We start from the raw sequence: 70,753 nt of genomic DNA, 5'->3' as shown, positions 1-70,753 counted from the left end.
ATATTGGAGTTTTTCCATACAGATTGCTAATCCAAATATTGGATGTGGTTGTTGTACCCCCGTTTTTTCAGGGAGGACTCTAACAACTGGGAAACCTAATCCTCACACCTCCTCTGTGATACTAGTTGTATTAGCTAGAGTCGATTCTCCTTTAACCTTTGGTTTCTTCTTAAAAACCAGGTTAACGACTTAAAGACTTCATTGGGATTGTGAAGCCAGACCGATACTACTTTCTCGTAGTTGTGTGATCTGATCTTGCTGATTCTATCGTGTTGAGTACAGTCGTAACGATTGGCTTGAGATCTTTATCTTCGATAGGCAAGATAGAAAAGTAATCACAAACATCTTCGTCTCATCGTTTGTGATTCGACAATATCTTCTTTCGCCGCGTCGATTAAGATTATTGTGAGGTGATTGATAATACTAGGTTGTTCTTCGGGAATATAAGTCTGGGTTATCAATTAGTTCATGTTCACCTTGATTTATCAAAAGGCAGAACAAAAACTTGTAGGTTTATCTGTGGGAGACAGATTTATCTATTTTGTAGACTTTTCTGTGTGATACAGATTTGTTTATTAAAGTCTTCGACTTTGGGTCGTAGCAACTCTTAGTTGTGGGTGAGATCAGCTAAGGGAATCAAGTGCGTGGTATCCTGCTGGGATCAGAGACGTAAGGAGCGCAACTGTACCTTGAATCAGTGTGAGATTGATTGGGGTTCAACTACAGTCCAGACCAAAGTTAGTTTGTAGTAGGCTAGTGTCTGTAGCGGCTTAATACATTGTGGTGTTCAATCTGGGCTAGGACCCGGGGTTTTTCTGCATCTGCGATTTCCTGGTTAACAAAATTCTGGTGTCTGTGTTATTTCTATTCCCCATTATATTTTGTTATATAATTGAAATATCACAGGTTGTGTGTTTGAATCAATCAATTGGAAATCCGACCTTTCGTTGTTGATTGAAATTGATTGATCCTTGAACATTGGTCTTTGGTACCGTTCAAGTGATTTCTCTTGTATTCAATTAGACTCGCATATTTCTATTTGCTTGAGTAAGAATTGAATCGAGAAAGAGAGATATAACTCTTTGATATACTTTATTAAGATTGAGTCTTATTGATTCTCTTGAAAGTATATTGGAGTTTGTCCATACAGATTGCTAAGCAAAATATTAGGTGTGGTTGTTATACCCCCGCTTTTTCACTCACAATAACTTAACTATATGGTAGTAGAACAAGTTATTTTGAAATCACAATGAATGGGACGAAGAGCTTTGTGATTACTTTTTATATCTTACCTATCGGAGATAAATCTCGATCAAATCTTAGGGAAGATAATACTCAATACGATAGAAAAAAGTAAGATCAGAACACGCAACTACAAAGAAAATAGTTGGGTCTCGCTTCAGAACCCCAATGAAGTCTTTAAGTCGTTAACCTATAATGGTTTTAGGAAAAACCTAGGTTAAAGGAGAATCGATTCTAGTCGCAACTAGTATCACACATGAGGTGTGGGGATTAGGTTTCTCAGTTGCTAGAGTTCTCCCTTATATGGTCTTCAACTCAGGGTTTGATAACTTTGGAACAAAGCAATCAATATTCACCGTTAGATGAAACCTGATTTAAGATTCAAGCTAACATCTTTCCATCGTTTGATGGTCTTAGATTGTTGCACATAAATGAAATATACCTTCATTTAGAAATGGGTAACCGTACCTAAACGTGTATATTGAGTTGGCTCAATAACAATTAACCGAAGTTATCCATATGAACACTTTTTTCTTAACCGTGTTCATCTTAACACTTATAGATCAATTGATAATCAAATGAATCTAATTTTGTTACTCACAAAGTTGTTCAGTTGTTTATATTCTCATAGAAGTATACAAGACACAGTTGAAGCAAAATCGGATTGATTCAAAAGAATCAGTTCATGAACATTTTAGCCACGGTTTGCAAAGATTGCATTCCTTAATATATAAATGTATTTGTTCATGAGTATGAAATCATACTTAACTGATTTAACAACTTGAACCACTTAAGTTTGCAAACGGGTACGCAACTTAAGTTCCGGACATTGGTCACAAGCCGACTGTGCGCTTGCAGTATTTTATTGTAGATTTTCCGAACCTACCAAGTTTTTGGCGCCGCTGTCGGGGAGTGGTTGAATAATACACTCTGATTGATATCAATTTTTGTATATACCTTATTTTTATTTTTTGTATATAATTTATTTTTCTCTTTCTTTTAGATTTTTTTTAGTTCTTTTTACGCAGTTCGTTTGAATATTTTCCAGGTACCTTAGTCTGAAGTGCTACAGGCGAAAAGATGCACTCGCAAAGTTTTTGCAAGAACCACTTGGAAGATCCACTAGAGGTTTGCTTACCTCATGTTGGGTATGATTTTGATGATGATAGTGTTATTTGTGAAGTCAATGCCTTATTAGACTCCACACCACTGCTAGACATTAATAAATGGAAGCCCAAACTAGATCCTCTAATTTTGCCCGAGCTTCTACTAGTTCTATCAGTCGAGAAAGCTCCGGCTTTGACCCTTACGCTATTAAGTTATGATTGTTTTCATCTTGGTGATATTAATAATGAAACTGTTGTGGATGAGAATGGGTCTAATAGTCATGATATTATTGTTTCATTGATCCCTTGTTCAACGAGTGATTTTGAACCAATATCTGCCTCGCAAGTTATTTCTTCGGACTTAGAACCTGATTTAGGGAATACAACAGCTGTTCAATTCTATAAACAATCTTCAGTAATTATCTACGAGTCTGATTTTCACATTATCATTTATGGTTGGGAAGGTTCGAATTTCTTTATGAATAAGATTGAATTCGGTTTTAGCTCTCTGGGTACTAATTATTCGTACTGTAGGTTCATGTTTTCGACTGATCGAATTAGTTGGGTTGATCCCCAACTTTTCAGACTCTATATGTATGATTGGCAGCTCACTTGAGGTTCCAACCTCACCTTGTTTGAGACTACGTGCTATTGGCAAGCAGGGAAACAAATACCTTTCGCTTCATGGGAGTCAGCCCATCAGATTTGTTCCCTGCACTCTATCTTTTATTTTTATTGTATTTTAAAATTTCTCACATTAATTTCTACGTTGGATGACTCAATTACATTGAGGACAATGTAATATTTAAGTGTGGGGGTGTGGCACTTTCGTTAGGAATTTCTAATAATAATAAAAAAAATGTTGTGACCAGCTGTGTAGCGGGTCTAAAAAAAATTTAAAAAAAAAAAAATTAGTTGTGTAGCGGGTCTTAAAAAAATAATATTATTATCATTATGATTTTTAGGGTTATGACCAGCTGTGTAGCGGGTCTTGTATATGGTATTTGTCATGACCAACTGTGTAGCGGGTCTTGGTATGGTATTTCAAATTTTCATTTTATGACCAGCTATGTAGCGGGTCTAACTCTCTCTTATGATATGACCAGCTGTGTAGCGGGTCAATTCTTTGTTTTGTTCGAGGACTAGCAAAGTATAAGTCTGGGGGTGTTGATAAGCACATAGGTACTACATTTTATACCCATATTTATATTAGCTAGGGTTCTATATTTTGGCTCACAACACTATTTTAGTGCTTTTGTAGAAAGTACAAACAATTCTGAATACCGGATGATAAATGGCTAAAGTATGAGCTAAATGGCAGCTGCGACAAGAATCACCAATATGCCACTCACGACACCACAAAGGGTCACACCAGTAAAGCTGCTTAGCTACTACATATGCCACAAAACGGACGGACAATCATGCCAGGGAACCAGCAATTTCCTTCATTTTCTGAAGCGTGTGAAGCACCACTAAATCCTAGGAAGGGAGCTGCGGCCATCGACTTATAGTTGTGGCTGAGACGTAGGCGCACATGAAGAGAATGGTCAGTTTGTTAGCCGGAGTTGGTAACTGAGCCTGGGAAGGAGCTGAAGTCAAATGGTGAGAAGATGAAGCTGTGATAATGGAGTGCTCATATTGCAGTAGCTCGAGTGGAAGAATAGTTCAGCATCATCTCCAATTTATACTCGGTTTCGGCAGTAGCTTTGGGGTAGATAATGAGTCAGAATTGTGAACTCTCTCGAGTCTCGATTGAGAAATGGAGCAGCGACAAGGAGACTCAGGTCCGTATGTCAGCTGGAATCGGGAAGACTCGACTGACGAGTTTGTTAGTTAGAGGGAGGGACAGTAATGGGTTGCAGCTGGTGGAGATGGATTATATGCATGTGACGGTGTTTGCATTGCAAGATTTATGATAATGGATGGCTCGGCAGTAAACTGGGTACCAAGACATGGAGGTGCTCTGCAAGTATTCAGCTGGGGTTTCTGGTTAGCGTACATTGAGAACTCCTGCCATCTTGGTTCAAAGGAAGCAGACAGAATGGAAACTGTGCTGTAGTTGGAAATGGTGTTGGGTTTGGTCGATGATGGATGTATGGAGGTGACGGAAGAGATGGTTTAGCTGCTGCTGGTTGATGAAGCTTTTAGTAAATGGCCATTGATGGCAGTAGAGAAGAATATATCGAGTCCGGTGGATCGATAATGACTGGACGGGTTTTGAGCTGTGCAGTCCGTGGTTAATCAAACGAGAAGCAGGAGATGGTATGAACTGTGGTCAGTTCATAGTGCAGCTGTAAAGAAGAAGAGCTTACTGCCGATGGAGGAAGGTGCTTAGAAGACGTTGGCTATGATGAAGTTTAGAAGGCTGGGATACGAGAATGGATGATCGTGGTGGGCTGTGTCCGATGTTGTTTCTGGAATTGGCAGCTGTATACGAAGCTGTAGTTATGAATCTGACGGGATCTCCAGCCGGGGTTATTTGTTGCAGTGGCATACTCCCTAATACCCTACATAGTGACTACAAGGGAGATGATTCTGTATGGATCTTGATCGAACGGTGATTGATAGCAATGGGATTTGGGGCTTATCTGAAGTCCTTGAGACGACAACCTTGGTGAAATGTAGATGGCCAGGGAGAATAGAAGTGAACTAGTTGCAATCGCTGGTGGCGCTGTACGTGTTTGAGTGGTCGTTCGCTGTGTAATCCATGGGGCAAAGAAGTTAAGATGCTGGTGTTAGTTTATACGTAAAATTGGTTTAAAAGACCAAAATCAACAATTCCTGGGTGAAATGGACAGTTAGATTTTGATACTGTTTAAATGGACAAAAATGTAAAAATAGGCATGATGTAACCAGTTTCATCGTGCCCATTTTCAAATATTTTTTCTTATTTTTAATTTACACGGGATGTATCCAGTTTCATCCTTGCTATTTTTTAAATTTAAGCTAGGATGAAACCAGTTTCATCCTTACTATTTTTTTTTTGGCCATTTCACCCAAACTATTTTTTACTCGTCCATTTTAATCGTGATTTAAAAATATTTGGACAAATGACCCATTTTCCGTAGTTTATATGGTGTTATACGGTGGCCAGAGAACTGAGACTGGTGTCTGCCTATTCTAGTCAGTTTCGGGAAGTGTTTGGAAGTGGGCTGAATTTGTAATACGGTGTTCAGAATGAGCTTTGATGGGTGTTGTTTTGAAGCTGTTAACGGTTCGCTGCCGTGAAGAAATACAGGTGATGGCAATAGTGAAAACTACAGGGAGACCCATTTTTCCATATTTTTCCACTGTCAAACCCACGGACAGAAAAATTCAGGCGCGCACCCATTTTTCCGTCAAAAATTTGTAGCAGACCCATAATTTATGAAATTCTGCTTCTCAGTTTTTAAAAGGCCAAACTACCCTTTTCTTCGAACGACGAACAGAGAGAAGCGAGAAGAAAACAATGGTGAACTCCGATTCTTCGTTTTTAACATTTGGATTTTTCCCTTTGTCAAATCTTTTCCCAAATCCTTTTCTGAATAATCTTCTCAATAAAACTAGGGTTTCTGTTTCAAAATTTGCGGTTTAAATCTGGGGATTTTGGGTTTCTGTTGTCTTTGATTATTCGAGAAATAAAAAGAAATTAAAATTGAAGTTGAAAAGGGTAAGAAGTGGGTTGCAGTATTTCGATATCAACTGAATTGGAAATTTTCATACCTTATTTGTCTCCATGTTTTTGATCTCAATCAGAAATTTATGATTAGATTTGAATTAAAGATGTTATGCATAATGTCTTATGCATAACATCAGTTTTGTTTAGATGCATAAAACATTCTGCATTATTTTGTTTTAGCTGCATAATGTCTTATGCATTACTTTTTCACTTTTCTGGTTATGCATCAGTTTTGTTTAGATGCATAAGACATTATGCATTATTTTGTTTTAGCTGCATAATGTCTTATGCATTATTTTTTCACTTTTCTGGTTATGCATCAGTTTTTTTTAGATGCATAATACATTATGCATTATTTTTGTTTTAGCTGCATAATGTCTTATGCATTACTTTTTTTCACTTTTCTGGTTATGCATCAGTTTTTTTTTAGATGCATAAGACATTATGCATTATTTTGTTTTAGCTGCATAATGTCTTATGCATTACTTTTCTCACTTTTCTGGTTATGCATCAGTTTTTTTTTAGATGCATAAGACATTATGCATTATTTTGTTTTAGCTGCATATTGTCTTATGCATTACTTTTTTCACTTTTCTGATTTATGGATTTTTATGCACGTGCATAATGTCTTCTGCATCATTTTGTTTAGTGCATAAGACATTATGCCATTATTATTTCTGCATAAAACATAATGCATTATTTTTATTTTAGCTGCATAATGTCTTATGCATTACTTTTTTCATTTTTCTGGTTATGCATCAGTTTTGTTTAGATGCATAAGACATTATGCATTATTTCGTTTTAGCTGCATAATGTCTTATGCATTACTTTTTTTCACTTTTCTGGTTATGCATCAGTTTTTTTTAGATGCATAAGACATTATGCATTATTTTGTTTTAGCTGCATAATGTTTTATGCATTACTTTTCTCACTTTTTCTGGTTATGCATCAGTTTTTTTAGATGCATAAGACATTATGCATTATTTTGTTTTAGCTGCATATTGTCTTATGCATTACTTTTTTCACTTTTCTGATTTATGGATTTTTATGCACGTGCATAATGTCTTCTGCATCATTTTGTTTAGTGCATAAGACAATATAAGGGAAAATTTGGCTGCATAACTTTTTTTCTGTTTCTTCTACTTAATTTTTTCTTCTTCGTCTGTTTCATCCATTTTTGTTGAAATGTATTTTAGGGTTTAGTCAAAAATGATTTACTTCTTTGAATCATCGATTTTAAATGATGGAGAAAAAATCTTTGCAGATCCGTTACAGAGATTAATGGAGGAATAGGGAAAGAAACCGGCGGAGAAGAAAAAAAATTATGCCCAAAAACAATGAAGGGTAATAGAGTCTTTCGGTACATTTTAAATATTTTAAATAATTATGGGTGCGACTGTATCAAAAATTAATTGTGGGCCTGACGGTAAGAATTTTTTTTTTCTTGGGCCTGCGCCTAAGTTCCCCATGGCAATAACGTGTAACGGATCAATCTAATGTTCTTCTTCACCGAGATTTTCTTCCGTACTGTTTTCATTTATTTCGATGACGACATAGCCCAAGAGAATATATTGACGACAGCAAATCAAACTAAGGGAGAAGATTATAGGGGTGTAAATTCGGGCAGGCCGGGCCGCCCGACCCAAAAATTAAGACAGGCCGGGCAGGCCAGGTTTAATATTTGTGAGCCCGTAAACAAATTCAGGCCGGACAGGCCGGGCACAAGTAGATAATTTGCTACCCAAAGACCGCCGAAAGCCCGCTTTTTATACGGGCAGGCCAGATCGGGCCGGACAGGCCACTATTTTTTTTAAGTTTAAATTTTCAAATGAACGGTATTAAATACAATATCCTTTCCTTTCCAACATCGCATATCGTAAGTGATAGTATTATTTTATATTTAAATTACACTGAATTTTTTTTTAATTTTAACCTATAATAAATAATTAATTAGAGTACAATAAATTTTCTAATAAGAAAATATATTACCATTAATGTTTTGAAAAGGTTAATTATAAGTAAAAATAATTATATATTTTATTTTTCTTGACACAAAATTGACAACTATAAAATTGTAACTTTTAAGTCTTTTTTAACAGGATATTAAATGATTAATGGCACATAGAAGGTTTCAGGCCGGGCACCAGGCCGGGCACCAGGTCGGGCATCATAATTAATCGCAAAGCCCGAGACCGCCCAATAAATTAATCCGGGCCAGGCCGGATGGTCCATGACGGGCCATAACAGGCTTTGGGCTAATTCGGATACAGACGGATACAGACGGGCTCGGACGGGTACAGGCAGGCCAAGTATTTTCGGGTATTATTTACACCCCTAGAAGATTATGATGTTCTTGATATGGAAAGTATCGAAGGAAATCAGCATTTAATTGGAAAGAAATGATTTTGGCTTTGGCGGAGAATATGGAAGCCGGCCTCATTAATATACATAACTTTTGGCTTTGGTAATTAATTGTTCATGTGATTTTCTTGATTATTTATGTTTTTCAATTGATATGGCGTTCTTGGGTTAAATTCTTTGACATAAATTACAGTAGAGAAACATTATTTGAAAAGACATGAAATATATTTTTAACGATTAGTAGAGTTTGCATAATTATTTGGTGGAAACCGAAGATCCTAATAACTTATTCCCATTTTGTTTATTGTTAGAATTATTATTATTTCATTTTGTTCAGAAACTTCTGAAATACTAAATTTGATTTTTGGTATTAGTTAGTAGTAGTGTTTTCACACTCCTCGTGGGAACGACCTGTACTTGCGCCATTATCTACTAGTTAGACATTGTGCACTTGCACTATTTTATTGTAGATTTTCCGAACCTACCAATACACTAAACCAAACAGATAAACAAGCATTTACCCCACAATACCTACGCAGTGGCATAATCCCCGGCTAACAAGAAAAGGTACCACTATGGCATATTGATGACCAGAATGGAGAGAAAATGAAATAAAACTAAAACGTTAAAAGTTTATAACAACTCGGGGAGCTTATGCCAATCTGATCCTGCTACGTATCACGTTTTCATTTCTCTCGAAAGGAAATGTGGCGGTAATAATTACCGGACCTTTAACAGTTAACATCGGGACTACGAATTTACATTTCTCTTATGTTGAACAAAGCATAATACTTAGCATTTTCTCACTGTAAACAGAGCAATGGAAACTAATATTGAAATTCACTAGAAGGGGTCAAAAGACTAAAAGAAGATTTTTATTCACTTTAACAAGTTCAATTTTGTATGTCCGACCCGTACTCAAAACTTTGTACGGACTCCGCATTGAAATCTTGTTGTAGGTTTATATGATGTCAAGCCTCTACGGACATCTTAATGAAGAAAGAACATAGACTACAAATACCGAAAGCTAACTGACACTAGCACTAACACGTTTAGTACTTTCAATTTCCTAAGATTCAAGTGGAATCTTGAAAATCCAGAAAAGAGGCATATAAAATTTAGAGACAGAATCGGGTACTTGTAAGCAAGCTTATATCTTTTGATTTAACCAATTGGTTCTACGAGTCAGAGTAGCTGTATTTACTATATGCATACATTTTCAATTCAAAATCATCTAGAGTACCCAATCCTACGCGAATTACATTTACGTACTAGACTACGGTAGGGACAAATCCACATAAAATGGTATTACTAGAAATGAAATAAACACGGTAAGATGACATTTCCATTATATATATAGCATCTACTATTTGTAGCTAGCCTAGCCACTTCTTTTTACAAAGGGATGAAAAGGATGAGAGTTCCACTTCCCAATCTAAAATGACCAAGTGAAGCACAAATGTAAGCATATCATTTCTACTGTTCGTAAACTGACTACCCAGTAGTACCAATATCCACTATCAATTAACATGCATGACCTCATTTCCTCATTTAGAATGAAAATGTAAATTAGCTATCGCGTTTCATCCAAACACTGATAGCAAACATTTTCCTCCACTAACGACAATAGTACAGTGCAAATTACACATATAGAAATTCTATAGATAGCCATATTCAATTGTTTGGATTAGCCACGTAGAAGATAGCACTTTTTAAGGTGGAAGCATCACGACGAGTGTTTAATTAGCATAAACCAATCCAAGATCAGGCCATATAACTTGTAACCAACGGTTCATAAAGGTGTACACTACTAGGCTATGGCTAAAGATGAGCGCTACTTAGTTAAGTTCTATTTTATTGCCATAACCGACTCATAACCCATATCATTTCTACTCGGAAATGAAATACACCCACCATGTGACAATTCTAAATTGGTTGATTGATCAACAAATTATAATTAACCAAATCACAAGCTATAACAGAAAAATTTAAAGAAATCAAGATGTGATGATAAGAAGAAATGTACTCTTCTTTCAGGAATTTCGACGAACAGTAGCCGTGCCGTCTTATTATCTGCAAGAGGTGTGTTTCCCCTAATTTAATTGAGCTCCTCTAGTAGCTTTTCCACCTGCAAATTCTAGTTTGGATACAAATCCAACAAATTTTGTACATTTACAAACCGTAACTATTAAACATAACAAATCAACGGTAACAAAACCATTTTCGTGGCTGATTTTAAGAGTCCCATAAATCTTCCATTCCTTCTAAACTTTGAAATCATTTCACTAACCCTTGATGTTACCCAGTAACCATCAAACATCACTACTAGCACTTACTGACATCCCACCGATGCGCATAGTAAAATTAGTCTATAAAAATGATGCTTGTGCAGTGTCTCAAGAATGAAGATTAAACACTACCATCATGGAATGAAAAGGGCATATGAATGTTAGATATTAAAATTCAAAAGGAGGGAACCCCTTTTATCTACAAGTATTTCTTACTAATGTGCATCCTAGCTAACCAGATGGTATACATGAAGTCATTGAACCAATCACTAAAGGGTCAACTGCAAGCAGTAATAGCAATTCAGGGATTTCAACAGAGGAAAATCACAATCATCTTATATGCATAACAAGATTTCTCAAAGGTACACGGTGTAATCAAATTTACATAAATCCATTACTAAGTCTAACCCATAGAAAGAAAATACAAGAGGAATTAAGAAATTGGAATCAATTTCGATTCATCTAAATACAGAGTCCATAACCAGAAGGGTTGCATGCACACAATATCAGTTATTTCATAATCTAACCACATAAATAATCAAGCTAGATTTTTAGACAATGAGAGATTCATCTCGATACTACTACAGAACCCAGATTCTAGTCAAGTTCATATACAACCATTCAAACGTTAAACATATCAAACATATTTAGGGGAAAACCCCAACTTGATATGAACCCTAATCATATTTTTCTGTGCTTAACACAACTCTAATTCAAGGATAAAATTATAAGTGAAAATCCTTAACAAAACAGATATCAAGTGTGGTAGTACCCACCCATCAATTGGTATGAATCTCCAGGTTCAGTTGAGTGAGAAAAATCATTGTTTAAGCCGGCTTCAAAATTGAGTAACATGAAAAGAATTTCTCCGCCGTGTCTTATAAAATAGCAACCATTAACCACGCCAGAAACTCAACACCATCTCATAAATCACAAATCTCTATCGAGCATAATTTCAGTTCAGTCTTTCTTAAATTTTTCATCACTGAAGGAAGAGAAGATGGGAAAGAAAGGAACACGACCGAAAACAGATCTAAATCGACATTCCTCGGTCTTAGATTTTAACTTCCAAGACATGACATGTGTCCTGCTGCATGTTTAGCTATTTTGGCACTCAAGCATATGATTAAACTACCAACTGCTCCTCCAAGAACAACCCTATTTTGGTTTTGGGGCAGACTCCCAATGTTAAAAGCATTTTAATTTGGTTTTCTTAAGCATTCTACCTATAAAGGGTTGAGTTAAACCCGAGAAAATTTTGAGATGTTACAGTTTGCGAACGGGTACGTAAACTTGGTTCCCGGAATTCAACAGTTAAATCAGTTTGTGAACGGGTATGCAAAATTATGTACCCTGACTTAAACAATTGAATAAGTTTGCGAACGGGTATGCAAATTTCCGGTCCTGAATTCCGTCAAAACAGTTCGTACACTTAATACATAAACCGTAGTGCTTCCATACATGGGTTTTAGCTCTTAGCTCTCATTTCAATCATTGAAACATTCTTAGAATACGACAATAGCCGTCTCACACAAACTATTAGCTTATAAGCAATTTTCAAGTGATCGAATGATCAATCCGAAACATTCCGAGTCTACATCAAATGACTGTCCCACACAAATCATGTAAGATGTTACCAGGTTATTTTCACATGATCATCTTTTGACTTTCGTCAAGAATAATGATGAACGTAGTTAAAGCAAAAAAATTCCAACACATATTTCGAGAAAGATATAAGCGAGTTAAACTTAGTTCGAAATATCAATTGTATAATGTGAAGTCTATATAGCTATACGACTTTGTCTCAATAGGAGATAGAATAGAATAGACTTCTGAGTGATAGATGAGTTCAAGTCTCCACATACCTTTTGTTGATGAAGTTCCACAAGCTCCCCTTAGTAGTTCTTCGTCTTCAATTGATGAACGCCGTGAAGTCTAAAGCTCATTCTATCCTAATCCGAAACATAGCTATAAGTAGACTAGAAATGAAGACTTATAGTTTTGACAATTAAACTTGACAAACAAGCTTGAGATAGCAACGGTTGCGAGTTCGACCGAGCAGTGCTCTAACAATCGTAACATGAACTTTCATGTCTAAACCATAAGTAGCTTTCAATATAGTTGTCTAAAGCTAGGTTTATAATTTAGCCTTCGCCAAAAATCCACCATCAACAAGCCTGTTTGGATATCATTTTAAAAGCAAAAAAGTCAGAAGTTAGTATGGGTAGTAGCTCGTTTGGATACACATCCAAAAGTAGCTTTTGGACTTCTTGAAGTCAAAAACCAAGAAATTAGCTTGAGTGTAAAATTTCATAACGACTTATAGAAGCAAAATATTCAACTTTTTGTGCAGCAAAATATTTTTCCTTTTGCTTCCGATATCCAACCACGCTAGCACAATTTTAGCAAAAAATTTAACTTTTTGTGAAGCAAAAATATCTTGCTTCTGGTATCCATACAAGCTATTAATCTCCTAATCGTTTCAATTATTTTGATATTGATTCAGTTTAGGAGTGTTCTAATTGAACTTCTCCCTAGTAAAAGGACGGATATTCGACCCTTCCCTTTAGGGCACCAGGATTATTGATTTATGGAGTTCTTTATTTCGCCATTTTTCTTTTTCTTCTTGTTTTCCATAATGAAATCTTCAACAACCATTTTACTGGAATCCAAATCTTTTGAATTTTCTTTGATTTCAGAAGGAGAGTTGGGAGTTCTAAATTTTTTAGAGAGATACAATAGTTTTAGTGACTGGATAATTTTGCCAGATGAATCTGAATGTGGGTTTAATAATCAACATTGGAGGTTGTTAACAATGTTTCAAAACAAAAATAATTGTCTTTTTGATTTAACCAGGTGGCGATTCTCATTAAATTGTTGTCCAATTATTATGGGTGTTATCTAAAGTTATCAAGAATCGATCCTTATAAAGAGCGGAAATGCATGTTTAGTTTGGAAAAGTTTCTGGTCTTTTATCGTGCAAACTCCACTTGCTAGTTCTAATTGAGTTTCCAACATGATACTAATAAGCACGTAGGTGCTACATTTTATATTCATATTTATATTAGCTAGTACTCAACATTTTGGCTAATAACACTATTTTAGTATTTTTGTAGAAAGTACTAGCGAATCCGATCATCCGGAAAATAAATGGATTAACTGGAAGCTAAATTGGTGTTTGCGACCGAATATTGCCAAGGCTACTATTCACAGCTTCAAAGACACTTATTTAAATGTGGCTGGCCTGGTATTTATGTATCAGCACCACTCAAGTTACCTTCTTGGTTACACATCACGACCAAGAAGTCAGTAAGCAAAACAAAGAGTTGTCTTTGCTAGTTGGAATGTGTCACGCCCATTTGGAGTTAACAGGAAAAGATTGGATGTGGCCCATCTCTCCACCATATCTTTGCGGAATGGAAGGCATCAGACAGTATTGTTCATTCTCTGTCAAACAAATGGAATTCTCATTTCCTTCTTCAAGCAGCCGGTGTTAAACTGAGATGGAGATTAACAAGAAGTAACTCTGGCGAAGTCAACAGCAATTGAAGTACCGGCAGTGATGGCGCTGGATTCAGTCATGAGAAGATTCAGATGCGTAAACGAGGAAGGACTTTGAATGCTAATGAAGATGATGTTCACTGCAACAACAATTGCAGCTAGTGGAACATCTGAACTCGGTAAACTGTCTATGGAGCTGAAAATTGCAGTTGTGCTGTAGACGATAGTACGATACTCAAAAGATTACGTAAGGAGGTTTAGCTGGACAGGGCATTATGTGTTTGAGACATTGTCGCAGTGGATTCAGTGAACGTTGTGTGTTGCCGGAGTAGGGATAATGGAAGCTGGTGCAATCAGTGATGGCTAAGATGTTCAAATAACAATGGAAATGGAATTGGGTCTGCTAAGCATCAGTTGGTTGCAGTACACACGATGTTGGAAGGAGGCTGCTGGAAGTTGCGTTTAGAGATGTAGATGGACATAAGATGGAGTTGTTGTTGTGATCGTAGAGGCGAATAGTGGCAGGTGGAACTGAAGCTAATGAGATATGAACGGAGCTGTTTATGATAATGAATGTGTTGGCTTAACTGAGTTGAGTTTGACATGGCAAGATGGACAGAGTTCAGATTTAATTTTCAATAGAGAAACAAGCACAGCAACGTGGAGATAATTGCGGAGATGGTTATGAGTTGTTTATCAACTGGAAAAACCAGGGAATTGAAAGTTTTGTGGCCGAGATAGCAGCGAAGAAGGGAGGAAGTGATAATTGGTTCGACTGGGCAGGGCCGGCCCCATAGGGGAATCAGGGAAAGGCCCAGTTTGGGGCAGCAAGGCCCAGTGGCAACAAAAGCCTGGTTTGACAATTAGGGGTATTTTGAAAAGTAAAGTATTCTTAGGGACCTATTGAAGAAACTATATAAATTTTTGGGGCAGACAATTAATTGATATGAATGTTTGGGGACTTGGTGACGATTCTTTGTTTAAACTCAGACAATGTTTTGCGAGTTTTCAACGACCAAAGGAGAAAGGTGATCTCCACCCTCCTGTACTCTATGAATTTAAATCATTCACCGAAGATAATAGTATGGTCTTTCTTCACTGAAATTTAGCCTCACTATAATTGAGGCACTGTGCAATCCAATTAGGAGGATCAGAATAAACATATAATAGGATTTCTGGTCGCTTCAGAAAAAAAAAGAAGAAAAAAAGACAAATGATTTCATTTCCCCCTTTCTCTAACTGCAATGATTAAATGATTTCATTTTTTTTCCCTGGGCCTTGGTGTAATTGCAAATTGCAATGGTTAAATAATTTTGGGTGGTTTGAGTTAGAGTTTGCACCGTGATTAGGATAATTATTCTTACCGAATTTCAAAAATAGATTAAAATTATATTTTTAGAGAGTTGGCGTCAAATAATATGCATAGGGCATAAGTATTTCAACAAATTTTGTAAGATTTACATTTAGATATCAATATAAAATATAATTATCTTTCATTATTAGAGTCGTGTAAAAAATATTGGGGGCACAAATTATTTTTTTTGCTTCGGGGCAAATATTTTTCAGGAACGGCCCTGCGACAGGGAAATGGAGGTATTGGCTCGTACTATTTTGGCGTTGGCTGGAATCGGATTTGAGTTGAATCTCTGTGTTGGTTTAGCTGTTGGTGTCTATTCACAATGGAAGGATGCGTGCAGATTGAGAAGGTCAGGGAGTAGAGAGTTGGTTTTGCCGGTGATGGGAATAGAGCTGGTGGAGCCGGTGACTTGAATCTGTGTTGGGTCGACTTGAAAGTGCTGTTGCGGTCGAAGTCAAGAAAGAACCTGAATTTGGAAGGAATTGGATAAGTTGGAATCATATCGGTGGGTATTGATTGGGCCCATTGCGCAGTCTGCTAGGTCTTAACAGAATTCTTCTCGCAACATCTATAACTAGAACACAGACGGAGAGGCGACGCAGCGGAGGCTTCAGAGCCGCCACTTGGAGAAGAGGGTTTGAAGTTCTCATTTTTCGGTTTAGTTTTTGGCTTTTGCTAGTTTTATTTAGATATTTTTATGGTTATTGAGAAAGCCATGTCTAGGTAGAGCCTTGTTAGGATTTAGATAGAAGCCAATTTATTTATATAAACTCTATGATGATATTTCTAATAATGATTTGATTGACTAGTAATTTCTCTTCATAAAGCTTGGTGTTTAATCTTTTATGTGATTTTCTTGATTATTTATGCTTTTCAATTGATATTTCGTGCTTCGGTTAAATCCCTTGACGTAGTATGCTTTAGGATTGATAGGTAATGCTTTAGAATCACTATCCATGAAGCGAAGGAGATTACAGCGGAGAAACTATATTTTAGAATATAACATACCATCTTCCGAGACATGGGACTGGTTTCGATATTTGTCTTGAATAATAAATAGAAATTAGTAGAGTTTTATATGATTGAATTGGTGGAAATCGAACACCCTAATAACCCTCTCATCATTTTTTTTATTGTCTGAATTATTTATTATTTCGTTTTGTTCCGAAATTCTGAAAACTCTCAAATACATTATATCGTTGATTACCGATTCTTGATATTAGTTAGTAGCAGTAATTTCACACTCCTCGTGGGAACGACCAGTACTTGTCATTGTCTACTAGTTAGACGTTGTGCACTTGCAGTATATTTATTATAGGTTTTCGAGCCTATCAGGTACAAAAGCCAAACTATCACCATTTAATACAAGATTAAAAAGTAGCATATGTTTCAACTTTGAGTTGACAACGAAAGGAAATTATTACGAACACGTTTGATTCTTTCTCTTGTGTTTCGTCGTGGATATTATAAATTTTCACAATGGGTAGAACATAATTGCTAGTGGAATCTCTAATAAATTTAGTCGGTTAGGAAATCTTGAAGATTCCATGGACAAAGTGCAATTTCACTATCTAGTGTCTCTTTACTTATGTTCTCAGCCTACTAGCGAGTTTATCTCTACTTAGGTGTCGTGATTAGCTTTAAGCAACCAAATTTTTTCGCCGACTAAGGGGATCTCTCTACTCAACCTTATACAATCAAGAAAAGGTTAGTTAGTCGTAATTTCATTTAACTTTTCTTTATGGTTTTTTTTTTTTTGGTTCTTCTTTAAGTTTATGCTCCACTTATTTACTTTAAAGCACTAATTTTTACTTTCAGGACTTCCCTTGGGTTATTTTAAGTAACTTAAACTCATTTCGCACGCACTTTACGCATACATGAAAACTCACCCACATATCATAGTTAAAAACCCTTGTAGATAAGTTAATTAAAATTTCAAACAAAAAACTACCAACTGTTTTGTTACTATTTAGCTCATTCAAGAAAAATGTGTTTTTGTAAAATACATGTGTATTGTGTCTGAAAACAGTATAAATAGTTCAAAAAACGCGTAAGTACGTCTCCAAAGCATATCGGTTTCGGATATTAGCTTGAAGTAACCCTGTGAAATCAAGAGGGTGCCGAGTACACCATAATATTTTCACCATGAACTTATTACACACACACCTTAGGTAATAGGGACATAATCTTCACCAACAGTTTTTGGCAAGATTTGTTCAAGGTCTTAGGTACAAGTTTGAATATGAGCATAGCTTATCACCCACAAACAAATGACCAGACTGAGATGGTGATTTCTTGTTTGGATACTTATTTGAGATGTATGACTAGTCATCAACCTAAGCAGTGGCATTACTGGTTACCACTGGCTGAATGGTGGTATAACACAAGTTATCACAACAGTTTAAATATGACACCCTTTTAAAGCATTGTATGGTTACAATCCTCCCCACTTAGCTTTTCTTACTGCTATTACTACTTCAGTTGATGTTGTTGAGGACTACTTGAAGAAAATAACTGTTGTGTTAGATATTCTCAAAGAAACTTTGACTAAAACTCAAAAGAGCATGAAACTTTGTGTTGAGAAAAGAGTTGATAGAAACTTTGAAGTAGGAGATTTGGTGTGTCTAAAATTCCATCCTTAAAAACAAGTCTTTATAGCATTGAGGAAAAATTTCAAGTTGTCTGCCAAGTATTATGGCCCATTCAAGGTTCTGCAGAAAATTGGCCCTGTAGCCAATAAATAGGATTTACCACTTGAAGATAGAATTCGTCTTGTCTTCCATGTTTCTCAGTTAAAGATGAAGATTGGGAAATCAGTGATTCCTTCTCCAATTCTTCCTATTATTGATCATGAAGGTCAAGTGGTGGTGATTCTACAGTGTCATATAGCTACAAGAGTTATCACTAGAGGGGACAGAAAGGTGCAACAAATTATCATTCAACAAATTAATTCTTCACTTGAGAATGCAACCTGAAAGATCTCTCCAACGTTCAGGCTCATTTCCTTGAATTTTTATCCTTGAGGACAAGGATATTAGGAAAGGAGGGGTAATGCCATATTACTATGGGTGCTCTTATCTCCTATTTAGCCCTTATCTCTTAGGTTCTCTGCCCAAGTAATTTTAGATGTTAGGTCATTTATTTCTTTCCGTTATGTTCCTCATGTTAATTAGTTATTTTTGGCATTTGTACCATGTAACTTCTTGCGAGTGGAGGAATTAAATTTAGAGTGTATTTACTGTAATTCCTCCCTTGTAAGAACAACAATTGATTATTTGGATAGAATTCCTGAGGTTGTATTCATCTTGTTAGAGCAATGCTCGGTTGAACCCACAAGTTTTGCTAGCTCGAGCTTGTTGTCAATGTTAGATGATCAAAAATTTTCTTGATTTTTAGTCTACTAAGTCAAGTCTCAGACTAGGTTACAACTTGGTAGTCGAGTTTTAGACATTACCCTCCAACACTGAAGATCGACGAAGACATTTGGAAAACTTCATCAACAAGGAATGTGAAGGATGAACCATTCTATTTTACTCACTACCTTACCATTATATCTATTGAGACTATGTCGTATGACTTGTAGTAGATTTACAAAGAACAAATTTCGAGACCGTGTTCAAAGGTTTTTAACAATTTAGTTCAAGACAAATTATTGTTTGAGAATTGATTTGAGGATCAATTGAAAATCGTCCATATAAGTGATTTTATCATTTGGGAATGTTTCAAATATTAAAAAGTATAATTTACGAACTTCTGATATTTCTGCTCAGGGTAGGTTGGCAAACGCGTTTGAAAACCGTAGATATATGATTTCAGAAATATAGGATGGTTGGCGGACCTGTTCGCAAACCTCAAGTTAAGTTGGGAATAGTTCACGAACCTGGTTGGGAAACTGTGGTGAACTGATTTTTAAGGCTTGTAGAAAAGGCTTAAGGTTGGCGCACCCGGTTAGCAAACTCTGTCCATTTGAGTTCATAAATCACAAAACGGTTGGCGAACCCAGTTCGCAAACTGTGTCCATCTGAAGTTATCGAGTCGAGTAGGGTTGGAGAACCCGGTTCAAAAAAGCTTTCTGACTCGTAAACGAGCCTTACAATAAACTGTTTCACCAACTGTCCCAGTAATCTTAGCAGATGCTCAAAGATTTATTTTTTAAATATGTTTAGCATTTTTATGACTTTGTTAAACACTTCTAAGACTTCATTTATCACTTAAACTCATATGTGTGCAAATCATGATTAAATTTCTGACTGTTTTATGAGCATCAAATTGTTTATTATTCACATGGCATATTTGCCAAACCGAACAATCATTATACGCGGTTCCGTAACCTTACCATATTGTATATACTTTTATTGTATTTTCAAGACCTAAAGTGTTTGCTTGAATTCCAAGTTATCTTAGATTGAATTCGTAAGCAACCCTCATTCTTGAAAATCTATAAATAGAGATGCTCTTTCAACTAGGAAATTCAATCCCTGACACTTTGTGTCCTAGTTGATCTAGAGTCATCCTCTAAGAACCTAGGTTTCCTATGAGAAACATAATTAGCTTTACAACTAAAAGACTTCACTTTGGGGATATGTGAAGCCAGACCCGGCTATATTTACCTTGATAGTTCGTGTATCCTAATCTTAATTTTTTGTTATCAAGGTTTTCGTAATCTATTTCAGGCAAGATAGAAGAAATCACAAAGTTTTCTTCGTCTAGGACTTTGTGATTCCTCAAGATATATATCTGAAAATTGATCTTAATTGATCTACTGAAGATTGTTCTTGAGAGGTGGTTAATAATCTAGGCTGCTCTTAGGGAGTCGTAAGTTCCGAATTTATGAGGTTTGCTAGCTTGTCTACCAAAAACAGATTTCCACACCTTAATCTATCGATCTAAACGGAAATCAAATAGGCTTATCTGTTAGTGGAAGATTGGTATGAAAAGTCTTCACTGAGGTTAAAGCAACTCTTAGGCTATAAAGGACGTCAGCTAAGGGAAACAAGTGAACCTGCGAGGTTCAAGGATGTAAGGAGCGCGGTTGTAACTAAATTTCTTGGAGGGTTGATTCGGTCTCATCTACATTCCAGTCTGAAGTCTGATAGTAGGCTAGTGTCTATAGTTGGTTAATACAACAGGGTGTTCAAATCTGGACGAGGTCTCGGGTTATTTTTGCAGTTGCGGTTTACTCGTTAACAAAACTTCTGGTGTCTTGTGTTTTTCCTTTTCTGCATTATATTGTTTATCTTTGTAATTATGATTTACGCAAGTTGTACGTATTCAATCTTAATAGATGTGTCCATTTAATTATAATCAATTACGAGACTTGTTCTTGTAGAATTTGTATCTTGAAAGACAGATAACAAGTTTAACCACTTGGAAGAATTCCAATCGGATAATTTGGATAACGACTAGATTGATCTTGGATATCGATTTTTGAGATCGTCCAAGTACTCTTCTTAATAATCCGGTTCACGGTCTCATTGTCTTAAACTTACTGATTGAGAAGAGGTTAAAATTTAAACTCTATATACATATTGTCAAGGATCATTAAGTTGGCCTACTTGCAATTGTATTAGGTTTTGTCCATACAGGTTGCCGAACAAATTTTTTGGTGGTGTACTTGGTACCGCCGCGTTTTCACATCTCGAACCACAGTTACTATCTTTTCTTTCGAATTGATGTTCAAATTGTACTAAGACTAGTACAATTTGCAAAAGTCAAGTAACTCATATATCTATTTATTGTAATAAATTTGCTATAAACAAATAATGCAACGGGGAAAACCTTAGAACTCTTTAAACAATCGGGAATTCCAATTTTGGTAATCAACTTTCTTTATCTTACAATGAGAAAGCATAAGGTTTAGTGAATGAATAAGGATTTTTCCTTTTTTCGAAGAAAAAAGAGGGTCCAACCAAAAGCAAAATACTTACCAGAAAACACTCACACCATATATATCAATAACATGAACTGCTTGATCCATTGATTTCAAAATATTCAAAATACCGTTTATTCTTGAAACTTACACTTCCTCGTTTTTGAGGAATCCGGGGATCATTGCTACCAGTACTCACTTTTTGTTTGGATGAAGTTGAATCAATGCTAGACAACATAATCCCGGTTCAGTTAACTTTGATACCACAGTTGGAGCTAGAATTTCATGTCTCCTACCACTACATCTCTCATAGGCATGGCCAATCTTGATTGTTGCTCAGTTAATTCAATTCATATTCCTTCACAACCGATAGATTTTTTTTTAATACGAAAATTTGAATTAATTGAAGTGAAGAATTACATGAGTTCATCCCTTTGGGTACATTGTGTTACCCAGACTGGGAGAGGACTTAACCATTCTACTTCAGACAATATGTCGATACCATGTTTTGCCAGTTTATGGGCAACATGATTCACATCTCTAAGCACGTGAGTGCATTTCCAACTATCAAAAGAACTCAAAACATTGCCACAATCAATAACTAAGTTTCTTGTGGTCCATTTTATTGACTCTAGACTACCATTTAAAGCATTAATAACATTTAAAAAATCTCTTTCCAGATGCACATTCCTGTATCCCTTTCTCTTTGCCCATAATGCAGCTTCCAACATAGCTTTAGACTCAGCTTGTTCATGATCTAATGCTTTGTCTTTGCAACATCTAGCTCCATCTGAGTTACCTGCAAAATCTCTGCTTATTAGACCAATGCCCATTAATTTTGTAATTTCATCAAAAGCAGCATCACAATTTATTTTTATGTAAGGGTTATCAGGCTTCTGCCAAACTCTAATAACATGCACATCAGTACCATTAGTGTTTCTGGCAGTATTAAGTAACATAGAATTCCATTCAAAGAAATCAGTCTTAATCATAAGAACAAGTTGATTGAGATTCTCCTTCTTGTTTTCAAAAAGTTTCCTACATCTGCCTTTCCATATGTGCCACAGGATAAAAGCAAACCATTTAAGAACTGTTTCATTCTGAAACTGATGATTATTAGTCTGGAACAAAGAACACAACTAATCATGTATATTCACATTAGAGATAGCATTTATCATGACAGGATCAACATCATTCCAAACTGCTTTCGAGAAAGTACAATCAAGTAAAAGGTGTTGCATGGTCTCAGTATGAGTGTCACAGAAAGGACACATAGAGTCTAATATTGGGACACTGCCTAGACATCTTATCTCTTAGGGGAAGACAATCTAGAAGACATTTCCAAAGGAAATGAAGAATCTTACTAGGAAGTCAGATTTCCAGAAGTGCTTCCAAGAAATATGCATAGTATTTTTAAACCCAATTTCTTGATTTATACTATATAAAATAGCTCTATAAGATGATTTTACAGTGAAAACTCCATTAGGATTAGGTTGCCATCTCAGACAATCTTTTCCAGCAAAAGGGATACTAATATTAAGGATAGCATTCACAATGTTCTGATCAAAAAGAGCATTTAAGTTTTGTAGATTTGAAGACTTAGTGGCTGTATCAATAAGCTGAGAGACAATGTTCATATTACTAGATTGGTATTGAGTGTTAACATTGGCTGAAATATATGGTACCCATCTATTTTTCCAGATCAAGATAGAAGAGCCATCACCAACTTCCCACACAACATACTTTTTTATAATGTGAAGACCCCTACAAATCCCATTCCAGATCCAAGAACCATTAGGAGTGAGAGCATCATTTAAAGGGTCTAAGTGAGGAAAATACTTACCTTTCATGATTTTATACCATAATTCATCCTGAGCATGAAGCAATCTCCAAGCAAGCTTAGAAAGTAAAGATAAATTCATAATATCAGTTTGTTTTATATTTAAACCACCTAATTCTCTAGGTTGAGCAACTTCTACCAATTTCTTGAAGTAACAACCTTTTTTTCCTTTTTGTTTATTCCACCAAAACCTCATCTGAATTAAGTCCATTTTATCAGTGACAGTTTTGGGTATAGGAAAAACAGACATGTGATGAGAAGGTAGACTACTTAGCACAGATTGAATTAATAGAGTTTTACCAGGATAATTCAAGAACTTAGTCTGCCAACAAGCTAATCTATCACCATATCTATCAAGAAGAGGAGTGAAAGACTGAGTTTTGTTTTTCTGTAAAAGCAAAGGCACACCCAAATATTTATCATTCAAAGCTAGTTTCTTAATATTAAGGATATTAGACACTTCATTTTTAACATTATTTGGGACACCTTTGCTAAAAGCAATACCAGACTTCTGGTAATTGATAGACTGACCTGAGAACATGCTAAATTGCTCAATGATACTTACAAGATTTATAGCTTCCTTACTATTTTATTTTGCAAGAATCAGACAATTATCTGCAAAAAACAAGTGAGAAATTGGGGGACAATGGTCATTATTCCATGAATTAAATCTTTGTGTTCAGCTTCAAGTAAAGCCCTAGAAAAGGATTCCATGCAGAACATAAATAGATAGGGAGACAAGGGATCTCCTTGTCTGAGACCTCTTTGAGGATGCAAAATTTCACTTGGAGAACCATTCAAGAGGATAGAAGTAGAAACCGTACTAGTGCATTGTTCAATCATCATGCAAAACTCATCACATAAACCTAGATTTCTTAAAGTGCTCAATAAAAAAAGGCAATTTTATTCTATCAAAGGCCTTAGACATATCTAATTTAATGGCCATCCAACCTTTTCTGGCTCTAATTTTCTTCATTGAGTCAATAAGTTCATGTGCAATAATAATGTTATCAGTGATATATCTACCAGAAACAAAAGCAGTTTGGAAACGTGTTATGGTTTGTTGTAGGGTAATTTTGATCCTAGAAGCCAACAATTTGGATATCACTTTATAAGATGTATTGCACAAAGAAATAGGCCTAAAGTCTGCAGCATGCTTAGGGCAATTACTTTTAGGAATAAGAGAGACAAAATTGTGATTCATTTGTTTTAACAGATGCTTAGATTGAAAAAAAGATTGTACCATTCTAACTAGATCATCCCCAACAGTGTCCCATATTGTTTGGTAAAAACCAGGAGGAAACCCATTTGGACCAGGAGTGGTCCATGGTTTCATTTCAAACATAATTTTCTTAACCTCATCTAAAGTTGGAATGGCAGTAAGGGCATTATTATCTTCCTGAGTAATACAGGGATTTATGAAGCCATGATAATTACTAGGGGATGGTGGGCTAGAATATCTAGACATATTAAAGAAATGATCTTTTAAGTTCTTAGAGCATCCACAGTGGGCGAGTAAACCTATTTATTTGGTAAGAAAGTAAGACACAGTGGGACGGATTATCGACTAAAACCCAGACTATAACCAAATCCCAAACTATATTTGGTCTGGGACCAAGACTAAACCCAAATATAGTCGAGCGGTCGTATAGTGCACGCCCCACACCAGACATACATAAAGTCCACGCCCCACACCATACGTGCTTTATACCTCCGTCCCATTTTTTTTCTTTAGTGTGGGGTGTGGTTTATACCTCCGTCCCATTCCTTTTTTTTTTTTCCTCTTTATAGTGGGGCGGGCTTTATACCTCCGCCCCATTTTTTTTTTCTTCATTTTTTGAATCTCCCCCCATCCGGCGAACGTATAATCCACGCCCCGTCCCAGACGAATGTATAGTGTACGCTCCACCAAATTTAGTCTTTTATCCGTAGCGTCTCACACCAGACTAAACTCAAATTTGGTCTTTTTTTTTAGTCTTTGATCTTTGATTATACTCGCACCACTGCAGTTGCTCTTAGCAATATCTACTCTTTCAGTAAGCCAGATCCCTAACTCATTTTGTATAGAATCTATACGAGTTTTTTTTCTTCTAAAATTGGCCTTATTATGGCATTTTAGATTTTGCATTTCATCCTTGAGGTTTGTATCAACAGATTCAAGTTCCTATTTACCGTTTTTGTGCAAATGGATTGGAGGCTAGAATTTCACACCACACTTGGAGGCCAGAATTTCATACAAAAACTCACCATGTGGACTATTGAAGGCCAACTATATTTGTAGAGCAGCCACCAACCTTTTGGGTCACTTTTTGGGGGTCCAGTGCCCCAGATCGGCCAAATGGGAACTTCCTAAGATCTTCTAGATTTGTCATAATCAATCTAACGGATAAAATACCATCACATAAAATCCTACGGTTTAAGATGTTTCTAAAAACATCTGACGTGTCTAGACCTAACCCTCACCCTCTCCCAATAAAAACCTCTCCTTTTTCCTTCTACTCTCAATTTTCTTATCTTCTCTAATCTCATACTCCCTCGAAGTCTCAGAATTAGGGTGTTTCTTGCTCCTTTAAAAGCCCCTTTAAAGAGCTTGAATCTCCTAAATAAACCCTTTTAATGGCATCATCAGCAGCGCAGATTCATGTTCTTGGTACATCTTTCCCATCAACTACATCAAGAAAATCCACTTCTAGAAATGTGTTTTTCGGGCAGAGATTGAATTCAAGTGTTTCATTTGGATTACCACGTTCAGCTTTCCTAAAATTGAATCAGAACAATAAACAGAGAAGGAATTATGGTCCAGTTAGAGTTGTGGCTGAGAAAGTTGTTGGTATTGATTTGGGTACAACGAATTCAGCAGTAGCAGCGATGGAAGGTGGGAAACCAACTATTGTTACTAATATCGAAGGACAAAGAACAACACCATCAGTTGTTGCTTATACTAAAAATGGTGATAGATTAGTTGGTCAGATTGCTAAGAGACAAGCTGTTGTAAATCCTGAGAATACTTTTTTCTCTGTCAAGAGATTTATTGGTAGGAAAATGTCTGAGATTGAAGAAGAATCTAAACAAGTTTCTTACAGAGTTGTTAGGGATGAGAATGGAAACGTTAAACTTGAATGCCCTGCTATTGGTAAACAGTTTGCTGCTGAAGAAATCTCTGCTCAGGTTTGTCCGCTTTACCCTTCTCTTTTAGGGGTTTTTGTTTTGCTTACACATGTGCTGAATTTAGGTGATTCATCAATTTGGGTTTCTGATGAAACCCAATTAGCTAGTATGTGTTGATTCTTACTGTGGTATTTGCTATTGACAATATGTTAAATTAAGGTGAATTGACATGGATCATGTATTCAGAGACTATTTGTTTATGTGCCTAACACTGTGCAGGAGAGTTTGTAGTGTTTCCTACTTGTAAAACATGTAGGCAGGTGATAGCAAAAGAAAGTTTGTATCTTTAAGTGTACTGAGGTTTTCCAGCATGGTTTTTTAGATGGAGTGGTTAATGGTTTACTTATACTTGTACTCATGTTTCCATGTTGTATTTGGATTGTAGCTTGGTGTCTATTTTTATGAATTTGTGCTTACTTCTTTCTGCTTACAGGTGTTGAGGAAACTTGTGGATGACGCATCAAAGTTTTTGAATGACAAAGTTACTAAAGCAGTTGTTACAGTACCTGCTTACTTCAATGACTCCCAAAGGACAGCAACTAAGGATGCTGGGAGAATTGCTGGACTTGAGGTTCTTCGTATCATCAATGAGCCAACTGCTGCTTCATTGGCCTATGGGTTCGAGAAGAAAAACAATGAAACTATCCTAGTGTTTGATCTTGGTGGTGGTACCTTTGACGTTTCAGGTACTTCACTATTCAAATTTTGAAGTTCAGTTGTGCAATTCATTTTGTTATATGAGCGCATGTATTTCTTACCAAATATTGTTTTAGGTGTATAGTCTTTTCAGGCATTTTGAAGATGGCCTAATTTAAGAACGAGCTAGTTAGATGTCATAATGGACACTCTGATGAATATTTGTTTCAGTTATTTGTGGTTATAGTGTATTTTATTGATATTCAAAGGCTTGAGAGTCAGGATTCCATTTTTTTTTTCATGAGCACAGAACATGTTTATATTTATACGTTCTCTGCCTCTGTTACAGTTCTTGAAGTTGGTGATGGAGTATTTGAGGTGTTATCTACCTCTGGAGATACTCATTTGGGAGGAGACGACTTCGACAAGGTTGGTGCAGGCTTTAGTTATCATATCTGTGATGTATCTGTATAAAATTATTGTGCTGGTTGCATTTACTGAGAGTTTGAATTTCCATGTACAGAGAATTGTTGATTGGCTTGCTGCCAGCTTTAAGAGAGACGAAGGTATTGATCTTTTGAAGGATAAACAAGCTCTTCAGCGTCTAACCGAGACCGCTGAGAAAGCAAAGATGGAGTTGTCATCCTTGACTCAAGCTAACATTAGGTGAGTTATCGTTTTTTGCCATTTAGTCAAAGGTTCGCAGCATTTTGTTTTTTCTGGTGGCAAGCTCAGCCAGTCACATGCTTCTCTCTTTTGTACTGCCTGTATGCGTGAAAGCTTACTATTGTGTATGCGCTCTGTTTTGCAGTTTGCCTTTCATTACTGCAACGGCTGATGGTCCCAAGCACATCGAGACAACTCTTACAAGGGCTAAGTTCGAGGAGTTGTGCTCAGACCTCCTTGACCGGTAAGTACTCCTCTGTTCATCACCAGCAGTAGTCTCGCGCATCTGGCTGTGAGACTTTTGTAGTGGTTTGGTACATTGCAAGCGTGTTAACTCCTGTCTTCCCTTGGAAACAATTTTTTCAGACTGAAAGTACCAGTTGAGAACTCTTTGAGAGATGCAAAGCTCGGTTTCAAGGACTTGGATGAGGTGATCCTTGTTGGTGGATCCACACGTATCCCAGCTGTCCAGGAGCTTGTTAAATCATTAACTGGTAAAGACCCAAATGTTACAGTAAATCCTGATGAAGTTGTTGCTCTTGGTGCTGCAGTTCAGGTTAGTTTCAGCTTTCTCCGTATCATAGTTTTTTTTATATAATCGTGTGAGTGACAATGTAAATCCACAATGAATACTGGGTTACTTAATTTATCTTTGAATTACAGGCTGGTGTGCTCTCTGGGGATGTAAGTGATATTGTTCTCTTGGATGTGTCACCATTGTCTCTTGGTCTGGAAACACTTGGAGGTGTTATGACTAAAATCATTCCAAGGAATACTACATTGCCCACCTCAAAATCAGAGGTGTTCTCTACCGCCGCAGACGGGCAGACAAGTGTTGAAATTAATGTACTACAGGGTGAAAGAGAGTTTGTGAGAGACAATAAGTCACTCGGAAGCTTCCGTCTAGATGGTATTCCTCCAGCCCCACGTGGTGTCCCTCAGATTGAGGTCAAATTTGACATTGATGCAAATGGTATTCTCTCTGTTGCGGCTATTGACAAGGGCACCGGAAAGAAGCAGGACATTACTATTACTGGTGCTAGTACACTACCCGGTGATGAGGTATGTTTCTATGGCACTATTTTCTTCTGTAGCTTTACTCTTGTTTGCCTTCTTTCGTTTGCCTTCTTTCAATTGCCATGCTGACAAATCTCAAATTTCAAGTATACTCAAGAAGTTAAGCTCTTTACAGTATGAGCTTCTTGTCAGCATTCATGACCTACAGTTTATTTACTGTGCATGTCAACTGTTCTAGACGATCTTTTTCACGCTTGAAATTTGGATAAATGCATGATTGTATTACTCAAGCCCGTTAATATGACAACTTGTGCAGGTTGAAAGAATGGTAAAGGAAGCTGAGAGGTTTGCCGGTGAGGACAAAGAGAAAAGAGACGCCATAGACACCAAGAACCAGGCTGATTCAGTTATTTACCAGACAGAGAAGCAACTCAAGGAATTGGGAGAGAAGGTTCCTGCTGAAGTGAAGGATAAGGTAGAAGCAAAACTTGGGGAGCTCAAGGAAGCTGTCACTGGTGGATCAACACAAGCCATCAAGGATGCCATGACTGCACTAAACCAAGAAGTGATGCAGCTTGGTCAATCTCTGTACAACCAACCAGGTGCAGCACCTGGTGCTGGGCCTGCACCTGGCGGTGATGAAGCTGCTGGGTCTCCAGGAGCTGGAGCTGGCAAGGGACCTGAGGGTGATGTCATTGATGCTGACTTCACTGACAGCAAATGAGGAACTAAATTGTAGGAACTATCTTTTTTTAGGTTTCTCCTTTACCCTCTGCACTGTATATGTGGTAAGATTTTTTGAGAGATTTTTTATGAGGCAGATCTGAGGTTATGTTTACACTAGGTGAGGGGAAATATAGGGTTTGAGCTTGGGGAGAGTGGGGAACAGATGATGATGAAATGTGAGAGCAAACAAGAACAATAGGTGAGGACCCTTTTTGACCTTTTGATAACAGGATTACGGGAGATAAAATGGTTGGTTGGTTTTGCCATAATTGATTAATATAAATACCCAACTGTAATTTGTGCAATCTTCCCTCCATCTCCATTTTCCTTCTTCTTGTTGCCCACTCCGATTGTAGGGTTGCACAGCACACAATGGAATAAGATGGCATGGTCCGGATGGTAACCCCCTGCCACCATCTTACTGCATGTTATAAGCTCTCTTCTTTGATTTCTGTGAAACACTGAAATTCAGATACGAAATAGTAGTGAACTAACGAAGTATTGGGAAGAGATGTCCAAAGGAGAAAAACCAATCGGTCAGCCTTGAGCTGGGCATAATGCACTGAAATTGAAATTGAAGTACATGGGCTGCTTGCTGCATGTAATTCTCTAGTCCATAGTTGTATTGATTTATACGTGTTTGAGAATAGTGAATTGTTTGATTCATTCTGTAGTTTGTAATGGGACATTCTTTCCATCTCTCCACGGTGAGATGTCTGCAATTGTGGGTTGTTTGCACAGAAATTGCTACAAGTTCATTTATCTTCTGGTTTCAGAAATTATTTAACATGATTAAAAGAAAAATTGTGAAAGGGAGTGATGTTGGTTATGCAATGATCAATGCCATTGCCATACGGAAACTTCTTAAAAAGTATGACAAGGTACGTGCCTTTTATGGGTGAAATGAACCGAGTAAAGATTCTAGACTTAAAAATATTGTTAATTGTTTAGATTACTTACTCAAAGCAAGGGCAAGCATTTAAATCACAAGCACAGAGCATGCATGCTGAGATCCTTCAATCTCCATGCCTTCCACATTAACTTGAAGAAAACCAAGAAAAACTTGAGAAAACCAAGAAAAAGATGAGGAATCTAACCGGATTATTTCAAGAATGTTTGATTACTTCTGACGGTGGGAAGCCATCGCTCTCCTTACCCCTGTTTGATTCTGTCAAACTTGATGACTTGGGGTGTTCCATGTGCTTGGTGAGTTCATTGATTTTTTCTTCAGGTTCCCACCTTTCATTTCGAAACAACCTGAAAACTAGAAAATGGAGACAGGGTTTGCACCTATGTTATGTTAGGCACTAGGCGAGGCGCCCAGAAAAATAGAATAAAATTGCTCACGGGTTTTCGCCTTGGGGACGACTCGTGCGCCTAGCTCGCCTTTGACAGTGTCAAGAGAAAATATTTAGAGAGTATATTCATATTACCAAATCTAAAGCTAAAAGAATATCTTTTTAAAGAAAAATATCTCTTAATAAGGTATATTATCCCACAAACTACACCCGTATTAAATGGAGATCTTTATATGGCTAAAGATAGAGCTTAAAACAAAATTCTAAAAGAAAATCCACAAAACCAAAGGTTTTAAAGCGATAAAGCAGCTCCTTCTTCTCCTCCTTCGGTGGTTATTTTAGGGTGAAGTGAACAATCGTTGATGCAGATCAACGGTAGTAATGGTACATCCATGATTCTATCCTCTCCTTCTTCTCCATCTCCTCAGTCTCAGTCTCATCAAAGGCTTAGGCTAAATCCGAACACTAATCACAACCCAGAGAACTACGAAGATCTCCATCTCGAATTCAATCCCTGTATTTACACTTCCCTAGAGCGTTACTTACCCGCTAGTATGCTCACTGTCACCCGCCAACTTAAGGTTGATTACATGAAAGAAATTTTGGCTCGTTATTATTCTCCTCAAGGAGAACGCGACAGAGTCCAGAGGCACAGAGAATACAGGCAAACAATAATAGAAAGCTATCAGCCACTGCATAGAGAGCTGTACACTATGAACCCTGAAACTTTTTTTTGTTCCATCATTTGCTGAAGCAATCAATAAGAACACAGAAGAGGGTTTCAGAAGGATAATATCCGAGCCCTCACCAGGAGTGTATACGTTCAAGATGCTCCGTAAGGAATTCTGTGACATGTTGCTGTCTGAGGTGGATAATTTTGAAAAGTGGGTGAGTGAATCTAACTTCAAAATCATGCGTCCGAATTTAATGAATAAATATGGTGCTGTTCTTGATGATTTTGGATTTGAAACCATGCTTGACAAGCTAATGGATGACTTCGTACGTCCCATATCCAAAGTGTTCTTTTCATGAAGTTGGCGGGTCTACTCTGGATTCTCATCATGGTTTTGTTGTTGAATATGGAAGAGACAGGGATGTCGACTTGGGATTTCATGTGGATGACTGTGAAGTCACTTTGAATGTGTGCTTGGGTAGGCAATTTTCTGGTGGTGACTTGTACTTTCGAGGAATCCGCTGTGACAAGCATGTAAATACCGAATATCAGCCTGAGGAATCTTTTGATTATTCCCATGTTATTGGACAAGCGGTGCTTCATAGTGGTCGGCATAGGTATGGTGCCAGGGCTACAAGATCAGGGCATAGAATTAACTTACTCCTTTGGTGCAGAAGTTCGGCTTTCAGGGAGCTGAAAAAGTACCAGAAGGATTTTTCTGCCTGGTGTGGTGAGTGCCAACGTGAGAAGAGAGAAAGACAGCGTCTGTCAGTTGCAGCAACCAAGCTGCAATTACTGAGGAGACAAGGAGACAACACTGTGGCTTCAAACTGTTAGTTTGGGTGGTATGTAACTTTTACAAAAGTGTCACTACTGTATCATATTTTAGATGAGCACCCCTTCTCTCCACTCAAACCACTGAAGCACACTGCTCATTTATTTGTGATTTGTTTCTGTTCCTCATTTATTTGATGGGTTGAGTTAAAGATTAACAAGAGGGTATGTGCTTTTAGTTGCAAAAAAGAAAAAAAAGTTATTATTATCTTTTATACAGTATTTTTTTTTTTTACAAAATAAAAATCCACACAACTAAAAAATATGTTCTAACTCAAAGTTTAGAGTAATTGAGATGTTTTACATTTTCTTTTATATTTCTTGATAACTCAGCCGTATCAGTGTCCAAACATATTGCCATGCTAAAAAAATATGCGTGTAGTTGTAACACAAGTCATGAGCTGAGCCAGCGAGATTATTGTCTGGAGGGAACGACCTTAAAAAAGGTAAAATTCTGCATCCTTCCTCCAGAGTCCTGTAAGTTCCAAAACAGGAAAACATGATCAAAAGGACAAAATATGACCAAAAAATAATCGTCTACATGATTGCATAATGAGTGCAGTAAGAACAAGTTTTCGAATGCACTAATAGTGTGTCCAAATATTGACCGGTCAATTGGATTCATGTTGACTGGTCAACATCACTATATTCGAGTGACCAGTATGAATGCATGCACCCTGGTCTTTGACTGGTCAAGGACGGAAGTCTTCCGTCCTGGATCAGTCAACTGGACTCTAAGAGGACTCATTGACCAAGAACGTTGTGAAGAGTCTAGTGTGGGGTAAAGAGGGTAAAAAGGCGTCGTAAAAAGTCCAATAAGTCGCTTTTAGAATTTTTGATAAGGAACAATAAATGCACAGAATTACACCTTTTTTAGTCCCTTTTCAGTAAACAACTCGTAGCCAGTTTAGAGCATGTTTGTGCAACCCAGCTGGCTCCCAAGTCCAATTATAACAATTTTTGGTATTCTTTTTATAACAGAATGGGCTTCTATGCCAATTTTGCACCCCTATCCAACTTGCCAAGAAATTTTGAACTAATTCCTACAAAACCTGGCTCCGCCCCTGACACAGGCTTGTAGTCTCAAGTCTCAACAAAATGAAATTGTTTATGCGATAATATGTGCACGACATCTTATGTTTTCGTCATCATTGAAAATTAGGATCCCATCATTTTTATAAGTGATTGTCAAGTGATACCGAGTATATTCTACAAAAAAGAATCAAGACTTTATTGATTCTCATTTGAGACTGGTTATTGATTATTATAAGAAGTTACTTCATTATTTTTATGATTGTTATAGCACATGGCAAGGAGTTACAGAAAACACAAACCTAACAGAATAGTACTTCTAACACTAACAGAGTTAACAGAAAGGAAAGATAGCAACACCCCAGTGACACATATATAAGGGTTTAACCATAACGTCTAACACACACCCTCAGGTTGATGCACGAGTAGTGAAATGCATAAGGTTGTCACGAAAACCAAAGAAGGTAGGATGAGATAAACCCTTGGTAAAAATATCAGCCAGTTGTAATGAAGAAGGTATATGTAAGTGAAAGTCACAAACTCAGCTTCAAGAAGGTTACGAACAAAACGGTAATCAACCTCAATGTGTTTCTTACGAGCATAAAAAACAGGGTTTGCAGCAAGTCCACGAGCTTCAGCTTTGTCGCAGTAGATAGTAAAAGGAGTAGACACTGGTAGATTAAGCTCAGTTAGAAGAGTGGAGAGCCACATCACTATGCATCTAGTAAAAAGAGTACCTTGTATTATGCTTCGGTGCTTGATTTTGAGAAAGTTGCTTGTTTTTTGGTTTGCCATGAAATAAAATATGATCCAAGATAAACACGATAACCAACTGTGGGTTTTCGAGTATCAGGGCAGCCGATCCAATCCCAGGGTGCCCGAATTGATATGACGTATAATTCTTTAATTTTTACTAGCAGCATGTGAGTAGTTCTTGGAGCATAAATAAATGGGTAAGTATAGTTCACGGAAAGTGTAATGTCAGGACGAGTACGAGTGAGGTATTGTAAGGCGTCAACTATGCTCCTACACTCTTTTGGATCTTGTAGAAAATCACCATGATTGATAGAAACTCTTAGACCATGAGTAACTGGTGTTGTGCTACTGGTTTACAACCAATCATGCCAGTTCTTTATAACAAATCAAGAGTGTACTTGGATTGAGTAAGAATAATGGAGTTATTAGAAAGAACAAAAGTTACCTCAATGCCAAGGAAGTAGTGCAAGTCATCCAAGTCTTTCATGGAAAAAAATTAACTTGGCTTGCCGAAAAATAAAATCAAGAAAGCAGAAGAACTACCAACAAGCAAAATATCATCAACATATAGTAAGAGGAGAAGGACATCTGACCATAGAAGGATAAGAAGAGAGAATTATTAGATTATGACATGACGAAGCCTTGGATGATAATAAAACTGCTGAATTTTTGAAACCAGGCACGTGAGGCTTACTTGAGTCTGTAAAGTGACTTGTCGAGCTTGAGTAAATGAGTGGGGTTATCAGTATCAACAAATCCTTTTGGTTGTTCAATGTACACAGTTTCATGAAGGTCTCCTTGCAAGAACGCATCATAGACATCTAGTTGTCTTACGATCCAACCTTGTGCCGGAGCAATGACAAGAATTGCCCTAATGGTTGTGAATTTGACTATAGGCCAATGTCTCTGTGTAGTCAACTTCATTTAATTGATGGTACGTACTTTTTAGAAACCAAACGTGCTTTTTATCTCTCAATGGTGTCATCAGATCTCATCCTGATCTTGTAAACCCATTTCCTTCCGAAGACATTCATAGAAGGATCATATGGGACCTTAGGCAATGTGTTGATATTGATGGGGGATGTATGCTCGTTTTCCATAGAAACAACCCACTTTGGATCTTTAGATGCAGTCTTGTAAGACTTTGGTTCTTATAAACAAGTTATAGAGGAGACAAATGCCAGCAGAATAGGATGAGTATGTAGCTGTGAAGTAGGTGAACAACTTCAATATACAAGTTTTACTCCATTCCGGAAGTGATATACATTCCCTAATTACTCCACCAGCCCCTGGTCACCCCCGATTATGCAAAGGTATCTACGGACCATCACATCCATATAAGGAAAGGTTTCTGGTACAATTTCTCGATAATTTTCCTAAACACCAACATATTATGGGTCTTGATTGGTAATTTTGACAAATCAATCATAATAAAGGGAAGCAAACAAGTAACTTACGGGCATAATAAACCTTTTTTCAATTTGATTCAAAAAATAGGATTCACTCCGAGAATATCAGTTTACTTGGACAAACAATCGGCATGGGTAGCACATCATCATGGAGCGATTGGATCGTGCCATTGCCACTCAGCTTTGGCGCACTGCAATCCTCATGCAAGAGTCACTCATCCACCACGAATTATATCCGACCATGTTCTAATCCTGCTTCTGGAAAAAAGAAAATTGTCCGGAAAGGAACCAATAATTACAAGTTTGAGCACATACAGCTTGCCCATCCGCAGTATGGTTAATTCGTCCTAGATCCAACCTTAGGACATGAAGCCCTCACTGGACTTACAGTTAAAGCTCATATCAACTAGCGAAATTCTAACATGTACGAAATAAATAAACTTTTAGTCATCTTCCAACATTAATGATTAGGAAATCAAATGCCTAGATAAAGATGGCACAACAATAATGTGTTACCGGAAGCGGAAGAGAGTTGGCACACTGGCTACTCCAAGAAAAATAACTCAGAAATAACCACATGACCTAATACAATTCCATGCAACCTATTGGAAACGGAGATCGATAATCCAATGGCTGCAATCTGGTGATCGTAATACCGCATTCTTCCACATGAAGCAACTATATACCGTGCATTCAATAATTTACAACAACTTTAGGATTAACATAATAATTCGGTCATTGATAAAGATGTCGTTATCCATCTCATGCTTGACCACTTTCCTGATCAATATACACCACCAAGTACGATGATAGATGAGAACCTATTTGCAGCAATCACTTGAGAATCAAATTTGCTCCACGCTTTCACTTTTTAAAATCTTGATTGTGTCTCTATGCAAAAAAAAAAAAAATATGTCGACAATTTTTTTTTTGTTGCTATTTCGTCTTTTTATTCAAAACATCATTTTTAGAACTATCCATAATAGTACAGCTTCTTAATAATTTCAATGTTTTTAAAATAGGAAAGAGAATGCAAAAGTCAAGGAATATTTCAAACATAGCTTGTGAGTTGGTGGATGATTTTGATTGTGAGCTAACTTTATCTTGGAGGCAATGCTACTGAGCTAACATATAATAATATATTACATTAATATGCACAAATTTGGAACGAATGAGTTGCCATCTCCAATGGGCGCTGTTTATTTGGATGAACTCCACATGAATATCTGGTAAGCATTCGATTAATTTATCGACTTTTGCATATTTGAATATTTGGAACGACTTTTGCATATTGATTCTTCATTGAGTAATTCACATTTATTTATTTTGATTGTTTATTTATAATCGTCTCTTCGTGGAACTGTGAAGAATATATGAGATAATAAACCTATATTGAGAAATAATAATTTGGATATTGTCATTGTAATTTGTTTTTATTACTAGAAAATTTATGTATTCTCATCGTTAGGTCTTGTACTTGATTATTCTTATTTTACGCCGAATTAGCAGTAGAATTTCTGATCCCATAATTCTAACCTAATACATGTTGGATGTCTAATGTATAATGTATAGTACCAATATATCTATTCTGTGGTACCCACTTGAAAAAATTTCTTCGACTTACCTTTCTTTATTTCAGGAGGTTGAATATATTTTTGGACGTCCGAGGTTCCATCTGGGTATAATAAAACCCTAAGCGGTAAAATAAGTGCCGCCTACACTTAGCAACGTTACTAATTTGATCAAATTTGTCACACTACTTTACTTCGAAAAAAGTATTGTTGGTTTCACCTATTAACAACTCATACTTTTCCTTATTTACCACCTAGTTATCTCATGGTTTCTAAAGTAGTTATAGTTTTGAATTCTACTTTTTCCTATTTACCACTTACAAAAGTCAAACCAAATGTGACTATAATTATCACAATATTTGTTTAATCTTCTTTTTCGTTAATCTCTCTTTATTAAAAGAACCATTAAAACCAAAAACTACTGGCCGAAGGCTAGAGTTATGTTTAATTATGTTACATCAAAACTCACTACTTCTTTATGTTTTATCATTTAATTCGTCGATAAATAGAAGAATTAATCGGTGATTAATCCATAAACAACTATTATGGAGGATTCCATTATTGAAAATCCAGGAAAAAATATCCAAACCTTAGGTGAATCCAACATCGAACAAGGTTATATCAATTATACTGAAAACAAGTCGAGTGCGCAAGATTTGAAGGTAAATAAGTGATCAACATTGGATTTTTTTTTTTTTGAATTTCGTTGAACTAGTCACTGATATCTGGATTACTGGAAGGTGGTATAGTAGTCCAAATACTAACTACTATGTAAAGCAATAGTGGATTGTGTCTGAACGATTAAAGGCTTTTCACAAACAATTGTTTCTAAACGACTACAATATTTTTTATCCTTCTAAAGTGAACAACTTGAGATGTCTAACGATTTCTTTTGTGTTAGAGGTCTTTCATAGCCAATTAACCGGTCATTTTCCTACCTGAATCAGTTGAAGAAATTATTTGTGATGAAGAAAAACGAGAGGTCGTTTTAGATGTCATGGACCAACATAATATGAAGGAACCAGAACCTATCAATGTTGTTAGCTTCTATTCTACTGCATACTTTACTACCGATAAGGAGATAGTGGTAGTGATCAGCGGGTGGAGGTGGTGTAAAAAAAGATGGTCGGTAGAAGAGATGATGAAGAATAATTATTTTTAGAATTTAAGGTTTTTTCTGTTTAGTTATTGTTTCGTTATTGGGTGAAAATAAAAAGTCGAGAAATAATATGGGTGGTAAATAGGATAACTGATGACGACAATGGTAAACAAGGAAAGTGCATGAAATAAGTAAAAACTTTTTATTTACTCCCAAAGCCCTTGCCATCTAGCAAAATATTGAAAGGAAAAGGGAAAAATTAAAAAGACGGAACGTATCAGGACTGGTACGATAGGAGAGAGCCATCTTATGGGTTCAGTTCAGGCCCAGGGTTTTACGCTAGAGAGGAGAGGAAACCAATTTTGAGGCGTACTCAAATGTTTTGAGGCATACCTAATGGTGCCAAAACAGGGTCACTAGGTATAAAAACCCATCACCCCTTATCCACTCATTTTTTATATTGGCATAATTACTCTTACTTAATTAGTGATAATGAATATGATTAGATGATTAATTAGTAACGTCAATTTATTGATTAAGTTAAGTTGCTAATGTTATATTAGTAGAGAAATCGGATTTTTTTAGAGTAAGAAGAAGAGAAAAGAAAAACTAGGTTTTTGAGATTATTGTGATTCAAAATGGGCGGTCCCAAATATTAAAGGAGTATCTCTTTTTTTAGCTTCTATTCTTCAAAAAAATTGAATTTCAACAAACTTTTTCGGAGTTCAACATTAGGTTCGGCTGTTATTTTGGTAGCATAACTTTGCGCACGAAGAACGGTTCGACTCCAAATTTACAGCCGAACCTTAGGGTTTCGTAATTATATGGATGGTTCGGCTGGTTTGTATTATAATATATATCAGTCGAACCTTACAGTTTAATGAAAATGGTGAGTTACAGAGATATGTTCAGCTAACGTATATTTAGTCGAACCTTGTAGTGCAATTCCAAAATAAACGTAAGTTGTCAGAAAGTTCGGATGAACACATAGCGAAGTCGAATCAGCCGAGCTTCAATGAACTCAATAACTTAGTCAAAGGTTCGGAAAACCTAGCAAAGTCGAGTCAGCCGAATATAAAGTTTAGCTTATGTTCGACTCAAAATTTATATTCCCATATTAGCCGAACCGATCTTCTGGAGAAAAAAAAAGAACAAAGCTAGGTTCGGCTCTAATTTCGCAGCCGAACCCCTTCTGAGAACATTAATTTCATCTAAGAAATCCTAATTTATCGATCAATCAAAGTAAAAACAATGAAAAACAAGATGAGTTTGTAGGAAATACCTTCTGATATATATTGGAGAGTAATCGGGATTTGGATTTCGCCTTCCAACGTCGCTCAAATGAATTTGTTCTTCACTTTGTTGAAAACTTGGTTGATTGAATGGTTAATCGGCGACGGAAATAAATTTTAAAGTTTATGCATGGAAGAATTCGGCTACGAGAGATGAGAAGAAAAAAGATGAACTCATTTAGATTAGTTTTAGTTTAGATTTTTAATTTAATTGAAAGGTAACCTAATAACTTCATCACGGCTAGGACACACCTTATAAGCATCCCTAGATGGTATCATCATTTAGTATGCCTCAAAACTGTTTCGAGGAGAGAGCGTGAAATGTAGTAGACTTTCTCCGGCCCCGAAGTCAAAAGTCATACTACTCTGCTCTATCTCTAAGCTCCCCGGCCTCGTCAGTTCAGGTGTTTAAGGGGTGACCTTCTTATTCATCTTCGTCTTCGCTTCTTCTACATCTGTTTCTCATTCGATTGGGGATTAGGTTTCACGGTTTACAAAATTGACTGAAGATGAGGATCATGGATCATAACAGATCCAGATATCTTCATCGCCAAACTACAATTCTATTTCTACAACTCATCGCTATATTCTTCCTGGTAAATTAACTCTTTTCTACCTTCTTAATTTTGATTAAGAATTGTAGTAGTAACAGTTTCAGTTAATCTAAATCACTTCATTTTTACTATACTATACGAACAACCTAATTTTGATTTAGGAACTAGCACTAGCAATATGTAGTGTTAGTTCTAGCTAGGGTTTCATATCATTATTTAGAAACTTTCATTTGGGATGTTGTATACATGTTCTGTATCTCTACTGATTGAATTGCTGTATTGGTGATATTTACTCTTGTTTATTCAGTGCCTAGTAACAGGGTCCAATGGAGCTTCTTCAGTGGGATCTCGTAAAACTGGGAAATCATCATCAGTGTTTTCCTTGTTTAATCTTAAAGAAAAGAGTAAATTCTGGAGTGAGTCTGTCTTGCACTCTGGTAAGTACTGCTGCCCTCACTCTTCTTTATTCTTTCTCATTGTTGCTTTCAAATTCTGTTTCCTGCTGTTGTGAACTTGCAGTGTGATTATTTTTTAGATGTTGAGGATCTGGAAACTACAAGCCCTGGAAAGGCGAGTCTCCAGAACTACACCAAGGCAGGTAAATATCACAATTCCTTATTGGTTGTACAAACTTGATGCTGAGTTTCATTGGAAACCATTAGGCTGCTTAAGCAATCTGATGATTTGATCTCGTGTTTAGGTAGTGTTGCCGGTTATATGAAGCTTCTCGAAGTCGATTCTTTATACCTTCCAGTCCCTGTCAATTTTATTTTCATAGGATTTGAAGGAAAAGGGAACCATGGTAACATTTTTTTTTCATTATCTACTTATGTTTGTCAGTTAATCTCTATAGATTACTTACTCCTAACCATCTTCGGCTTACCTATCATTTTTGCTTGCCGCTTCTCTCTTAGACTTCAAGCTTGGTCCGGACGAACTTGAGCGTTGGTTTACTAAGATTGATCACATATTTGAACATACACGAATTCCACCTATTGGAGAATCTCTCAGTCCATTTTACAAGATCGCCGTAGATAAATCACGTCGTCATCATCAGCTTCCTGTTGTCAGTCACGTAAATTACAAGTAATATCTTCTCATCTCGCACTGTTTTCATTACTTAAGCTAGATTCTTACATGTTGCTTTCAATAACTGTATGCGTTCAAATCTTTATTCCAGAACAGAAAAATTGTCTTCTGTTGACTATAACTAATAATAAACCATATATTTGTTCACTAAATTTTGTCTTCTTCACTGAAACTAACTATCCACATGTTAGAGTGCAGTTTTTCTGTACATGCGATACAAATGGGAGAAAAGGTGACGGCTGTTTTTGAGCAGGCCATAAAGAGCCTATCTCGCAAGGATAATATATCAGATACCAGGTAGAGTTCTGAGTCTAATTACTTATTTGTTTGACATGACAGGTTGCTTATACATGTTCCTTTTGTAATGTTTCCAGTGATGATGAAAATGTTCTTTGGCAAGTAGACATGGAGACAATGGACTTGATTTACACAAGCCTGGTCGAATACCTTCAGCTTGAGGATGCATACAATGTTTTCATCTTGAATCCCAAACGCAACATAAGAGCTAAATATGGTTACAGGTGGGTGTTCTAGTAATCACAAGCTGTTCACGGACTTGTGTGATCCTTAATTCCTAGGTTTCACATGTACATTTACAGTATATGAAAATCAGTGCACCTTACCTTGCAAGCTCTATATAGCTTCCTTGGGTTCGAAACTGATGTGTTATATTTGGAATGAAGATAGATAACTTTGTAGTTCTACCATCTAAATTGTTCTTAAGGGTAAAAAGATTTCATACTCAATAAATATGGGCATGTCTCTTCTGCACCCTTGGCTATTGACATGGGGTGACTGGTCAAGTCATGGCGTGAGAAGCAAGCGTATATGAACCTGTGATTACATGACAGAATAGTGTGGAAAAGGTGACTATCGAGAACAATAGGGATGAATTAGGGATCTCTTGTGCGCATGACTTCCTGTCCTGTTCATTAGTAGTTGGCCATGTTTCTCTACCGTAGATTGTATAGTCGAAGTTCTCATGCCTCAAAATCCAGCTCCTGCTACTCTTTATGTCAAAGACTCAAATCCTATAGCAGTTATTATTTGATGTAAATGCTGATTCAGTTTTATCGTATAAATTTTCATGTAATTTCAGTAAAGTTAGCTTGTCTCCTCTTGTGGCAGTCCATTTTCGTAGTTTATTTTATCTCTTTTCTGATAGTGAAGTATCATATGTTTTCAGGAGAGGCTTATCTGAGTCAGAAATAGATTTCCTTAAAGAGGTACTCGATTGTGGCGTTCATTAAACAGTTCTATTTTAACCCGCATTTAATTTTGATGCATCTTATAGTATTTGAATGGGTGCACCTGTTAAAAAAATGTACTGTCTTGATATATGGATATTATGCTTCCATATATATGTAGAGTAGGAAGCATTTTCCTGTCTAGGTTACGCACTCACAGAGGTTTTTTTTTTTACAGAGTATACCATTGCAAAAAAAGATTCTTCAGTCAGGAAGCAAGCAAGGAAGCGTGCTTGGTAGGTTCAGTCAACATGTCTTCTTCATTTATTACGAGTATAGTTATAGCAGTATTTATGTTGTCATGTATGGTAGTCAAATGACATCCACTCTAAAACTTACTGGTTCTCTTTTCAGCTCTTGACAAGATTAAACGACCTCTGTATGAAAAGCATCCAATGTTAAAGTTTGCCTGGACAACAACAGAAGACATTGATACTGTAAGTGATCACTAGGCTTCTATAATTTCTTATGCATTTAGGTCATACTCATACTCTACCACAGTAGCTGTCCTAATACTGACATTATGGTGGTTTGAGTTCGGGCCCATCTAATCTATAATCTATGTGTCGTCGTCCTGTTTCCAGGTAGAATGGTCGGACATCTGTGTAGAAGCTTTAGAAAATTATGACAAGTTGCACCATGGAAACGAAACTGCTGATATCATACAAAGGCAGGTCTTGCAGGTGTGCTTTTACTCTCTCCCTACCTGGGTCAATGTTGCCAACTTCCCATTGTGCTGGTGAAAGTCTGTTTTTTGATTCATGCAGTTACTCATATCCTTGTCTTTTGTGACAGTCGATGAATGGGAAAAATGAAGATATGAAGCTCCTCCTGGAGAAGGAGTTGAAATCCGGGGAACCAGCTGGCCTTCAGGCAGAGTGTCTGACAGACACATGGGTGGGAGGAAATAGGTTCTCTCTCTTTCTCTCTCATCCCCTCTCTCTCCCTCTCCCACTCTCTCTCTCTCTCTCCCTCCCTCCCCCCCTCGTTTCCTAAGTTAAGATATATCTCCCTGTCTAATGTTGTTCATGGGTTATTTCAGGTGGGCGTTTATTGACCTGAGTGCAGGACCTTTCACTTGGGGTCCTTCTGTTGGTGGAGAAGGTGTTCGCACAGTACATAGTTTACCAAATGTGACGAAAACCATTGGTGCTGTAGCAGGTGATACAATCAAACTTGCTTCTTATCTCTAACTATTATGCATTTCAATGTTTAGTTGTCATGTATCTTGCTGGTTAGTCATTGCCAGTCACCAAATGGTTTATATAAACTTGGTACAAATGAATTCTCGTGTTGAATAGCTGCAACATTTAACTTGGGTTATCCTGTGACGTATTTTGAATAACATGTTTCGTAGTAAATAACTCTAACTCAATAGTTTTTTCTTGACCTCCAGAAATGACAGAAGAGGAAGCTGAAAATCATTTGCAAGGGGCAATTCAAGATAAATTTGCAGTTTTGGGTGATGTACGTCTTTTACTCCATTCATTTTCAATTATTTTGTAGGAGCTATTGATACACAGATTTAGTCATGGTGGACCATCATCTTATTTTCTCTAGACGTAGTAGCAACGGGTCTACATCTTTAATCCCTTGGATAAAACTTCATAACTTCATGGATCTCCTTGGAACTCTTTACTAGGATATGGTTATATAATTCTGGCTGGAGGTAGACTAGATTTTAATTCGGATGGTTTTTGCGTCATACAGATTTGTAAATTGGTAGATTAAATTAAATGCATACTTTAACGAGATGACATTGCTTGCAAATTGTTTGTATGGTGCTGTCTTATTCCCGAACGTTGTTAAAATGGGTGTTCAATCATTTTTGGTTTTTGAATACTGGTTTGAACAAAATATGCTTCTTAATAATACAGAAGGATCATCACGCTATAGATATCCTTTTAGCGGAAATTGATATATACGAGGCATTCACATTCAAGCATTGCAAGGGAAGAAAGGTTAAGCTTGCACTTTGTGAAGGTAATCTCTGTTCTCATCTTTATACAAGCTTGATTGCATCAATCAAGGTGGTTTTCACAAACTGTAATTTTAAACCTTGACCATAATTTCACCCATTCACTTTATAGTCTTCCTTCCTTGGAGTGTTATCTAACTGAGATAGTCAGATGCTGCAACAATAGATTCAAACAAGATTTACTTGTTGAACCCATGTAGTCCTGATGATGTTGTGCACTTCCGTTATAATTGCAGAACTTGATGAAAGGATGGGAGACTTGAAAGATGAGCTGCAGACTTTTGAAGATGGGAAGTACGATGATAGTCATAAGGCGAAGGCGCTGGATGCGTTAAAACGAATGGAAAGCTGGAATTTGTTTAGTGATACGTTCGAGGTAAGCCGCTTATTTACTTAAGGACTGTCACATATTTGTATTATAAGTTATGGGAAGTCTTTTCAGGGGAAGGATAACAGAAAGGTGTTTGTTTGTCAGCGTGATCAGTGTCAATTGCTATACTTCTATACTTTCTTGTTTGTGAAACTTAATTTGCAACTTAGTCTGAACCCTCGTTATACTTATAATGATAGTGCTGTTTCTGTTCAGGAGTCCCAAAACTACACTGTGGCACGTGATACATTCCTTTCTGACCTTGGTGCTACTTTGTGGGGGTCTATGAGGCACATAATTTCTCCTTCAATTGCTGATGGATCATATCATCATTATGAGAAAATATCCTTTCAGCTGTTTTTTATCACACAAGAGGTACAGTGTCTCTATATGGCAAAATAAAAGGGTCCAAATTGTTGAAGTGATCTTAACTGTGTCTTATTGGTACAGAAAGTCAGGCACATGATAAACTTACCTGTGGATCTTAAGGCTCTCATGGACGGGCTTTCCTCCTTGTTGTTACCATCTCAGAAAGCCATGTTTAGTCCACACATGTATGTATATTTGGTTCATTATCATGTCTTTAAATATACAACTTCTTTAGATAGTAGGTTTTAAGAGTTTGGCTTATTTCAGGTCATGCGGGGTGTATGTATATTATGTTTATGCTTTGATACAACATAACATAGTTTGCTTTGTAATTATTTCCTGGACTTAATACTAGCATGATTACTGGAGTATCATAATTTGAAGATATTACTAACATCTTCATGATTATAGGTTGCCTCTTTCAGAAGACCCAGCGTTGGCCATGGCATTCTCAGTGGCGCGGCGTGCAGCAGCTGTCCCACTGCTGCTAGTGAATGGCACATATAGGACATCAGTTCGTTCTTATCTCGACACCTCCATTCTCCAACATCAGTTGCAGAGGATAAATGACCATGGTTCACTTAAAGGTATTCTTTAACCTCTATGGTTCGCTATTTTGAAGTAGTACTATAAAACAGACTTCATTCAGAATGACATGTCTTATTGGATCACTTGTTTGATTTTGTAGTTTCTTTCCTGTATTATAAATCGATGTATGCTAGACCTCGTTCAAAGTGACGTCTAATTGGTTCACTTTTTGTACTGTCAGTGCAGTATACAAATAAAGTAACTTAAAAAGTTCAAACACTATCGTACTCATCACTTGTTGGGACTTGTGAATGTTTAGTGCGTGATAACCCAAATATAGTCACGTAATACCACAAAATAGGTATCTCTTTTAATGTGCTTCTATTTTCCTGCTGACACTTCTAATTATAGCACAAACTCCACGGTTCCTGGGATATTATTGTTGGGTTCTGTATGGTAGCAGAAGAGAGATGTATTCAGTTTGCATTTTGGAAGAGTCGTGACTTTATGTGTTTTATCCATGTTTACCTCTAACATTTGTGCTGGAATATAAGCTTTGATTTGCTTTCATAATGCAGGGAAACATGCACAGAGCAGATCTACCCTAGAAGTTCCAATATTTTGGTTTATACACAATGATCCCTTATTAGTTGACAAACACTATCAAGCAAAAGCTCTTTCTGATATGGTCATTGTTGTCCAGTCAGAACAAACATCCTGGGAAAGCCATCTGCAGTGTAATGGACGATCGGTTTTGTGGGACTTAAGGTCAAATATCTCTGGCACTTGCTATCAACTCTTTGGTGCTACTAACTTCTAGCAAAATACCCTTTAATCTTTCGGAACTAAGGCTAAAGTTCTCTAGAATCTTTGACGCTGGCCTGGATATGTTATGTGAAATTGGGGAACCCAGTTATTGTTTGCAGACAAATGCTGATGAAGTTGTTTATCTAATTCCATCCTGGATTTTTTCATTAATGAGGCGATTTAGTGACTGTATTGTCAGTTTGCTAGCCTTTACTCTGGAAAAAATGCTGGTATTTAGAGATATGATAACTAATGAAATTGTTTCTAATATGAGGGAACTCAAAAGTCCTTTATATCTGAATAGCTAATGGAACATCTATTCTTGTAAAGGCGAAATTTGGTAGCATCAGCTTCTAGCATGGTTGGTTTGCGTGTTACTCATGCTGTGTCATTATTCTCTTACAGGAGACCTTTGAAAGCTGCTTTAGCCTCTACTGCTGAACATCTAGCTGGTTTGCTTCCTCTTCATCTGGTTTACAGCCAAGCCCATGAAACTGCACTTGAGGTTTGTCATTTCTCTGTCCGTTCTGTTGATAGTTCATTCCCAGGTGTACTCTCGATATATTAATAAATAGATGAAGAGATCCTTGTGCTCCTTTTCTCTGCTGAAACATATGGATTTTGTAGATGCTGTCACTCTTATACGCCGTTAAGGAATCTGCTCTTTGGTACTAATGCTTATGTGTTTTGAATGTATAGGACTGGATATGGTCAGTAGGCTGCAGTCCTTTGTCCATCACTTCTCCAGGTTGGCACGTATCTCAATTCCAGACTGATACCATTGCTCGAAGCTATGTCATCACTACTCTTGAGGAGTCAATACAGCTTGTGAATTCAGCTATTCATCTCCTTGTGATGGAGCGTACTTGTATCCTTGCATTGGTTTCAATAGTGCGGAAGTTAGTATCACAATAGATTCATCTTTTCTGTGCACCCCACGCATACTGTTACATGTTCAGCATATTGAGTTAAATTTAAGTGAAGGGTATTCATGAAATAATCTTGTTGATGCCCATTTAGGGACGAATCATTAATTCTATGTGCAGTAAATATGTTTCATCAAAAGGAAACTTAACCAAAACATCAGCTGAAAAGACTTTCAAGCTCTTCCAATCTCAGGAGCGGGAGCTGGTGAACCATTACAACTCGGTAGTTAGTTTGTGGAGAAGAGTGAGTTTATTTCTCTTTGGTGCTTAAATATGTGTTTTACCCAGCATCATCAATTTGATTCATTACTGAGTAAATCGAGCTCCAATTTTCAGATCTCAACTGTTACTGGGGAGTTGAGGTATGCAGATGCCTTGAGGTTGCTGTCTCCACTTGAGGAAAAATCTAAAGGGTTCAGCTCTAAACCCATCTCTTTTCCTTAATGCATTTTATTTTCTGTTATCAAGGGGGTTTCAGACCTCTTGACTGAGATCCCGTACTAGCTACATTAGTATCCGGTGGTTGAACTTCATTCTCTCTTGCAGGTTTGCTGATTTCGTAAATGCAACAATCGCCTCATTTCATCCAATTCACTGCACCAGAGGGAGGGAAGTTAAAGTAGAGTTTGACATGACGACAATACCGGCTTTCTTGATTGTGTTGGGTATTCTCTGGTTTGTTTTGAAGCCAAGAAGACCCAAACCCAAAATCAATTAAAAAGTTAGCAGTAGAGAGCAGATAGTCACAGATGAAACTGACTTTTTTTTTTTTGCCAATGTTGGGTCAGTTACAGAGAAATATTGTAGTTATAGAGGTATAAACAGTTGCAGAAAAGAGGAAAGCAAAATGTTGTATTTATTAGAATCAATTTTTTCTGTATGGATCCAATTCTCATGTTTAAGTGACAGTGCATCTTGGGGCAGTATTGATCAGTCTCCTCTATAGAGACGGAAAAGTTTTTTTTTTTTTTTTTTTGCTCGATTATCTTACTAGCATTTGTTATTATCGGACATGTATTTCACCTAAAAACAAAAGAAAAAGTGAGTGATAAAACCCAGGCCAGAACCGAGGTTTCTTGTTTGACGACATGCCTAACACCATTCTAGTTTTCCCGCACTAGGAAACTCCAGCTAATGGTCAAAATAGGTTTCTTGTTTGATGTATTTTAAAGTTCCTACTTCCTTCTACTTTTGGTCGCCAAACACATGTTAATAGGGTGTTTGGATGTATCCTCGGGAGGAGTTGCTTTTCAATTTTCAGAGGTCAAAATATTTGAAGTCAGATTGGCGATATTATTTCAGAATGACTATTAAAAGAAGAAAAGTCAACATTTTGTGTAGTTTTGCTTTTGACTTTTACTTGTGACTTTTTGCGCTTCGGTAGAAAAGTTGAAAATTAGCTCGGAAGTAATAGCGATTTTTTTTACTTTTAACTGCTGAATTTGTGGATTTCACATTGGTGATAAAGATGAACCTAGACGCATTTTCAGATTGAAGATAAAAAATGAGCAAAATAAGGAAGAATCCCCTTATATTTAGAAAACAGATTAAAGCTACTCTCTTCAGCCAACTCATTTACAGAATCGTGATTCTATCTACCAAATAAACAAGAAATCACAACAAACCTGATACCCTCTTCTTCTTTGAGCAGTAAAAAAAAGGGTCAAAATTCATTAAAACAAACAAAAAAACTACCTTCTTTAACCATAACGCCCCCTAATTCTCTCCAATCAAATATATACACAACCCCCACGAAGAGAATTTCTTTATTCTCAATCTATTCCGCAACAACAACAACCCTCTCCCACTCTCTCTATCTGTCTCCGGCCGGCTTGGTAAGGTTTCTTCTCCATCTCTGACAGATCCCCTTTGTTTTAGTTTTTCTTTTAAATTTCTAGACATATCTGGGTTTTCTGATTGATTCATAAAGATTCCATCTTTTTCTTGTTTTATGTTTACTTTATTTGATTACATTCATGGGGTATGATTAGTTTTATTATCCCCAATCAGACTTTAGTCTTTCACTAGTTGTTCTTGTTTTCCTGTGTATCTGTTAACAATTTTGTCTTTGTGCTGTCAGAAATGTAAGACCCTTTTCACAATTTTGCAGTTTAACTAATTGCCCTAATTAAAAGTCACATTCAGCTCATTTGATTGATAATGGTTTAACAGTTATCTTGTTGGTTGAATGCTTGATTTCAGGTTTCATTGTTGTTGATTTGGTTTCACTGTTGTTGTTGAGCAATGGCCGTCAAGCCTGTAACTATTACGCTCTCTGTGGCATTTGTTGGCATAGTTTCCTTTATACTTGGAATTGTTGCTGAGAACAAAAAGGTTGGTTTCTAAACTAGTTGTATTTATTTCTTATGTCCGCAAAGCTACGATTTACTGTTTAATGTAGTTTTGTTTGTTGGTCTGATCACAATCATATGTATTTTATTTGATTAGCCTGCTGCTGGAATTCCCTTGGCTGGAGTTGGTGAAACCATTTGCAAATTTCCATCAGACCCAACTGTGGTTTTAGGGAGTTTATCAGTTGTAGCTCTTTTCATCTGCACTGGTCTTGGATTCGTTTCTGTGTTTTACCCTTACAAAGGCCAATCTGTTCCTAAAGAGGCGTTGTTCCAAAGCACTGTCTTAGTTGTCTTCATCTGGGTTGCTGTGTAAGTAAACAATGCACTGGATTTGATCTTGATGAATGTTGTTTTTTGTCCTAAAGTTCATTTGTAACTTTCTTCTATGGGCAATTTACTTAACTGTGTGTGTGTTGGTTGTTTTGATGTAACAGGATAAATTCTTTCTTTGGTGGTCTATTGATGCTTTGGGCAACAATTTCCGAAAGCCTTCACCACATGAACAATGTGCATCACTCAGCTGACTATGCCTGCCCTACAGCCAAGACTGGGTTATTTGGAGGAGCTGCATTTCTCTGCCTCAATGCAATGCTGTTTTGGTTGATTTGCCAAATGTTGACACACAATGCTAGAGAGGACTACCTCGAAGTGGATAACAAGGGTGATTATGGACAGGTTCTCGCTACCACCGATTACGAAGCCAAGGTATAGAGAGTGATGATCAAGTTATGCAAAAAAAACAAGCAGACTACCATTCATTAGCTATATTAGTACACCTTCTTAGTTGCTGTACATATAAACTTCTAATAAAAAAAGAATCTAGCCAAGGAAAGCCGAGTGTTTTTTTTTCTTTCGTAAATTGCAACATTATTTCAAGCATGTTAAAAACTAGATGCTTTGCCTTCTTATTTTTCTCTGGTATACCTATGAACCTATGGGAGTCTGTCAATTATCTATATGTACTGCACTGTAAATATGGGTTCACTAGTTGATGATTTCAGATTTCTTTTCTTTGTTGTGACAAAACTTGTATTCTCAGCTCTCACACTACCAATACAGGTTTGCAAAATGTTTGTGATGCAGTAAGAAAAGCACATGTATCCTAATAACCTCTCAAATTTCGTATGTAAAATAAAGATGTTATTCCTTCATTGCAAACTTGAGGGGATGATCTGTGTCAAATACAGTATAATACAGACATTATTCAGGCATTTGTGGCTATAAGTTTGTAATATACAGAGCATTATTCAGGCTTTTGTGGCTATAAGTTTCTAACATACAGAGCAGAGAGCCATGGCTTTATATTTGTCGTAGTACATCCTGCACCTTCTTCAGTTGCACTCGCAGAAGATACGCGAATTGCATCAGACTTATTCAGTCCAAGGAGTTACCACTCTACTGAAGTTGAATCAATGTGATCTCTTGAGGCCCTAAACAAATCTCTTTGTGAACAGAAGAAACATACAGTTTTTAATCCATTGAATGAATCAATGTAGTTTTTGAACAATAAAGCAGAAGAGTACTTACCAGTTTTGAAGGTGCAAGGGAAGACCACCTTCAGATTTAGGAGGAAATTTTTGAACATTGTTTCCGATCTTGAACCCATTTCTCGTAATCTTGAAGTAGCTGCTGGAGGAGCAGTGGAACGAGCCTATCAACCAAAGTTTGCACAACCCTGTATGCAACAGTAACGCGGGTGTGAATTTTCTACTTTCTGATGTAGACAAGTAATGGTGGTGATATTATATGTTTACAGGTAAAAAAACACAACAGATGAGAACTAGGGTAGACATTTTTTAAGGTCTTGAACTATACTTACAAATTTCCAGGCTTTTCAACAGCTGATGTCGGCAGCATAGTAAATGGCTGTGTGTAAATCTGTTGTAAAAGGAGGATCACACTTTCAGAGATTTCAATCACCTTGTTACCGTAATATTAATCAAACACATGGGTGGGTTCAGGGGGGAGATATGACCTCAAGAGAGATTTCCACTTGAACATCAATATACAAATATGGTTCTGAAGCACTTGCATCATCCCATGTTATATGATTCTTCATGGATGCTGCAACAAAAAAGATCGGTAAAGGCTTTGTTGCACTGCAAATTTGGACAAGAGAAATGACAAATGGCCGTGCTTGTAAACATTTCCAACTTGAATAGATTCCGTAACAGATACTTCACAAGGGAATTACAGTTTCCACATTACAGCCATGAACATGTTACTTACACCTAGATACCCTAGTAGTTCGGATGTAATTAGTAACTATACCTGAAAAATGATCGTTGAGGCTTCTGGTGACTTGTGAACCCTCAAACTGCGAGAAGAAAAAAGGAATGAAGTTACAATGGAGATGAAGCGGGCTATCACAGAACAATATAGAAAAATGTAGTTCTTAGAAAACCTCACTTTAGCAACAGATGTTAAGTTTGACAGACAAACACAATGACTCTTTCTGAGGTATTAAACACATACCACACAGTAAAAAATATACCAAGTACAGTACACATGCATTTATGCATCAGATTAGATGGCTCCAATGACGACCAAACTCACTTGCCTTGCAAGATAACATCTCAACAATACAATCTTCAGTTGTTGGGATTACTCGCAGATCCAACACAGGGGATACATCAAAGTTCAAAAGTTGAATTCCAGGCAAAGCACATCTGCACATATATGGTCATAGTACTGCTACTAGTCAGCACACTAGTCTACCAACATAAATAAAAAATGTCCTATTAACGACATCTCTATCTTGGGGATCTTCAAAGAAGGGCAGACCTGTAAGTGTTAGCATCCAAGGACTCGAAGTTCTGCATTGCATTCGTGTTCAATATGGCCTCAACTCCGGATGGATGGCTAAGAAATTCACTGATCGTGTACAACCTCCTTTCATCCACCTTCTCCTCATCATAATTAATCTTTGGTAACTTGACTCTTTCCTTCCTTGTAGCAGATAAATTTGCAATCTTGGAATTTAGTCTCGGCGAGTCCGATTTAGATACTCTAGTTCTTACTGCACCCCTCCTAATGTAGGAATGATAAAATGGTTACATATAACTGTTTTTAAGCAATCTTAAATTTGTGAATATGATACTAAACGATTGAGCTTGAAATCAAAAACCCATCTATGAAACCTAATGAATTACTAGTTTTAGTAAGAACCTGACAGTATGAGAAGTGAGAGTTGATGCTGCTGCTGGTGTTAGTGATACTTGATAAGTTGCTCCTGCTATTCCTTCCACATAAAAACCTGATAATTTTAGTCATAAGTCATTCATGGTGGATTGGGAAACAGAAACTCAGAAACAGCAACAAATTAGTAGTCACTGCTGTGAAAGACTGTACCTTTATTAATTGGATTTGCTGTTGAAGGATGAGGAATTGATGAGTTGGTAAAAGACCGACTTTCTAATCTGCAGCAGCTGCCCATCATATATTTCAAAGAGAAGAAGAGATCCTTGCATATTCTGCTTCTGATGGAGAAGAGAGAGAGAGAGTAAAGTTGATTTGGTTTGTTTGCTTTACTCATGGGAGTGAAAACTAATTACAAAATAGCCACTTTATCATCTTCTGATGAAAATTTGAGGTTCCAGTCTCGCTTCACTTGCACTCTGAGATGCAGCCTTATGGCGCCTATGGGTCATCTTTTGGACCCAAGGCAGACAGATTTTAGGTCACTTGGTCATTTGGTATACTTGGCCGGATGAATATATTTTGTGTCGCGAGGCAAGTTTTATGTATCTGAGCAGACGAATGAAGCTCCTCGTACTTGTCAAGGAAAATTAGAACCACGGCAGGCGATAACATCTCATACGAATCGAATCTAGGGGTTTCAGATCAAGCGTTTTCTATTTTGGTTTTTAAGGTATTGATTGTTTTTATGATTGATTTTAAGTTCGTTTTTTTGATTGATTATATCATGTTTAAATAAATATTATCAACACACATTAATTTTGATGATTTCGCCTGCCTATTATTTTAGATTTCAATCAAAGTTGGCTTCTGCTTTTACTTTTTGTGTGACCTAAAAAAAAAAAATCTGATTTTTTTTTCTTAGAGATGATCAAGCTCAGGGATATTGTTGCTACTCTATCTCGGCCATCGTCGTTGGGAACTTTCAACCGTGCTGCATCAATGAGCTTCAGTTCGGTCAGGAACAGTGGTGGTAAATCAACAATTCCAGGTAATTATGAAAGTGAAATTGGTTATTGACATTTTTCAACTTTGGGTTGTTGCTTAAATTAGTACTACTCCCGTTATTAGTTATTACTCTTTGACAATGTATCTCAGATTCTCACCACCTAGCTGTTATTTTGCAGCATGGATGGAAGCCATAGACGAGGACTTGGAATCGGAAGAGAATCTGATTAATATGTACGAGAGGTGGATGAGACACACTGAGAAAATCCGAACTGACATTGAGGAGAAAAATAGACGCTTTCAAAATTTCAAGAAAAACGTAATGAAACGTCGTAGTGCTGGTATATTTGCTGATACTTGCAAGGAAGAGTTTACATGCATGCTGGGATGCAATCTCCCCAGCATCGAAGTCCAGAGGTAATTGAGGAAGCTTTATCGGTTCTATCAATCTGCATTTGTACATGTTATTTGCTTCTTTTATTGTAGGTTTCTCTTCGCCTAACTATAACTCGTGCTTTATTAATCATAATTCATGTTACTTATAAACTCACAAAATAAACTTAATTCATTAAACATAACCCAAAATATATTAACAGTGTTTGTAGGAGATTTATAGCTGGTTCCGCTAGTTGAGTCGAGCGAAAACTGATTCAAATATTTAGTTGAGTTGATTTAACTAAAACTATTTCAAACTATAGCATTTAACTTTCCCCTTTTTCTTTATCTCCTTCCTCCGAATAAATATATATGCCTTAGATTTTTTTTTTTTTTTTAATAAACTCAACCAAGTCATTTTCAAGGTTTAATCAAACAACGTGGTATAATTAACAAAATATTAAATCAGCTTCACAAGATTTCTAAAACCAAGTTTTGAAATAAGAATTTTAAGATTTTAAAACCCAGAACCCAAATGTTAAAATCGTACCCAATTCTCAAAAGCATCCAAAGACAATAGATTTAGGTGATAATACCCAAACCCAATAGTAGTCTTAATGGAAACTAAACTAAAACATAACTAAAAAGACAAAGAATACAGGAAATCTTATAGGTTCAGCTTAAAAAGTATAAAGCAAACAAGAAACAACCTATTTCAACCTAGTTCTAAGTAAACCTCTCTCCATTCAAAACACACTGCGGCTGAGTCATATCCTTGGATTTATAGTTGCAAGCATACATCCACTTGAACTTTCATCTTGTGATGATTGGGTTTGAAAAGTATGTCCAAAAGCTTAAAATCTAGTTCTCTTCTTCTTTGGACTACAGGTTATTGCACCGCCAACACAGGTTGTTTTGTTGTGACCAGGAAGCTTGCATTTGCTGCAACACCTAGATTTCTTCTTAGATTAGGTCTCATCATAGACCTTCATTCAGTTCTTTCTAGGCTTGCATAGTTTCAGCTCGAGTAATGGAAGAACAATAGTTGCACTTGGCTACATAAGAGAAGAACATACTGAGTTAATACTCTACTGATATGAAATCCATGTATTGCATTCTACTTTACGTAGATGCACACATGTATTAAAGTTAAACCTAATAATGTAATATACTAGGTTATCCAAGTTCATATCTAGTCATAGATTGACAAAAATTAAAGCTAAGTACTAAGTAAACATGAACAATTGAGAGCCAAAAAATAGTCATCTTATTGGGAGGGAAGAATGGATTCGAGAAGGGAACCAAATTCTAGTCAATGGAAGGTCAAAGTCAAGCAACTTGAAAAGAGACATATATTTAAATTACCAAACCTACCCTCACTAATCTGATCATACATACATTCTTTGTCACACAAAATCTTTTGGACGTGGAGATTCTCTTTGAAAATAATTGGTGCTCTTTACTGTTATTAATTAGTGTAACATACCTAGTATCTTTGTGTGATCACCATTCGACAATTCATATTTTTGTTAGTACTTGAGTTCCATATTAAGCTACTAATAAACTGTATGTTGTACTCTGCAATAATTAAGCTACTAATAAATTCAGTTTTGTTCATAATTTAATCAATTGTTTGTATCCATGTCCTAATTAACACCAACAATCAATATTAACCCGTACTTAATCTTCATCGTTATTAGAGAACATCTTTATTTCATTACTAGAACAACAAGATTTTTAACTGAGATAAAAAAAATACCCGTGGCAGGATAAAGTAAATAAATTAGGGTTTGGTTGAATTTAGGTTGGTTTGTCATCGGGGGAAGAAGACGTATTTATGAATTAGAGAAAAAATACTTAAGATTGAGGATATTATAAACATTCCACGACTCTCTTAAATTGTCAATCCTTCCCTCAAAATTTTAGTTCCCTCCTCGCAATCATTTCCTCTCCAAATACATTCTTTCCCTACCATTAATAAGACTCAAAAAATACTTCTTTCCAGTCCTCGGACCCTTCCAATGGTACCATATCAGGGGAATAGATTGTCCTGTAGTTATCCACTAATTAATATCTGGCATAATAATCGCAAAATATACAAAAAACAATATCAACAGGCTTAACATGTTGATAATAAGAGAAAAAATTATTGTTAAAACTACATATGTGTTCTGAACACTTATTCAATACAATGGGCCCTGATTTGGTATAAAGCACAGACTGCGTGCTGGTAGGGGAAACCCCTCAATTACCACTGCACACAACTACACTATGTTACTCAAGGTCAACAGTGAATACTTCATTATCATAAAGCTTCCCAGTTATAACTCTTTCCACCTTGTATATTAAGATTCCTCGGAAGTATCCATGTTTGTAACATATTCTTACCAACTCTTCTATGAATTTCCGTTTTTTTTAGGATTACAATATATCCATACTTACAAGAAAGAACTCATTCAAGCTGACTTGGATTATCTTGAACTAGAGCATGTATCATATTATCTTCACAACTAAGAATTTCACAACTAAAACCATTTTTCCACGTTAGCACAAGATCTCCACAGAGGCCTTCTGGTTGAAGATAACTTATGTTTGGAAAACTAAATGGAGTTAACAATGGTCTTAATTTACTCTCATCTAGTTTAGTTATACACAAAAACAAGAATATAATATCAAGATTTTGAGTTCTAATTAGGTATCTTAAAGGGTCTCTAGTGTTGATGTTCTTAAAACCTTGTACATTCCATGAAATAACCTTCATTGTATTAAGGCTATACTATAGAGGATCAGTAAATAATAGAGAATCAAACCAAGTAAAATATTTTTCCTAATTTTGTAATAGTTGTTTTTATTTTTGCGAGAATTATTATCCTAAATACTAACATTAATCAAATCCCCTGAATCCCATCCAACACAAGCATTTTTCTCTTGTACAACAACCCTATCACCAGCTGTCTGTGCATTAAAACTAGTATGTTGACGGGTTATTCTCAAATGTTGGTTATTAAGTGTTTACAAGGTCTCTGGTGGTCAAAAACTTACACCAACTTTTAGGGTCCGCACCCACCAAATACTCATAAACAATGACATTATTTGACACCATACTATCCATGTGTACCTACAATTGAAACATATTCAGCCTTATAATCATTTTACTTTCTGATAATCAAAAAATGTCATTTTTTTATTTACAGACTAACAAGCGTTAATTCATTTACATATTAACAAGAATTCATTCATTTACGGACTAACAAATGCATAGAGTGAAAAAAATCCATACCTAAAAGTGTTTAAGCTTATAAGCTCTAGCACCATTCCAGAAAAGAGTGTGCAACTTAGATCCCTTGAAGTGTGTTTTGAAGTTTGGATATATATATCTGTCATGAATTTGGGGGTTAATATAGAACATACATTATAGTGTATATTTATAATAATAAATGATTGTGTTAGTGGTTAGTTTGTTACATGAAGCGGAACCTATGTGGTGAATTAGGGAACGATTTCTGAACGACATCTCTCAAACCCTTCTATTTATCAAATATGAAGTTGATTGGTCCAATGTGGTGATCGTCCATTCTATGTTTGAGATTTTTCAATAAAAACACCCGTTTTCCTCACACTCATTTCTGTGAACCATAATCCCTATCAAACTAATCAATTTTACCCATCTAGAGCAGTGTCAGATAGTGGAAAACCACCATAATTCCCCTTAAGGTATCCATCTAGCCCAACCACATTTCCATAACCATTTTTAGAATCCCTCGTAGGGGCATCAAAAGAAATGGTCATATATTCATATCTCTTTTGAAGAAGAAACAAGGAAAGTCATAAATGATATTATCTTTTATAAGTGAAGGTAATAATTGATCGGATTAGTCCTTTTCATCATTTCACACAGATTTGGTATGAGTCTAAAACTCTCATCAAAATTTACGTTGATCCTTTACAAATCATTATTTCTAGCCTTCCAGGAAATATGATATGGGATCAATTAAAGTGTTGTGGCTTGTCCAAAACTCAGCATAAACCTCAAAAGGTTTGGGTATAGTGTTTCCATGTGATTCTTTAGCTTCTAGGTCACATGTTCAGCCAAAAATCAAAATTTTCACATGAATTTCTCCCATATAAGGGTCTCCAATACGAGTGTGGTGCAAGTGAAAATCTCATATGCTCCAAGTTAGCTCACCAAGGATCTTCCTTGCAGATACATACCAAGGACAAAGAAAGGGTTCTCCAAAGCCTTCGCACGCAGCCTTGATTCTAATATTATCACTCTTCGTGAACCTGCATATTTTTCTAGTGATACATGATATTAACTGATATGTTTTTGAAAAACAGTCTTGTCAGGATAATTCTAACCCCTCCTAAATTCTTTCTTCAGCTACAACTTGTACTTCATGGGTTCAGGAAATAACTAGGGATCCACTAAATCAACAATAAAGAATTCTACAAAATCACTAACATTGAACCAATATTACCCCATTTTTAATATTCCTTACATGAACATTATCAACATTCCTATAAGTTCTATAATCACACACTCTTTCTTCATGATTAGGTAAATACATATCAACTATTTCATGACCATAATCATTTTCTGATCCATTACCAATTTCCTTTCCTTTACCCTCTTCAATCCCAATTAATCAGAAGTTCCATAACTTCCTTGACAACTGCATCAAATGACAGTCAGGAAAAAGTAAGTAACAAGGATAAACAAACCATAATTTAGAGGAAAAACCAACACTATCTTCAGCTTCATCATATGTCTTCAACAACTTCTCATAATGATCATCTACATGTTTTGATACACACATAAATCCACATTAACATCAAATTGCAAAATTTTAAATTCTAATGAAATTTCAAGATAAAAAAATTACCTTCATATTCTTCCTCACTCTCCTCCTCACCACCACTGTTTTTCATACTAAAATTGTGTACAAAATCCTTCCAGTCTTCATCATCCCCATTCTCACTATACATGAGTGGTTGGCTTCAATGTTGGTCTTCTGGATGACAGTCATCTGTATTAAGATTTTCAAGGTGCAACACCGGTTACTTAATAACATTGACTGCTTCTTCAACAAAACTTACTTTATCCGAGGTTGACTTCCAGAATTCAGTACATAGTGACTCATCATCTAGATTTACAATGCCTTGAGTATACCCTTAACTCTATCTTGAGTAGGTTCCTCAACATGGATTTCAAAATCAAGTACCGTATTAGATACACCTTCACAAACTGTCTTTTTATCTTGGGATTTTTCTGGGTGTAAATGTTGAGCGGCCTACTCAAGCAAATATTGACGATGGCAATTAAGGAATTGTGAATCTAACTGATGAAGTTCGACTCAGATAAAGTAATTATTGCTGAAAAAGAAGTCGATGCTACCAGTGATCCGATGTTGTACCTTCAGAATCTTAATGCATATGACTATCATCTCCAAGACCAACCTTGGATCCAACCTCTCATGTACAGTGAGGGCGAGGATGATACAATCTGGAAGGAGCTTGTGCATAATTTTAGTATGAGAAATAATGACAGTGAGGAGAAAAGTGAGAAAATTGATGAAAGTAATGTTTTTATTTTGAGATTTCAAAATTCATTTGATGTTAACGTGGATTTTTGTGTTTAGCTGAACATGTAGATGATCATTATGAAGTTGTTGGAGATAAATGATGAAGCTGAAAGTAATGCTGGTTTTTCCTTTAAATTTCGATTTGTTTATATTGATATTCAATTTGTTACTTACTTTTTCCTTGTCAATTGTCATGTGATGTAGTTGTCAAGGAAGTTAATGAACCTCTGATTGATTTTCGGAGGGTAAAGGAAAGAAAATTGGTAATTGATCAGAAAGTGGTTATGGTCATGAAACAGTTGATAGGTACCTAATCATGAAGTAAGAAAGGTCGTAATGGGATTTATAGGAAAGCTAATAATGTGTATGTAAGGAATATTGATAATGGGAAATAATGGCTCAATGGCAGTAATTTTGAAGAATTATTCTGTGTTACTGATTTAGTGTGTTCTGAGTTATTTCCTGAACTAAACCATGAAGTATAAGTTGCAGCTGAAGATAGAGTTAAAGAGGGGCTAAAATTATTGTGACAATACTTCTTCTCAGAAGCATCTCAGAAAATATTATGTATCCACTAAAATAGTATGCAAGTTCACGAAGATTGATAATATTAGAATCAAAGTTGTGTGCTTAGTATATTACTGTAAGGTGATCCCCGGTATACGTTTGCAGATCCTTATGGGAAGAATTCATGTGCAAATTCTAAATTTGTAGCTGAACATATGATCGAAAAGCTAAGAAAATCACATGACATTATTGTACCGTTGCTGCTGAGATTTGGACAAGTCGCATCACCTTGATCCATATCACGTTGTTTGGAAGGCTAGCACAATGATTTGAATATGATACGAAAGCTTTGATGAGAGTTTCATACTCATACCAAATACCTCAATAGCTACCTTCATGGAGCAAAATTTATTTAATTGTTCATAAAACATAATTATTTTGAGTTCTAATTTCTACAACTTTCCTGTTTCTTCTACAAAAAAGATAATTACTTTGAATCTATGACCATTTCTTTGATGATGAGAGCTTTAACTAATGGTTGTGGAAATGTGGTTGGGCTGGATGGATGTCACATTAAGGGAAAGTACGATGGCTGCCTACTATCTTCCACTTCTCTAGATAAGTAGTGGGGATTATGGTTTGTAAAAACGAGTATGAGGAGAACTGGTGTTGGTTTTGACATCTCAGACCTAGAATGGTTGATCATCCCGTTGAGCCCATCAACTTCATATCTGATAGACAAAAGGGTTTGAGAGATGTCGTTAAGAAATTGTTCCCTACTTCACCACATAGGTTCTGTTTCAGGTAACAAACTTACCACTAACTTAATCATTTATTATTATAAAATATATAATGCATGTTCTATACTAATCATTTAATTCATGACAGACACATGTATGCAAACTTCAAAACACACTCCAAGGGATCTAAGTTGCACAGTCTTTTATGGAATTCTGCTAGATTTTATAAGCCAAGAAAATTTCAGGTTTGGTTTCTTATGACTCTATGTTCTTGTTTGCCCTTAAGTGAAAGCATGCTTGTTTGACTGTAATTGAATGAATCCTTTTTTGTCTATAAATAAACAAATGATATATTTTTGATTCTTAGAAAATAAAATGCGTATAACACTGAATATGTTTCAATTGTAGGCACACCTAGATAATATGAGGTCAAAGAATGTTATTACTTGTAAGTATTTGATGGGTGAGGATCCCAGAAGTCGAGGCATTTTTTAACCATAAGATTTCTTGTAAACACTTGAGTAATAACTTTTTTGCAAAACTGAAAGAATAAGAAAGATTGAAGAAGAAAACTATTATGCATATAGGTATTTCTTACTCACTCACTCACTCACTCACACTCTATCTCTATCTGAGTTTAGACTATCACTACTAAAATCCTAATATGAAATACGAAGGGTACTTTTAGTATTTAAACAATAAGTTTTACAAGCTTCACACGTGCTTTGGACCTGGGGATATGATTTTTGGTCTGAAGTCATGAAAAAGGATCACCAGTTAACACCAAATTCATGGTGGACCAGCCATTAAACGGGTCATCAAAACTTGAGTAACTAGGGATTCCTAGAAAATAATTTTCCTCACATAAATCCATTAGAAAAAATATATAAAACTTTAAAAAAATTTAGTGGCTCACTGAGTCAAGGATTTTCCAATTCAGTGTATATCACTAACCTTGTTTGTGGGATATGAATAATAATAAACGAATCAAACTAAAATTATAGTCAATCTCTACTGACCAAAATCAAATCCACTATGGTTAATAAAAGTATGAGCTATATTTAAGAGAAGCCTTAACTTAGGAGATTAACTGGCTTAACATTAGATTCTACAGGTTCTTTATTTCGTATCTAACTCCCAATACTCTAGATAAAATTGATAGCATGCACATGCCATCCAGTTGGAGACCTATGTGTTAAGATAAGCATTTTGGGTACAAATTATATGTTTTTAATATTTATAGATTTGTCTCGAGATTAATCACGTGTGGCATAATTCTTAAAAGGCAAGTATGTTAGGTCTACTCACCCTAACCCGCTTTGAGCATTTTATCTGTAATCCCACTAATCTTTCCCAATCTGTTGAAGCTTATTTTAATACGATAACACCTCTTCAAATTATCATAGTACATATAAAATAAATAAAAAGCCTTAACTTGGGTTGTTTGCATGACACCTCAGTTTGTCGCAGTGAGATATTTGAGTTATATCTCTTATGACGTTTTAGTAAATCATTCTAGGAAGTGTAGAATTAGACTTATTTATATTTATCCATTTGATCCAACAGTCAAGTGATGAGCTTCGAAGAATGGTGTGCAAAGGAGGAGTTGGAGGGTACAAACAAGGTAACTTACAAAGAGATGGAGCGACGGTTTCTTGGCCGAGTTGACTGATGGTTTATGAAAATATTAGTATTATCGAAAAATCAATGTTATGGAATACTTCAAATATGTATATGGATCACATATAACAGGTAGAACTTTACAGTTTTAGAAGTTTGTACGAAACAACTTTACAGGTCAATAAGTACATGAAAGTTTGGTGAGCTTCCGAAGCTGTTGGTAACAAAAGATTTTATTACGTCATAGTATTGTAATATGGGTATATATTATATTACTCCCCCAATTTTTTAAATAAACATTATCATTTTAGCCTAATATGAAAAGTATAATATCTCTTTTGCAGAAACAGAGGTAGTAATACAAATAAATTTTGGTCCGAAAGTGTGATCTTCCCTTTTCCAGTCTTGATTAACTACAGTGTAGTAATAGGGAATAAAATGATAATAAAATTAAAATCCATGTTAACTAAAGAAATATAATTTGTGTCTATTTATACAATATCTAACAAGGGAAAGGAACTCACACGTGCAGATTACACAAATAAGAGAAAACAAAAAATAACGAAAATGTTAAAGGAAGATAAGCATAGGTTGAGAGATGGACTCAGACTGAGGGATATCCTTTGTAATATATTTAGACTCAATACATATGTCACAACCCCCCCCCCCCCCCCCCCCCCCCCCCCCCCCCCCCACCCCACTCACATCCCCACACAAAACATCAAGAGGCCTGAATTAGATACCTTGAGCTTGGACTTCAGAAAAGAAAATTGAGGACCGTGAAACCCTTTGATCAAGCAATTTGATCAGTAGCTAGTCCAAAAATAAACCACCTACAAGGATTTCTGCATGGCAAGATCTCTGACATAATGAAAATCAACTCTTAAACTCTTAATTTTATAATTCATCAGAGGATTAGATGCCAAATGCAGAGAAGTAATACTATCACAACTCAACATAGGGGGGAATTGGAAGGAAGTAAAATAAATGCTTGAGAAACTTACAAATCCATAACCGATTCAGAAGCAGCAATAGCCAAGGCTCTGTACTCAGATTCTCTAGATGATCTGGAGCCAATAGGTTTTATTCTAGATGACCAAGATACATGATTTGAACCAAAATAGATACAAAAACCACCAGTAGACTTGCTATCAGAAGCATCACTAGCCCAATCAACATCTGAGAAGCCATGAAGAACCAGAGGACCTTTGGTGAAGCAAAGACCATGAGTGATTGTACCTTTTAGACATATAAGTATTCTATTTGATGTTATAAATGCAGTGTAGTAGGTTTGGAAATATGTTGACATACCTGACTGACAACAAAGGTTTGTCAAGCAGATCACCTTCAGAAGTAAGATGTGTATGATATAAAACAAGAGAATTACAAGGCTCCAACCATATATGTTTTCTTAAGAAGATCAAGAATGTATTTAATTTGAGAAAGAAAGAAATCATCAGATGACCTTTTGACCTCAAGACCAAGAAAATAATGAAAAGAGTACCCAGTTCAAGAATGAGTTGAGAAAAATAAGTATAATAGAATCATTACCAGTAAGTATAATATCATCTATGTATACAAGTATGACAGTAATTCTGGTACCAACCTTTTGGATAAAAAGTGAAGTATCTGCTAAGGAAATAACAAAACCTAGAGATAAAAGAACTTCAGCAAGTTTAGAATATATATCAGGCTCCAGGTGCTTGTTTTAAACCACAAATAGACTTTTTCAGCTTGCAAACATAAATAGGATGGTTAGGATCCTCAGCTAGGAGGCTGAAACATGTAGACATCCCCATTCATATCCCCATGTAAGAATGCATTTGCAATGTATATTTAAGTAAGTTTCCAATTGAAATTCATAGCAAGAGAAAGAACAAATCTAATAGTAGTGGGTTTGGCAACTAGAATGAATATCTCAACATAGTCAATACCAAACTGCCGGTGAAGTCTTTTAACCACAAGTCTGGCTTTGTACTTGTCAAGAGAGACATCTGCATTATACTTAATCCTAAAAACCCATTAGCATACACATTGTAGCTTGGATCAGAGGGAACAAAGAGCCAAGTGCTAGCATGTACTAGAACAGTATATTCAATAACCAAAATACCTATCGAATGAGAAATCTTGAGTGCTTGAGAGACACAAGTTGGGACTGGTTGAGATGTGTCACTGAATAAGGTTTCAGGTTATTTGTGGGAAGTAATGAACAATGATTTTGGTTTGAAAATACCATGTTTACCCCCTAGTGATCATAAAATGAGTATTCAGAATGATAGAAGGAACAAATGAAGTGAGAGCGGGAGTGGAAGGTGGAGTCGTAGATTGAAACTCACTAGGAAGTGGAAGATAAGAGGGAGCAATGCGTGGAAAAAAAGAAAATTCCCGAGGAAAACAATCACCAGAAGAGGACTCAGTCAATGAGTAGTAAGGAAAAAAATGCTCATTAAAAGAAACATGTCTGGAAATACACCTACAACCTTTATGATATAGACTATAACCTAGAAAAACACAATGTTGGCTTCTAGCTAGGTCTCAATTTATTGGAGGTGTAAGGCCTAAGCCAAGGAAAATAGGAGCAATCAAAAACTTTGAGAAAATTATAACCAGGTTGACTATGAAAGAGAACTTTAAAAGGAGATTTAAATCGAATGGTTATAGCGGGTAATTTGTTAATCAAGTAATAATAAGTGGTAATGGCTCCAACCCAGAAACTAAAAGGCAAACCAGATTAAACCAGAAAAGTTCTACCAACATTGAGTAAATGTTCATGCTTAGTCTCAGCAACTCCATTTTGTTCAAGGGTATGGCAACAAGAAAATTCATGTGCTATCCCTTTAAATTTTAAAAATGCAGAAAATAGAAAATTTAAAAATTCACCACCACCATCAGTTCTACTGGATAGAATTTTGAGAGATAATAAGTTCTCAACCTGAGCAATGAAATTTATTAAAATAAACTTAAAATATGATTTATTAATCATGAGAAAAACCCAACAGTACTTGGAGTAATCATCAACGACATTTTCATAATAGTAAAAACCTCCAAGTGAGAGAACATGACAAGGACCCCACAAATCTATATGTAAAAGAGCTACTAGAATGTCTAGACAACTGAAATGGCAATTTTTGACTCATGCCTAACTGGCATTCATTACCGAATATAGGCTTATTATAAGATAAATTAAGATTCTAATAGACATGTTGAAGTGTTTGAAGACTGGGATGGGCAAGTTTTTTATGAAAAACATCATGAGCAATTGATCCAATGCTGGAGAAGTCTATTGGTGTTGTGGTGTTGGGAATGGAGGATGTGTTGTTGTTGAAGTAAAGTGGGTACAAACCATTATCATGAGGCCCTTGGAAAAGAGTCCTCCCCGAGATATGATCCTTCACATAAAAACTATTGCAATCAAAGTACAATGGTTTTCATAGGTGAATTTGCGGACAGACAATAAGTTATGAGATGAAGTAGGAGCCACTAGAACATTATTGAAAATAATGGAATGATCACTACCGGTTACCAAATAAGAGCCAGAATGAGAAATTGACATACCTTGACTATTGGCAGTAGAAATCTGCTCACAGCCATCATAAGGAAAGAGTGAAGTAAGCGAAGAATCACATGTTGTGGTGTGTTGAGTAATTCTAGAATCAACATACCATGTAGAATCATCATCATCAACATCAGCAGTAGCTAACATGGCCTGAATATTGCGTGGTGGTTGTCGACCTTGATATTTAAAGTCTAATCGACATGTTCACTCTAAAGCTGTGCGAGCAAACTTGTTACATATCTCACAAGATGTTGGAGAAGAAACACGACCAGGAGTATAAGGTGGAAGAGTAAGTTTATTAAAGCAAGAAGGATAGTGTCGACCACCGGAAGAAAATTTTCTACCACTAGATGAATAACCTCTACTACCAGATCTCATTGCAACAAAATCTTTGGCCTCATTACTAGCTAATATCTGAGCTATAACGAGTTCCTCACTAAGAAAAAGATTATGAAGTTCCTGATTACTAACTGGAGGATTACGAGTTCCAATAGATATAGAAAATGAATAGTAGTTAGGAGATAAATCAGAGACTATGATTACCACCATTTCTGTATCAGTAATTGGAGATCCAGCAGATGCAAGTTCATCCCCAGTTTTTTCAAATCTACGAGAAGAGAAGCAATTGATCTATTACCTTGACGTAGAGTGTGAAGTTTAGTTCTCAATTGAATAACATGAGTTGCAGAAATCCGAGAGAATCAATCATTCATACTCTTCCATAAGCCAACTGAAGTAGTAGCACCAACGACAAAACCAAGCACTGAATCCGTAATTGTCGATTGATTAAGAGTAAAAGTGTAGAATCTTCACTTTCCCAAGTTGTGTAAAGTGGATTGATGATGTTACGAGTAGTATTGAGACGAGTGGAGTACATTTCAGGACATGGAAAAGATCCATCAAGGTATTCGGTGACCTGAAATTTCTTAAACAGGGTTGGATAACTTCTTTCCAAGTAAGGAAGTTGGCATCCCTGAGTTTGACTGGAATAATGTTGGTGATTGTGTTGAGCAGAAGCTTTAAAAAAAGAAGATTTGATCCATAACAAAAATATTGAAAATGAAAATTCAAATTGAAGATAAGAAACAACAAATTGAAGATAACAGATAACGGAAATAGGTGAATCTGAAAGAAAACAATGAGTAAATCGAACAGAAAAATACAATGGAAAATTGAACAAAAAACGAAAAAGTAGATATGAGGAATGGTGCAGAAATAAATCCAAAAACAAAGTGATCATGCGGTAAAGATGACAACTAATTTAATAAATCCAAAAACAAAGTAGATATGAACTAAGCATGCGCAAGATTACTTGCTGGTCGTTCCCATTGAGGGTCTTAATCAGAAAGTTGGTTCACGACAATTTTGTGTCGTGCTTCAATACAGGCTTGGGATTCCACTTTTTGAAGAAGGAGGGGTATGTCCTAGTTGTGATAGGGAAATGGATATTTATGGAGACCATGCATTACATTGTGCCCATGAGGTTGGTCTTAAGTTTAGACATGATTTAGTTCGTGACACGTTTGCAGACATGTGTTATCGAGCAGGTGTGCCAGCTAGTACGGAAGTAGATTTCGGTCTCATTTCCAATAATGGTTTGGCCCTGAGACCAGCTGATATCATGGTCTATAACTGGGATAATTGGCAAGACATGTGTTTGGATGTCATTGGCGTCTCACCTTTTACGGGGGGAGGTGTGAATACTTTCGTTTCTGGTCAAGCAATTAACAATGCTGTGACAAAGAAGCGTAAAAAAATAGGACAAATGTACTGCTCAAGGTTTGGGTTTTGGAGTCCTTGCCTTTTCTACTTTGGGAGAGCTAGGTATTGACGTTATTGATTTTCTGAAGAGATTGTGCAATTACTTAGCTAGTCAAGATGCGAATATTAATGTGGGAGATTTTCTTTTCCATAGACTAGGTGTGGTCATTCAAAGAGGGATTGAAGCACAACTTGTTGCTCGAATTCCTTCCATCTCTCGTGTATCTCTTTCTTTGGTTGATTTTAAATATTGATATAATTGGTAGTTGGACCAAATATTATATTATATAATTAATTTAATAAATAAATGATGAAAAACATAAAAGGAAAAAGAATTAATAAATAAAATGAATACCAAACAGGATCGTAGAAGTCAACGATACCATAACAGAGAGTAAAATGATAAACAAAATGAAATCCGCCTTAACCAAATGAATACACATTGAGTCTATTTATACAATATCTAATAAGGGGAAAGCATTCACACTGCAAATTACACAAATAAGAAAATAACAAAAATGTTAAAGGCAGACAAACATAGGTTGAGAGCTGGATTCAGACTCTGATTGAGGGCTATCCTCAGCAATAGCTTTAGCCTCAATACTTGTGTCACTACAGTGAGTGGTAATTTAATGTGTTGGTTATGTACCTATATATGATTCAGAGTTGGAATGTGTCTCTGTCGGTTTGGGATATTAGAAATATGTCGCTTTCCTTGTCATAAAATGAGGCCTGTAAAAGACATCAACTCAACATCCTAGTAGCTATTGAGAGCAATAGTGTGCACCTAATGAACGACGGTTGGATTAAGACTTAGTTTGATACTACTGTGTTTCTTTATAAAAGTGTTTCTTTATAAAAGTGTTTTTCTACTATGCGTTGATGTGTTATGTAAAAAAAGTAGTTGAACGTTTGGTAAAAGATAAATTGGGTATAGCTGATTAAAAAACCTATCAAATTGTGTTTGGTAAAATACCAGATTCAACTATTGTTGTTATAGCAAATTACAAAAACAAACATACATCTGAAAATAGTTTTATTCAGTTTTATAGGGTTTAAAAACAATTAAATATTTTACTATTATATATATATATATAATATTAAAGTTTCTAATTATTGCTATTATACTATTGTTAAAAAAAGATATTGATTTACATAACCTCTTTGTATTATGGATATGATATTCAAACAAAAAATCAAACTAAAATTAATTTATTATTTAAGATTTTTTAATATTATCATTATTATTATAATAAAATAATACTAATACACATCGATAGAAGGTAGCCGAGCGACAAGCTGGGCACCAACACCTTTTTGAATAATAATACCTAATCTATGGAAAAGAGAACCTCCGATTTTGCAATTTGCATCTTGGCTGGAGAGACAATTCTTCAACCTCTTTAAAAAAGCACATGTGTCTTCGCCTTGTTCGCCTAGGGTTGTGAAATCTAGAACGGCAAACTCATAACCAAGTGTCGAACACTTGTCCAAATATTTATTACGCTTGTGATTAATGGCCATAGAAATAACACGACCTATAAAGTTTCTAGACTGGGCAGTTGTGAAGGGAGAAATCCCAGTAACATCAAAACACACATCACGAACGTTTATCCAATTGTATACAAGTATGTCTACGAGTTTCATAGTCGCGGCATTCTCGGATAAAAAGTCCATGGGAACCTCCCTGCGAGCAGCAACACCTGCCTTATAACAAATATCTGCTAAAGAATCCCTTACCAAGTCATGGCGAAATTTGGGCCCGACATTCTTGGCACAATGCAGTGTGTGGTCTCCGTAAATATCCATTGAACGATTACAACTTGTGCATTGACTGTCCGTAGTAAACAAGGGGATGCATAATCGATATTGAAGAACTGACCTGAATTGTCGTGGACCAACTGCCTGATTAAGGCCATGAATAGGGATGGCTCTAAGGAAATCGATTGCATGAGTTGTACGGTTGCAATGCCACATGGTAGATTCTCTAGCAGACAACGTGTATCTTGTGGGAAGTTCGCTCATAATAACACCAAAGCATCGGGTCACCAAAGACTTCATGAACTGGGGGCAGCATCATTGATGTTATTACTAGAAAAAGAAATATCACATGACTGTAGACTTGTAGAGCCTATTGATAGTGCTGGCTAGATTCAAGTGGAGCTAAATCCTGTAGAATAAGACCCCGTAGGTGTTGTGTCTGAGCGCATGATGCAAGGTAGCAATATTTGGACGTATCGGCCATTGTATTATTATTATTATTAATAAATTAAAACCAGGATTTTTTTATTATCAATACAAACCATGGCTCTGGCGACTCTCCTGACGACTGAAAAACAAGATTTTTCACCAGATAAACCATGGTTTCTTCACCGTTTCCTTGGGTTTCATTTTTCAATCGTTTTTAGTTTGTCTTTGTAACCCTATCTCGCTGGTTTTCTTACACTTTTGTTTTGGTTTTTCTGCGTTTTCTTCTGTTAAGGTTTATGGGTTTTGTTTTAGGGTTTTGGTTAGGTTACCATGCCTAGGTCTACCAGAGCTTCCACGTCTCGTCACCAGCTACGTCCCTCTGTTATGGTACCAACACCTATTCCTGGTAGAATCCTTAATTAGTTTCCTTCTTTATTTGGTATAATTCAGTTTCCTTATTTAGTTAGAACTACTTTGCTTGTTTCGTACTTATTGCTGGCCATATATATTTGGCTCTCGAGTTCTGTAAGAGTTAACAAGTTTTAAAGAAACCAAACTCGTATTCAACTTCTTTTCTTATCTTCCTTGTTCCTCTGTTCTCCTCTTCTCAACTTGTTCTAACTTAATTCTCGTGTGTTTAACCCTCACCAAAAGG

At 36.3% G+C, this 70,753-nt stretch overlaps 5 protein-coding genes and 1 pseudogene across 10 annotated transcripts; 5 read left to right on the top strand and 1 right to left on the bottom strand.

Moving 5' to 3' along the window:
• The first annotated feature begins 25,728 nt into the window (after window positions 1–25,728).
• LOC113298973 (stromal 70 kDa heat shock-related protein, chloroplastic-like) lies at window positions 25,729–29,859 on the top strand. Its single transcript, XM_026547878.1, has 8 exons — window positions 25,729–26,390; window positions 26,824–27,076; window positions 27,376–27,455; window positions 27,550–27,692; window positions 27,838–27,936; window positions 28,059–28,248; window positions 28,356–28,754; window positions 29,026–29,859. Exons 1-8 carry the CDS (start codon window positions 25,839–25,841, stop codon window positions 29,431–29,433), a joined length of 2,124 nt encoding a protein of 707 aa, XP_026403663.1. The 5' UTR covers window positions 25,729–25,838; the 3' UTR covers window positions 29,434–29,859.
• Window positions 29,860–31,095: 1,236 nt separating this feature from the next.
• On the top strand, window positions 31,096–32,257 carry LOC113295490 (annotated as a pseudogene).
• Window positions 32,258–39,695: 7,438 nt separating this feature from the next.
• Window positions 39,696–48,193, top strand: LOC113298972. The gene is made up of 25 exons (XM_026547877.1): window positions 39,696–39,995; window positions 40,261–40,390; window positions 40,489–40,551; window positions 40,654–40,755; window positions 40,868–41,039; window positions 41,241–41,339; window positions 41,417–41,563; window positions 42,229–42,268; window positions 42,468–42,525; window positions 42,644–42,726; window positions 42,874–42,972; window positions 43,085–43,200; window positions 43,332–43,450; window positions 43,686–43,756; window positions 44,167–44,272; window positions 44,504–44,643; window positions 44,854–45,012; window positions 45,088–45,191; window positions 45,418–45,593; window positions 46,113–46,302; window positions 46,747–46,846; window positions 47,041–47,209; window positions 47,429–47,511; window positions 47,604–47,680; window positions 47,814–48,193. Exons 1-25 carry the CDS (start codon window positions 39,909–39,911, stop codon window positions 47,983–47,985), a joined length of 2,862 nt encoding a protein of 953 aa, XP_026403662.1. The 5' UTR covers window positions 39,696–39,908; the 3' UTR covers window positions 47,986–48,193.
• Window positions 48,194–48,774: 581 nt separating this feature from the next.
• LOC113298969 lies at window positions 48,775–50,647 on the top strand. 2 transcript variants are annotated; one of them, XM_026547873.1, is made up of 4 exons: window positions 48,775–49,102; window positions 49,470–49,601; window positions 49,716–49,930; window positions 50,056–50,647. In XM_026547873.1, the coding sequence occupies exons 2-4, from the start codon at window positions 49,512–49,514 to the stop codon at window positions 50,330–50,332; spliced, it is 582 nt and encodes a 193-aa protein (XP_026403658.1). In that variant the 5' UTR covers window positions 48,775–49,102; window positions 49,470–49,511; the 3' UTR covers window positions 50,333–50,647. The 2 variants fall into 2 exon arrangements, with proteins under 2 accessions (XP_026403658.1, XP_026403659.1); XM_026547874.1 differs by having other exon boundaries at window positions 48,784–49,107.
• A 99-nt stretch (window positions 50,648–50,746) lies between these two features.
• Window positions 50,747–53,293, bottom strand: LOC113298968. 4 transcript variants are annotated; one of them, XM_026547870.1, is made up of 9 exons: window positions 52,973–53,293; window positions 52,790–52,877; window positions 52,406–52,651; window positions 52,182–52,290; window positions 51,893–51,938; window positions 51,597–51,685; window positions 51,441–51,499; window positions 51,149–51,296; window positions 50,747–51,051 (listed from the first exon to the last, which is right to left on the bottom strand). In XM_026547870.1, exons 1-8 carry the CDS (start codon window positions 53,154–53,156, stop codon window positions 51,185–51,187), a joined length of 933 nt encoding a protein of 310 aa, XP_026403655.1. In that variant the 5' UTR covers window positions 53,157–53,293; the 3' UTR covers window positions 50,747–51,051; window positions 51,149–51,184. The 4 variants fall into 4 exon arrangements, with proteins under 4 accessions (XP_026403655.1, XP_026403657.1, XP_026403656.1 ...); XM_026547872.1 differs by having other exon boundaries at window positions 50,747–51,063; window positions 52,790–52,856; window positions 52,973–53,289; XM_026547871.1 differs by having other exon boundaries at window positions 50,747–51,063; window positions 52,790–52,862; window positions 52,973–53,288.
• A 64-nt stretch (window positions 53,294–53,357) lies between these two features.
• LOC113298970 (cysteine protease XCP2-like) lies at window positions 53,358–62,884 on the top strand. 2 transcript variants are annotated; one of them, XM_026547875.1, is made up of 4 exons: window positions 53,358–53,492; window positions 53,685–53,810; window positions 53,947–54,184; window positions 62,538–62,884. In XM_026547875.1, exons 2-4 carry the CDS (start codon window positions 53,687–53,689, stop codon window positions 62,641–62,643), a joined length of 468 nt encoding a protein of 155 aa, XP_026403660.1. In that variant the 5' UTR covers window positions 53,358–53,492; window positions 53,685–53,686; the 3' UTR covers window positions 62,644–62,884. The 2 variants fall into 2 exon arrangements, with proteins under 2 accessions (XP_026403660.1, XP_026403661.1); XM_026547876.1 differs by lacking the exon at window positions 62,538–62,884 and adding an exon at window positions 55,031–55,661.
• Window positions 62,885–70,753: the final 7,869 nt, after the last annotated feature.

This window comes from Papaver somniferum, chromosome 7 (genome assembly GCF_003573695.1).
Source record: "Papaver somniferum cultivar HN1 chromosome 7, ASM357369v1, whole genome shotgun sequence".
NCBI classification, from domain to species: domain Eukaryota; kingdom Viridiplantae; phylum Streptophyta; class Magnoliopsida; order Ranunculales; family Papaveraceae; genus Papaver; species Papaver somniferum.
This window is presented reverse-complemented; position numbering and strand designations above follow the sequence as displayed.

What these genes read in the sequence shown, in the direction of transcription:
- LOC113298970 (XM_026547875.1), top strand. Translation starts at nt 53,687, where the DNA reads ATGATCAAGCTCAGGGATATTGTTGCTACTCTATCTCGGCCATCGTCG. An exon ending in TGGTAAATCAACAATTCCAG is followed by an intron (nt 53,811 to 53,946) that starts GTAATTATGAAA and finishes GTTATTTTGCAG; the next exon opens with CATGGATGGAAGCCATAGAC. An exon ending in CCCAGCATCGAAGTCCAGAG is followed by an intron (nt 54,185 to 62,537) that starts GTAATTGAGGAA and finishes TTGATCCAACAG; the next exon opens with TCAAGTGATGAGCTTCGAAG.
- LOC113298969 (XM_026547873.1), top strand. Translation starts at nt 49,512, where the DNA reads ATGGCCGTCAAGCCTGTAACTATTACGCTCTCTGTGGCATTTGTTGGC. An exon ending in TTGTTGCTGAGAACAAAAAG is followed by an intron (nt 49,602 to 49,715) that starts GTTGGTTTCTAA and finishes TTATTTGATTAG; the next exon opens with CCTGCTGCTGGAATTCCCTT. An exon ending in GTCTTCATCTGGGTTGCTGT is followed by an intron (nt 49,931 to 50,055) that starts GTAAGTAAACAA and finishes TTGATGTAACAG; the next exon opens with GATAAATTCTTTCTTTGGTG.
- LOC113298968 (XM_026547870.1), bottom strand. Translation starts at nt 53,156, where the DNA reads ATGAGTAAAGCAAACAAACCAAATCAACTTTACTCTCTCTCTCTCTTC. An exon ending in CTCACTTCTCATACTGTCAG is followed by an intron (nt 52,652 to 52,789) that starts GTTCTTACTAAA and finishes TTCCTACATTAG; the next exon opens with GAGGGGTGCAGTAAGAACTA. An exon ending in TTGGATGCTAACACTTACAG is followed by an intron (nt 52,291 to 52,405) that starts GTCTGCCCTTCT and finishes ATATATGTGCAG; the next exon opens with ATGTGCTTTGCCTGGAATTC.
- LOC113298973 (XM_026547878.1), top strand. Translation starts at nt 25,839, where the DNA reads ATGGCATCATCAGCAGCGCAGATTCATGTTCTTGGTACATCTTTCCCA. An exon ending in TTGACTCAAGCTAACATTAG is followed by an intron (nt 27,693 to 27,837) that starts GTGAGTTATCGT and finishes TCTGTTTTGCAG; the next exon opens with TTTGCCTTTCATTACTGCAA. An exon ending in CTCTTGGTGCTGCAGTTCAG is followed by an intron (nt 28,249 to 28,355) that starts GTTAGTTTCAGC and finishes TTTGAATTACAG; the next exon opens with GCTGGTGTGCTCTCTGGGGA.
- LOC113298972 (XM_026547877.1), top strand. Translation starts at nt 39,909, where the DNA reads ATGAGGATCATGGATCATAACAGATCCAGATATCTTCATCGCCAAACT. An exon ending in CAACAGAAGACATTGATACT is followed by an intron (nt 42,727 to 42,873) that starts GTAAGTGATCAC and finishes TCCTGTTTCCAG; the next exon opens with GTAGAATGGTCGGACATCTG. An exon ending in AACCATTGGTGCTGTAGCAG is followed by an intron (nt 43,451 to 43,685) that starts GTGATACAATCA and finishes CTTGACCTCCAG; the next exon opens with AAATGACAGAAGAGGAAGCT.